General features: G+C 35.7%; 1 protein-coding gene and 2 long non-coding RNA genes across 4 annotated transcripts in view; 2 read left to right on the forward strand and 1 right to left on the reverse strand.

The window, feature by feature from the left end:
* The first annotated feature begins 15,993 nt into the window (after nt 1-15,993).
* LOC128207210 (uncharacterized) lies at nt 15,994-18,284 on the forward strand. The gene is made up of 3 exons (XR_008256664.1): nt 15,994-16,017; nt 17,041-17,132; nt 18,095-18,284. It is a non-coding gene; the product is annotated as an uncharacterized LOC128207210 (long non-coding RNA).
* A 14,033-nt stretch (nt 18,285-32,317) lies between these two features.
* Nucleotides 32,318-37,635, forward strand: LOC128207386 (uncharacterized). Its single transcript, XR_008256693.1, has 4 exons — nt 32,318-32,429; nt 33,051-33,138; nt 34,611-34,755; nt 37,536-37,635. It is a non-coding gene; the product is annotated as an uncharacterized LOC128207386 (long non-coding RNA).
* Nucleotides 37,636-69,139: 31,504 nt separating this feature from the next.
* Nucleotides 69,140-72,089, reverse strand: part of LOC128209444 (uncharacterized) — a 17,222-nt gene continuing 14,272 nt past the window's right edge. For both annotated transcript variants that reach the window (XM_052913470.1, XM_052913469.1), the window contains one exon: nt 69,140-70,474. In XM_052913470.1, the coding sequence (XP_052769430.1) occupies nt 69,799-70,474 (676 nt within the window). In that variant the 3' untranslated portion in view covers nt 69,140-69,798. The remainder of the gene's footprint in view (nt 70,475-72,089) is intronic.

Below are 72,089 nucleotides of genomic sequence, written 5' to 3' on the forward strand. Positions count from 1 at the left end.
ATACTGTGATAATGGTCAAACTTAGACGATCAAGGTTAACATTTGGCATGAACTTATTAGTTTTACAATTGATTAAAGTATCTTCAATACAACATAAATACATTTCATGATAATATAACAGTAACATGTATAGTCTATAAATCTATGAGTAAAAGCAGACCGTAATGATTCAATCTTATTACACTGGGTGCAAATGAGGTTCATGTAGGTTTTTTTTATCATGATAACACTACATACTTGTACTAGTGGACATAATGACCGCACACGACTCGTTGTACATTTCTATTTATTACCACGTTGGTGAAAGAAGAACCAAGACAAAACATCTAGCAAAGAATTTAAAAAAGAAGTATCAAAGTTAGCCAAATATTTTTAAGGTTATTCTTTACATGACTTAATATCGTCTCATAACGCAAATTCAATAGACCCCTTCAAAGTCACCAATCGTATGTGTGAAGACCCGTCGCTCTCTTAAATTTCAAGAAAGTAGTGGGTGTAGAACTAAAAGTAAATTGTACATATCCTCCAGGGGCAAATCATTAGCTCAATATGACATGGAACATGCTATAACAGTAATAAGATAACCGTAGTAAATTTGAATGACTAACGTAGTAAATTTGAATGAATACCGTAATAAATTTGAATGGCTGCCGTAGTAAATTTGAATGCGTGCTTTGATGATATTATACTTTTTAAATTAGTAACTATTGATAAATGATGGGACAATTGTGAGGTTATGGTCATGTTAACTAGTTTTTTCCCCTGGCTGTTCCAAGGAGGTCATCCAATCATTTAACGGTAAAGCAATTTTCATGAGGGTGTTGTTTGTTTGTGGTTGTTGTACTTGTGTATCTGGTGTAAGTTTGTATTGTTTTTTGTATTTGTGTATTTGGTTTTAATATGTTTTTATCTCTAGTTCATTGTCGTTTGGGCTTTGTATTGTGCCCTTAATCAGGTCTTTTTTGGAATTTCGACTACTTGACAGTTTTCATTGTAGTATTATACTTTTTAGTTTGTAATAATTGATAAATAGCAGTGCAAGTGTACGTTTATGTGTGTATTATTGTTTAAAACTCCTAGTGAACTCGTGTTTCACTGACTGTTACAAGGCGGTCAATGCATCATTTATTGATAACGCTGTTTTGTTTCGTGTGTGGTCAGTTTGTTGTCTTTGTACGTTTTTGTCTGTTGCTCAGTATCAGAGCCCTGACACTTAGTCTGGAGTTTCTTCCCCCAACACCATCGTTATCGTAAGCAGGGAACCAGACTACCTGACACTGTGCCCCTCAACAGGGATTATCGATGATTGTTTGACTACTTGGCTTGTCCCTGTAATTTGAATTGTATCATTGAAGGAGACAGGGATGATATTAGTCAGGTATGAATATTACGAGGACGACGGTAGAGAGAATAGACAATTGCGGACACTGAAATGCAATCATAGGTAACCCTCTGATCGACAGACGGAAAACGCTCCAGAAATGACATCCTATATGTGAAACTTTGATCGTAATGGCATAATGAAGCTTGAAATAAGAACTCTCGGTTAACTGAATGAAAAAAAGTAAAAGTAGAAAGGGTCGTAATTTATATTATACGACTATACCCCAGCAGAGCTATTGAATACGTGTCTTCTTACGGTTGTAAGCGGACCGTGCACGAGAATTCCGATACATTGTATTTAGAAAGGCTATGATAACAATCTAGTGTTTATCTTTCGGAAAAAAATGAATATCATGTTTCCGTTAAATGTTGGGTTTACGAAAAATCCCGGGGGAAATGTAGATGATGGGCCCGAAAATGCTTTTTGGAAGGATGTATCGCAGACTTCGGAAGTTTTCTTTGATGGCAAGATGTCGGAAATCGCCATGGCCTGTTTGATATTCAATCTGCTATAATTGTTCAGACTGCTAAGGTTTTTATGAGCTGAACTATTTGATTAGGCGGGACTCCTTTATCGTTCAGTTTTTTTAACAAGCTTTTTCCAAGCACTACCATATTTTTAAAAAGAAAACTGAATTTATGAACCGATGAAGGTAAACAGTGGCAGGATATTAGTTAAATTTAAAATGCCTGTGCATCAATGTATGCGGTTAGAGTGAAAATAATCTACAACTCTGTTACTAGCACATGTGGCCAAGTAAAAATTCAACCGATACCTACCAGGTTAATTGCAACAGTATATTCCATGAAATAATTCTTACATAAAATGGTTAGTTCATTTTTAAATAGTTAAAATCAATCGCTACAATGTTTATTTTATTAAAATGATTCATAATTTGATATGGACAATAAATAGATATACGGCATGATGCGAGGGTCCTCCATGCCAGCATCTGCCTTCATGTTGTTCATCATACTGTAGATAGAGTTAATCCCTATGGCACAATTCTTGAACCAGCAGAAATACTGAAATGGGATTTCAGGGTCCAGAAATTCCACAGGGTGCATTCATTTAGCTTAGTTGGTGGAATAAATTGAATACTTTTTGAATCCCCTTTTAACAAGCAAAATTCATACTACTCCAATTCAAATTCAAAAAACTAATTTTATATCGCTGTTTGTTCTTTTAAATGTGTTTTTGTTAATGTTCTCAGACAGAAATTGGTACACATCTACGGATTTGAACCAAACTTGCTCTACCTCATTTTCTTTCTGTTATTGTTCATTTTCAGGGGTTTTTTGCATGTTAAAAGTTGTTGTTTATTTTCATCATTTCATTTTGTATAACTGTTTTTTTTCAAATTCTGTGTTTAGAAAAAGTTATGCATAATAAAAATCAGCAAATTCTTCACTAAAAGCCGATTCGCTCATTGTGTAATTGTTGCACTTCAGACGACAACAAACTTGTAAACATGTATACTCTACTTGTTACATACATGTACTTTTTCAAGTTAAGAAAAACAACTCTTATAAAAGATGGAAAAAAGTAGTTCCGAGTTGTCTGCAGTGGAATGATTAAATGAAGTACTTTCCGATTGTAAAAGACTTCAGTTTTTCGGTCAAATGTGCAGACTTCCGTGTCAATATTTAGCGAAGTAGACTAAGTAGAACAGTAGACTAATACGCTTTATCAACTTTGACAAACTGTAGGATTTTTTCCTGACAGTTATCGGTTGTGCCAAAAATACGCTTTAGTCGATTATATAACGCATTATATAAATACTGGGCAATTTCCAGCTAAGTCTGAATAGAAAAAAACTAATAATAAAAGCGTGTTACTCCCAGCTAGACAAACTACTTTTGAACGAACCGTGAACGAAAATCGAGCAATGCAAAATATGATATCTTTAAATAATTGTTCGCCACTATGGATTATTGCAAGAAATAATCCCAAACTGCGACCAATCTGTAAGCATATTCTAAGTGATTTTGGACTTTTTGTGTCACGCTCATATTCAACAAATTTGGAAATGCTGTAATTTAAGGACAGACAATATTATTGTTCATCTGTTACTTTAATGTCATGCGAGAGAAGAGTACCCTAAATCCCTCTGGGATACAATTTACAAACAGTGTGGGCTCGACATTTTTTCGGTAATGATAATGATAGTACTGATCAACGTGTGTATATATTTTCACTTAGTACCGATATATATGACGAAAGCTTTGTCAACTATCCTTTCACAGTTGCAAAATTAAGACTGTTGCGGCGAGTGTAACTTTAGATAACTAAGTAGCTTCAATAACGGTTTTCACTATAAACTGTCTTAATTTTTGTTTTGTTTAAGGCAACCTTAGTGTTTACTTTACAATATTTGCTAGGCTATTGTAATGTTCCCGGAATCACGTAGTCCGGAGCCCGGAAAATAAACATTTCTGTTTTAGTGAAATTTATAAACGTGTTTGATTTTTACGAGTTCCGCTGTTATCGCTATTACTTCTTTTGGATGATTTTGTGTATTTAATATAAAAATCATGTTTTTAGTATAAAATGTCTTAACTTAGTTGTTAAATCATAAATTGATACATAAGAAGTTATATGCTTAATGGTTTTCTACTTTTTCTAACGATTTATGAACTTGACACGCCTAGTCTGTAATGTAAGTTATATATAATGGTTTCACCTATAGGGTTTGTTAAAATGGATCATTCCGTTTTGGTCACATGATGTTAGGGTATATAAGCAGCGAAAGGCATAGAAACGGTTAGTGTGGCGGATCCATGGTCTAGTGGTAACACACTTGGCTATCAATCCAGGGGTCGCAGCTTCGATTCCCCGTCGCATCACTAAAACATATTAAAGGTCAAGGCCCGAGTGCAAGTATAAATCAGCTAACACCCCCCTCCCGAAATGGTTAGTTTCTGTCTCGACGCCGATGGGAGAACATCACGTTAATATATAGGGAAACTTTGAAGTATTTTTTGTACTGTTAAGGGCGGATTCTGAGCTATTGGAAACTAGGAGAATTAAAGTGAAGCATTGCGCTACAGTTTTCAGGTTCGGACTTCCGTGTTGTTGTTTTTTGGCGATTCAGACGAAACAGGGTAAATGATTTGATTCTTCATGAAAGCTATACAATTAGGATTGCGGGTTTCACTGATATATTGTGAGATTGGTTTATAAGCGTTTTGTATACTGGTCCTGTTGAATTTACAGCATAGGTTTTGTAGTGTTTCTGTTTGTGCGTTTTTGGTTTTGGGGTAATTAAACATTGATTCTTGAACCATAATAAATATTTCTAATCATTTGGTTCTGTAAGCAATCATTGTTAATCGCGTGTACACTCATACGCGCACGATACAGAAGCTGGAAAAATCAGCTCTCTATAACTTATTAAATAGCGCTCTCCCTGAGCCAATTTCTGACCACTGTGCGCAAAAGTGTGTATATATTACTGATTTCATATTTAATTATGGGAGAATGCAGTCCGAGAATAGGTTTGTAGTTTAATTTAAGGTAGCGTGGCCGAGATAGCTAGGGAAGAAACGTTACACTATCACTAATCTGGACAAATGTGCTTCACTTGTATTTTACACAGAAAGCGCAATATTGAGATTTTCTGTAATACATCTTGAGTAGATACCTCTGAATAGTTATCGTTCATATATTTTGTCAATTAAGACTACATCCGACTATCTATACATAATTATATGTGCATGGAAGATGTTGTTTTTGTTGATGATTACTCGAAATGTTTAATATTCGTAATATCCATCTATGTAATATCATAATGTTCTTTTGATGTTCGTGTATATCATATCATCGATGTGTGTATATATTCTTTGTATTCATTTATGTATATGTTAAATTCTTCACTTATGGAGGAATAAAAAGTATATACCTATCTTATCTATCATTTAACTCGAGCCAGACTGAAATGAGCAAGTAATCATTCAGCATTGTTTTTCATTCTTTCATCGATATGCATTAAATAAAACCATAGATTTGCATGAAACTATCAGCAGTTTTAAAATATAAATCGAAAACTATACTATCTGTATATACTTTTTTCACCAACAAAGTAGAGAAACAAATGTGCTAACAAAACTTCGAGTGAATTGGCAACTGAATCATATAAGCTAGGTAGTTATGACGATATTATATCACTATAAACTACTTGTCATTATTTCCAGTGTTCTGATAGATAACGTGTTGTAGTTTCTCATACTGAGAACCATTCTCAAGAACTTGAACATCTTCATCATTTACTGCATAGGGCTATTCTCGCTGGTGGTTGGTTGTACATACTTATTCGGTGTATCATCTTGTTGGTTGTCACTGGAGCTGTGATATGAGATACTTGAACCAACATTGTAATAACCACCGCCTGTGTCTCTCCCACCTGTGTTGTAATATCCTGTCCCTGACAAACTATCTCTGTGAAATGAGTCAACTCTTTCCTGTGCTCTCGTTTTAGTCTGTTTTCGTTTCCTTTGTCGTCTGAGCAAATATAACATTACAACGAGAACGATCAGCAATATCACATATACGACTGGAACTGTTATCTCCACCAAATGAATCGCATTTGAAGACACCGACAATTCTTAAAATGAAAAAGGAACAGACATTTTTTTACACACAACAAATAGGACACTCTTATAAAAAGATCTTAAAATATTTCGGCCGCTCAGTTTTAAAGGTAAAAAAATGATCGGATACGCAATTCACTGTCAATCATTTTCGAAATAAAATATGGAAACGGTTAACTGTATGTGTTCCTACTAAGTACATGAGTTGTTAACTTGCGAAAATGTATATATATGTAAATATCCTACGAGTATATCAATACATTAGAACATAAATACAAATACTCAGCTTGTGAACAGACAGGAAATAATAAATGTTCCAACGACCTTTTACGTTCATACATTCAACATGTGCCGATCCGTTTAGGTAAAATCCATAAAAACATTCAAACTTGTTCTTTGTACAATTTTGGTCAATATTGTATCTCTGTGTAGTGTATATGGTACATTGAACGGCACCGTTCTGTGGAGGATCTGGTATTGCACAACCTGATATCGAAATATAGTATGTAAACAAGCAGTTGATTTCCGATAAAAAATGACATATGCTGTCCGAACGTGGAAAATAACAACCGGTTTTCAGCTTTTTTTACCTTTTTAAGGTCTCGCGTACATCTTTTATTTGCCCTGTAATAGGGGCCATGGAGTCGGGGCAATTCCCAAAGTCTCTTACATCATTCATAAACAGTAATATTTCATGCAGAGTACATACACTTATCAATTAAAATAACAATTTTGACACAAATGTTTATGTATTTATTGTTGCAGTATGTATTGAATAATTTTAAATAAATTGTTGCTTTGTTACCGACGTATATATATTATATATCGCACATGTGTATTATAATTGAGATTGATGATCATAAAGTGAAGCAGCGCATCTTGTCTGGCTTTCCCGATTTGACCATTTTTGAAAGAGTTATTGCCCTTTGCTTATTTTACATTTAAAATTTGTTTCTTCGCAAATCCTCTTATGTTTTTTATGCGATTTCTACCAAACTTTCACAGATTGATGATCATAAAGAGACGCAGCGCATATTGTCTGGCTTTTGCGATACGGCCATTTTTAAAAGATTTATTGCCCTTTCTTTATTTTACATTTAAAATTGGTTTCTTCGCAACACCTCTTACGTTTATGACTATATAGTGACACAGCGCATATTGTCAGGCTTTTGCAATTTGACCTTTTTGAAAGAGTTATTGCCCTTTCTTAATTTTACGCATTTCTTATGTTCCCTAGAAACTACCCTTACCATTGATTGGCTTTCGTTACAAAAAATGTCCCCATGAGGCGGGGGATATAGCTGTCTGTGACCGCTCTTGTTTTTCTTCAGATTTATTAAAGGGGTCACTCCTACCAACGATCTTGCATAAATTATTTATATACATCTGTAGTCTTATGTCCCAAAAAATCGAAATGCCTTAATTATGGTGGCATATTACTGCCGTAAGATAACAGTTAATATTCGCGTTACGTTTTTGTTAAGACAAATATCACAAGAATAAAAACAGGCAGTTATATGCCACCATACTTAATAGCCTTGAGTTTAAAGCTGCACTCTCACAGATTTACCATTTTTACAACTTTTTATATATTTTTTGTCTTGGAACGAGCCAATTTATGCGAACATTCATGTAAACCAGTTATATAAGACTGCTGACAAAATACTAGATTGCAGATTTTTATATTTAAGTTCAAAATATGATGTTTTATGCATTTTTCTTTTCGTTAGTAACGATTTTAGTCATAAAACATTAATTTTGGAACGGAAATATGAAAATCAGCTATCTGATCTTTTGTTAGCATTGTTTTGCAGATATTTATGCAAAAATTTGCTTTAGCAACTCCAATATTTGCAAAAATTGGTTGGTACGAAACACATGCCAATAATCGAACAGATACAACAAAAACCTGCAGCCGCAATGACAACAATACTTCTCACATGACCATGCATCTAGTTGAAGAAATGTGTTAAAGGTTCCGACAGAATCCAAACAAAATCTTAATACATTGATCCGGTCCCATTAAACGACTGTGTTTGAGTTGTTTGTAAATTTATAATATGATCTAGTATCTCATACACAATCGATAATATGAACATCTGGCAGTTTAAATTTTCAAGTCTTAGTAAAATATGCGACAAAATGTTCAAATAAAAGCGTTATATTTGAATATCATATTAAAATGTCCTGACGTTGCAGTCCATTATTTCTTAGGACTATTTCTTGGACACACGTTCTACCATATTTGAAGTTGTACACATTCTTGAAGATGATCGCCAAGTTTCTGCTGGTTGTTGCCTTGGTCTGCCCGGCAGTCTCCGTCACCACTGCAGCGCCCAGTAAGTAATTTGCTTACAGTGAATGCATTCTGAACACCAAGTTTCTGCTCGCTGTTGCCTTGGTCTGCCCGGCAGTCTCCACCACCACTGCAGCGCCCAGTAAGTATTTTGCTTACCAGTGGAAGTGCATCGCAAACAATATCCCCAATATAATTTCTAAGATGAAAACATGGTGGGGATACGTTTATTAAATTCGACGCCAATGGACGGTCCATCGTTTGGCGTCGGTGCCAATGGTTGTGTAAGTCTTAGTGAGTCACAGTGCAAAGACAGAAGGCGTGGTTAGTTTCCCCTATCAATCCCTCGACCCCAATAATGTTTTGCCTATTTATAGTCTGAAATCATGCATTCTGTTCTGTTCTATTTTTATACCAATATTGATGTAACAAGTTCGTTCACACCCCCAAAATCCGCTAATGGTCATACCATCTTTACTTAGGCAGTGAGGGGCTGGAAATGTCCCAATGAACCACCAATCTTAAATTAGAAATTCTTAGAAATTAATTATGTTGCACATGCGAAAATAGATCTTTTCCTCAATATGACCTTCATTTTACCACACGTAAAGTTCATTTTTATCTAAAAAATAAGTGAAAACAATCACATTATTTTTAGTTTACTTCTATACATCTAAGAGAGTCGAACCCCATTGGAACGAACTCATGGGGACCGGCGATAATACCTCGAGCCTTCGGAAAAATCGAGCCAAGCAGGAATGCTTACCTTCAGTATAAAGAAATCGGTCGTTTACAGCATCCAATTAAAGCCTAAGAGGAGTTCGAGCCAAGCGAGTTCGAGCCAACGGGGTTCGTCTGGAATGTACAATTTATGCAATTATGTGGTACAGTCGTTGTTACGATAGCAACATTTGCAGCAACGTGTTAATCGTACTGCCGAATATTTATACAGGATTAAAGAGGGTCACGTGCTCGTTTCTTGGAGACCTCTCTTGTATGATCCGTTGCAGAATTGTGGACAGACACTCACAGGCAGGCTGGTGTGACCGTCATCACATCTGCCACTGCACATCGGAGCCTTTGTCAACCCTAAGGTACGTTAAAGGTTAAAGCAGTTGCTAAATGAATTATGACCATTAATCAAATCATGATACGATAGTCTGTCGCTGCAGATCGGTGGCCAAATACATGTTAATGTATATAAAGGATCTGTCACTAGTCGTCATAAATACACAATTTTTATTCAACGACTTCAGGAAATTTGTTAGGAAGCGAGCATCGGACAAGATTATTAATATCTACCATTCACAGGTTGAATTCAACTGTTGTTTTCCGGCAAATTGCAGGTTCCATAGTTCATTTTTCAGTTTGCCAATCAATGCTTGAAAGGAGGTGAAATAAAATGATATGTCGTTGTTGTTGTTTTTAAATTGTTAATCCATGGTATTATTTTCAATCCTTTTCCGAAGAATCGATAATGATTTCGGGACGAGTGGCACTTATCTACCCACTTTTCCAATTTGATAACGTATAGATTGTAAGTATCTTCCATCCCCGAGAGTGTTTGATAGGTTCATCCCGACCCGAGCGTAGGGTGTTTTGCGGAAACGAGGTTAACCGATTTTCCAAAAAACACCATGCGCGAGGGTTAAACAAAATTAAGTAAAATGTACTTTTTGCTGGAACTCTTTTGTGCGTAGTGAAAACAAATGCGTATGGATATGTGATAAATCGTGGTTGTCATGGATATTCGTGCAGTGATTCAGATTATGTTAATAGTCAAATCGGTCTTGAAATAGTTCAGAGGAGAGTGAAGCATTATTTCTTGGAAGGTGCGTGAAAACTTTTTTATGGTGACATTTGAAGCGAGAAATAATTAATTAGCATTCTAATTATTGCCCCAAGACAAGATTTCGATGATGCTACAAACGCCAGTCTTCAACATGGGAGGTAATCACAACGTGATGACCATAATAAAGGAGTTCCATACGGGTACTTGTTTTATCTTTGCTCGTAAGCAAGATAAGAATTTCTAGCATGGTTTAATTTTGGGATCTACTTCTCTGAGGTGGGAGAAACATGTTTTGGGGATTTAACTGTAGACATGATACGGATGATGTTTGTCTATTTTCAGAACAGGAGGTTCACTGCCTTCAGATGAAACATATGTGTCAAGTGGAGGAAGTTTTGAGTGATGTGTTCTGTTTCCTGTGTCATTTTTTTGTCATTTCGACATTTTTTATGCTTTCCTGTAACGCCACAACTCTGAACCCATTTTTGCTGTAATTCCATTTCAAAGTATAACAAATTATATCCACATACACATAACTATGTTAAGCTAGTTAGTTATACAGTTTGTTTTAGATAAATGGTATTTTTAAAACATGTGTTCATTGTTTACAACATGTAGGTTTACAACCGTAAGCTTCATAACAAGATGGCACTGTCTAGCAACTGCTTATATTTTTACTGAAGAAACATTTAGCCAAAGGGTCAAAAAGGTATTTGATCTGATATCGTAAAAGTAAAAGCAAACACACTAGCATGGCACTATCCAATTGAGCTAGCCAGGCGATTGTTACTTACATACACTGACTACACTTCTCCCCAACTAATTCAGTGTGTGTATACCACGTGATAAATGACGTCATATATGCTACGTCGGAGGCAATATTTTGCTTAAAATGAAGACTTAAATCAAAATAACTTTTCTTTTACTACACCATTTTAAATAAAACGAAGGGCAGTCTATGCCGCTTAAAGAGCCCCGTCTCCGTTTTATTACCGAAGTTTGATAAGGTAAATAGTTTAATCAAATACTTCGACAAACCTGTTCCCACACTTATGTTTTGACAGTGCTCCGGCCGTATTGTAAAAAGGTTTGTCGAAGTGTTTGAAGAAACTACACTCTCAATCAAAATCTAGTAAAAGACCGGAGGCGGGGCTCCTTAAGAGGCGAAAACTACGCTTTGTTTTATTTTAAATGGTAAACAAAAGTGAAGTTATTTTTGTTTTGAGTCTTCATTCGAAGAAAAATATTGCCTTCCGACGTAGCATTTATCACGTAATTTATCAAGTGGTATGCACACACTGTAATTAGGCCGACCCTTGTCATCCTTGCCTTTTACTTCTGATACCAGTAGGGATTAAAGTGAACAATACCTCTCACAAATGTACATTGGTCATTACGTGGAGGGGTATTTATTTATAACCAATAACATTTTTCCTATCTGCTATATCTATATTTTCCAAAGATAAACATTTGAATGGTCTATAAATTTGGGTATTTACCTAAATCACACATTGTTTCAATACGGAATAAAAACACAGCAATCTATGACAAGGTGACTACGTCTTACGACATTTAACAATAATATTAGATATCATGATGAAGTTCCTTCTATCAGAGAGACAGGGATAACAGTAATGGAAAATACTGGACAATGCTCTGACATCGAGTGTCTTCGCTTGGTTTATTGTTTTGCAAATTCTCTGTAAATAAGATTTTTTATCTGTAAATCGCCGGTCTGTAGCGTATTTCGATGGTTTGTGTTATTGATCAATTCTGACATTTGCTTTTACGTTACCTACGTACATGCACTTAGTATGTATAATTACTTAATCTAATGTTTAGTTCCTTAATATCATATTATTTAAGTATTTCACAGACTTCAAACAAGTATAGTGTTGAAAACCAGGAAACAATGCTGAACAGAAGTTGTCTTGCCAATCTATGGTCTTATTTTTCGCTGTTTTTTTTACCTTTTTAGCTCGCGGATCATATTTTCCACCTAAAGGAATGTGTCATTCTTGTAAACTTAGGTAAACGGCGAAATTATGGAGGAACCCAAATACATACCCGGACTCAACAGTACAAGGATGTCGCCTTGCACCTATCCTTATGAAAATCATTCCAATTTTTCGATTACGTTAATGGACCACAAACTGGCATAAGTCCACCACTAACCAACGTTACTTCCACCACTTCACCTCGTAACGATTGGACAAGATGATATTTTTACAATAATACTTACATGCAACTTATCGCAGAAGACATTTTGACTTAAAAGTTGGAAAAGTAGGTTTTATCAAAAAGTTGGACAAGCTCAGGGTCTGGAAAGCCTACTACAATACACAATCTGAAATTAAAATGTCCCCGGGAAGAACGCCTACTTCTCCATATACATGTATAGTAACCTCCTTCACTTCTGCGGTTGAACGACCTTTCAGGAACTGGCGTAGCTCAACGTAGGCACCATATGCCGGGTATTCATATACATATTTTTTTATAACGCTGTCACATACGTCGGAAATCACTCCTATATATGCATGTGTATTTTGAAATATAAATTTTAAAGGGAAGTATCCCCCTTGTGTGTGTTTTTCTTTAATCTTAATTAAAGAGTATTTTTAATTCCAATCCTAAATTAGGACCCGTTCAAACATTCACCCGATGATATGGTAATCAATGCATAGAGTTAATTGTCAGTAAAACACTTTAAATCATTTGGGAATTAATGTTCGCGGTATAATTGATGAAAATCGTTACAGTTTAATTAAAGCTGTAAAGCAATGTATTTTCAAAATGAGTTGTACGGATTTTTCAAAAAGAGCTATAAGTATAAAATACTTAATTTTTGTTCTTGTACTAATAATAAAAACAACTATTTAAAATCGTGTGAAAATCGATTTTTCTTCGATTCGTGGTGGAACTTCTTTAAATAATTTTAAGGGCTCTGCATAAAGATGCCTTATGACGGACCAGGAAGTTACATCGGTACCAATCGTAACAACTCGACCATCTCCGGCAAGCTCCGAGATAGCTATTTCCTGGCCGAGGTGTTCCGATCGTATCGGTACATGAAATTATCCGGGGGTTTTCATGAATAATAATTGCTCGGTTCTATTATGATTGTCTGATGAAAAAATTTTGATGATGTTTTTCGTAATGATTGCATATAATGTATGAATTATTGATAATTTGCTTAAATACTGTTAATTCAAGTACATTGTGTAAATAATATTTTGTCTTAGTTGAAGACCATATTGTTAATAAGATGCACGTGTACTTTAATGGGTTAACTTCGTAAATTAAAGATATAGAGGATATTTGTTTATTTCAGTGTAAGATCGTATTTTATTTCACGAGTGTCATAGAAAAACATATTTTCACGAGTGGCGAAGCCACGAGTGAAAATGTAGTTTTTTTATGATCACGAGTGAAATTAAATACGATCTTACACTGAAATAAACAAATTTTCTGTTTCTTTTATGCTTATTTTTGGAGTTTTATTTGTTTTTTTATTTATTTCTGAATTACCCCCTTTTTTGAAAAGGGTGGGCTTTACGCCGCTACCCGCGGGGCGCCCCTCATGCGTAATTATAGCTGTCAACTTTTTTACTTTCGGTTTGCTGAGAAATAGTTCTCTGCTATTCATTCTTATAGCTTAATATTCGCTCGTTTTTTATTGCAAAGCTTTATGAACAGTAAAAAATGAAGTATTATTAGTGCACAAATGTTCCAAAAAATAATGAAAACACTTTTTATTTTAACCAAATTACTACGCCGCTATTTATAGAATGAAAATTTGGAAGGTCAAATGTGTTAGCAAAACAAATGTGGATACTCATTGGATTTTAACCATTCTTCTTAGTTTAAGACTGCATATACGCGTGTTTTTATAGTAAGTTAATATACAGTCATCTTACTGTCAGAGACCAGTCTGTTTCGCTTTAAAATGTTTGTTTTCCAGAAGAGTAAATGCCACGCTAGTTTGTTGACACATTTTGGGATGTGGGTGGGGTAAAAATATCGGATCTATCTGTAAATTGTTGTGTGAATTCTCCAGGAAGCTCATTTTACGTACTACAACGGTTAACAGTTCAAAATACATTGGAACGATGCTATAAAATTTTATTTATGTTCGAACAGTTGTTTTTGTCTGTAATTTGTTTGGAATGAAAGCAAATGTTCGAACATTCAGCTTCAAAGATCAGTAAAATGTTTGATAAACGGGATAACCGGTAATAAACGGTAAGTTGTTAATTTCCAATTATATATTTATTTAAATTTATAAAATATTTCTTTATTTTTTTAAACATTTTTTGACATAATTTACTGAAGTCCAGTGTTCTGTTTTGACCAAGGCAAGTACATGTAACAAAAAAAGTTTTTAAAAGTAGTTCTGAAAATATGATATTTTCACTCCTTATTTTGCAGTGAAAATATCAAATTGATATTTTCACTGTTGTTATTCCACTGTTAAAACCCCATATTTCATCGTAAAACATGAAAGAAATTATTATTATTATTATTTTAATTGTTATTTTTGTTATTATTATTGTTATTATTATTTTTATTGTTATTTTTTGTATTGTTATTTTTTGTATTATTATTTTCTTTATAATTATTATTATTATTATTATTATTATTATTACACGATTATTTTTACAAGCTGTTATGAATCGCTATCAATGCCGCGTTTTGAAAAAGAAACAAAGTATTTATCGGTACTGGCTGAGAGGCGAAGATAACTCCCATAAGTCATCTACTTAAAAGGAAACCTGTCACAATTTGGTCGTCATCATCAATAAGAAATCTCCACTACCACGGTATCATGTGACCCAAGCCAGATTTTTTGTTGTCCGGGCTTTGAACTAAAATGCCGCGGGTATTCCGAATTCTCGGATTTGGCGTCGCACCGGCACCGGCAAACTTGCTTAAGCACCGAGTCCACGTGGGTTTCGGTCTAATTAAAATAACACTTAATTTTAGACTAGGAAAGAAAAAAAGAAAATACCGGCCATTACTATTATTTGATAAATAACGTGTTGCCATATGATAATGGCTATTAACTTTTTCAGTAAATAAGGAAATTAAATGGTTACATACGATCCACAATCGAAATATATTGTGAGCGTAAAACAAAACAAATACAAATGTATAGCACAATTTGACCTTGGATTATGTGACATTACTTAACCTTCGTGGACTTAACTGGTTATTACAATTTGTTTACCACCTTTAAAATCGACAACCAGTAATTATGATATACATCAACCTAAAAATGCGACATCCAAAGAGACCAAAACAAAGGATGTTTAGGGAAGATTAGTAAGTGATAAGTGTCTGTTCGTGTTAAAGCTGCACTCTCACAGATTGAACGTTTTGACAACTTTTTATTTTTTTTTGTCTTGGAACGAGCCAATTTTTGCAAAATTCCATGGAAACCAGTTATATAAGACTGCTGACAAAAAAAGGATCGCAGATTTTTACATTTTAGTTAAAAAAATGATGTTTTATGCATTTTTCTTAAACTGTTAGTAACGGTTTAAGCCATAAAACATTAATTTTCGAACGGAAATATGAAAATCTACGATCTGATTTTTGTCAGCAAACTTATATCTTTGGTTTGCAGATATTTATGCAAAAATTTGCTCTTTCCAAGACAAAATATAAAAAAAGTTGTAAAAAATGTGTATCTGTGAGAGTGCAGCTTTAAGGTGTTTTATTATTAGGAACGTAGTACCCTCGTTTTGTAAATATGTTGTTATTGTTAATAGTTTTATTGCATTTGTTTCCTTATTTCCAATTATAAGCGACTTGTTTTAAAATAATATGATCAAAACATGTCCATATATGGAAATAAACCAATAAGAAAAGGGAGTTTGCAAACCTATAAAAACTCACCTGTCCATGATCTTGCTAACCTTAGCCTTCATAACGCGTGGATAACTATATGTATCAGGTACACTTTTTATTTTACATATTTAAAGATGCACTCTTACTCCCAAATAAGATTAAACACACTAAATAATATTGTTTTAATATAACAAAAAGGATGAATATATGTCGAAAACAATGGTTCTTACAAAGGATACCGAGTTTAATTTGAATGAAATGAGCATAAAACACGGTATTTCAACCTTATGAGACTATAGTAGATCACAGTAAATCTTTTAGCATTCACAAATCATTTAATAATTTTGCGTTTTCAGCTATAAAATACACGGTTACAAATTTGCTATCAGTAATTAATATTTTCCATAAATGCATTATTTACTACGTAGTTTGAAGGTTTATCAGTTAAAATTGATGTTTGTTATACATGTGTATGTATTAATTTTGAATGAGAGTGTCACTTTAATGACTTTTTTGGGAGGAGTGGGGGTGGATTGATAACTTTTATAATTTCGATCACGCTAACATCACATATACTAACAAAATAAGCATTTTATTTTAAAAAAAGTAGTACCTCTGTGATATAATCTTGGTCTTTACACGGATACGCGTTAGTACGCCGAACTCGACGTGACACAGGACCTCAGAAAAGCGTCCCACCATAAAATACTCTATATAAGATCATGCTGAAAACATTAATTTAATATCAACAATTTTATTACCGCCACGGATAATTGGTGAATAACGATTAATTGATGTGGATATGTATTCAAATGTAATCATTAATTAAATCATTAATTAAAAATAAGTGTATTATTATGATATTATTATTGTCTTGTTTAAGCAAGGTTTCAATGGAACACATATATTATTTCACACACGAAAACCAATACGACGTTTGCTTTTTATTTTATTGCAGTTTAAATTGGCATTAAAAAACATACGTGCCATTTTGTATACAAAAGCATTACAATTGAGTTCCAATTTCAAATTCCGACATTCTCGATCATTTCTTTAGGTTTTAGGTTGATGTAACTATCATTATTATTTTGGTCCCTGTATGTTTTATGTTTTTTGTTCCATATTGAAGTTGTAAATCCTCTGCAAGATGAACGCCAGGTTTCTGTTCGTTGTTGCCTTGGTCTGCCTGGCAGTCTCCACCACCACTGCAGCGCCTCTTAAGTATTTTGCTTATCCTGAAATTTCCTCGTAAACACTATCCGCATATAATATAATTTCGAAGATGAAAATATGGTTTGGGGGAAGTTCGTTTATTTTATATGACACCAACGGACCATCGATTGGCGTCGGTCACAGTGAGAGCATTAAGTCTTAGTGAGGCACAGTGCAAAGACAGAATGTAACGCTAGTTAGAGGCCCATTCGGCGAGTGCTCCGTTAAGATTGTTAGTCATTTTAGTGTTTTTTTAGCATAGTGCACAGACAGAATGTAACCATGGTTAAATTTACCCTGGTTCTTAAACGTGCACCAGTGTATAGCACTGCCACACGGGACCCCCATTTAACGTCCCTCCCGGAAGATATTTAGTATTTTTAGTGATGCGACGGGGAATCGAACCTGCGGCCTCTGGATTGATAGTCAAGTGTGTAAGCACTAGATGTTACCACGGATCCGCCACCTTTACAGTGCACCTCTATATAGCAGTTAGATAGGCGAACGGGACTCCCGTTAAACGTCCCTCCCGGAAGACGGTTAAGTATTTTAGTGGTAAGGCAGGCTTGAACCTGAAGCGGCGCCATGGTATTGGTACCCATACCTCTCCCCGACTCCAATAACTTGCTGGGTAATTTATGTCTAATAAGATGCATACTGTATTGATGTACTTATATTATTATTCCAATAATAGTATCAAAATTGTTCATTGCCACCCCCTTAATCTGCAAATGGCCATACAATATTTACTCCGGGAGCAAGGTGTTGGAAATGTCCCCTCGTTTCAGAAAAACACCCTACGCATGGATTCGGATGGACATATCCTACACTCTCACCCATAGAAGATACTTATAATCTAGCCATGTACATAACATATAATAGCATATAACACATTATACCGGGATTTTTAACAATGTTCCTTCAAGTATTTTACTGTATACATAATAAGGATGTTGTATGTCTATTTTCAGACCAGGAGGAGGGCCTTCAGATTCTAATGGAGAATTAAATTGATGTTTCCAGTGTCACTTTTTATTAGTCTGACATACTTCCCTGTAAAGCCACAAATCTGAACTCTTTTTTGCTTTAATTCCATTTCAATTTATGATATTTTATCTTGACATACACTTTAACATAGCTATGTTGACCAGGTTGTTATAAATAAATGCTCTTTATTATACATTTGTTCATTGTTTACACCATGTAGGTTTACAACCGTAAACTTCATAACACGATGACACTGTCTAGCAACTGTCTACAGTTTGACTGTAGAAACATTTAGCCAAGGGGTCAATAAAAGGGTTAACAACAATATGATGCATTCAAAGCCAATTTGTATTTTTAGCCATGTCCTTAAAGGCCAAGTTTAAGCCTTCTATAAGTGCCCCCCAAGAAAAACAACAACAAACAAACGCGTATTTGTACACAGCCTCTGTTAATTGATCTTAATCTAAATGCTTAAATGTCTTATCAGATCTCCGATCTGAGTATCCTGCTATGCAGTTTGGGTTTTATGATAGAAACGGACCCTAAATGGCCCTGAGCCAATAAACGAATACACAGGAAATTGACCCCTACTTTGACACTAGTGCAATTAGCAGGAGATGAACAGCAGGGGATTATCATGCCAAACATTCCTTTAACTAGGCCTTTTACTTTTAAAATCATGGTCAAATGTTGTATCGTTATCTTGGATAATGTTTTATAACACAATGGTCGACATCTCCAAATAGTTAACGACTTCGTTTTGGTATTGGTACTTCTCTCGTAATATTTTTACTTATTTCAGTTTAGTGACCGATAATGATACACTCAATTAATATATTGAAATTATTCCATAAATATAATAAAAGCAACAACTTAATAACAATCAAAATCAAACTTTCATGTAGTTTCTCAGGAAATGTGCTTTATTCAATTCAACCAGGAAATCTAAACTAAAACAGACACACTTTACGTTAGCAGCTTTCTTCTTACCACTTTAACACATAGGTTTTAATAGCTGATATTGTATTAGTCAATCCTGCAAAATAGCTGTTAATGAATAAGGATTCATTGCCAAAGCTGGATACAGGGACCCCAAATAAATTCATATAAATTTCAAGACACTTAATGTTTTGGCTGCAAATGTCAAAAAAATTATCTAACAACCGTACACTCATCTGAATTTGAAAGCTTTCAATAATGATTCCAAATTTAATCCAGAAAGCTATAAAAGTAACCCTGTGAGGAATTATGCGCCTGATGTGAGACTCGAGCCTACGACTGCGGGAACACTAGCACGTACGACACTATCCAACTGAGCATACCACGAGATTGTAGTGTCAACACACACTACACTTTTCTCCATTAATGTATTAGGCCGACCATAGTTACTCTTGCCATTTACTTCTGAATCAGTAGAGATTTAAGTGAACAATACCTCTCGAAAATGTATATCGGTCATTACTTGGAGACGTATTTACATGTATTTATAAAAAACAACAACATTTGTACTGTCGGGTTGATCTGTATTTACAAGGTTCAAAGAGAAATTAAAGTGGAAGATACTAAAAGCAAGCAACACTAAGTGTGTACGTGTGTTTTTAATCATAAGTAAATAGTATTCCGTAATCCAGTAAAGAGGTATTCCGGAATCCGGTCTTAAAATAAGCGGTATCCTGGAATCCATGTGAAAATAAGTAACACCCTTAGACATTGCATGTCAATACTTATTTACCTACTCCTATATGCAAAAACATGTTAATGACCAATTATACCAACATTGCTCTTCTTGTGATGATGCTTTATAGTCATAGACTTAACAGTATCGTGGCTAAATAACTACCAAATAACCAAACTATCGTGAAAATGCGCACATATAGTGGCGTTGTGTAAAGCTTCAGCACAGGCTTTCATTGCGATGACCTAATTTGCACTCGATATTCCAAACACAAATTATTTAGTAAACAAAAAATCGCAAAAAACCCACATTATTTGCACGAAAATCAATCTCAGACTTGAGACGTTTACCTGTGCATTTTGGCCATTTGGTATATTCTTCATAAATCTGTAACCAAGTTTCTTAATCAAAATCTGCAATGTCTTGCTTTTGAAACGGTGAATGTTGCCACTGCGTATGAACATTCACCTGATGATAGGGTAATCAATGCAGAGAGTCCCACTGCACATTCACGCGATGATATGGTAAACATTGCATAGAGTCCCACTGCACATGCACTCGATGATATAGTAATCAATGGATAGAATCCAACTGCAAATGTACTCGATGGTATGGTAATCAATGCATAGAGTCCAACTGCACATGAACTCGATGATGTGGTAATAATACATAGATTCCCAATGCACATGTACTTGATGATATGGTATTCAATGCATAGAATCCCACTGCAAATGAACTCGATGATATGGTAATTAATGCATAGAGTCCCACTGCACATGTACTCGATGGTATGGTAATCAATGCATTGAGTCCCACTCCACATGTACTGGATGATATGGCAATCGATGCATTGAGTCCAACGCCACATGTACTGGATGATATGGTAATCAATGCATAGAATCCCACTGCACATGTACTCGATGGTATGGTAATCAATGCATAGAGTCCCACTGCACATGTACTCGATGGTATGGTAATCAATGCCTAGAATCCCACTGCACATGTACTCGATGGTATGGTAATCAATGCATAGAGTCCCACTGCAAATCCACTCGATGGTATGGTAATCAATGCATAGAGTCCCACTGCAAATCCACTCGATGGTATGGTAATCAATGCATAGAATCCAACTGCAAATGTACTCGATGGTATGGTAATAAATGCATAGAGTCCCACTGCACATGTACTCGATGGTATGGTAATCAATGCATAGAGTCCCACTGCACATGACTCGATGATATGGTAATCAATGCCTAGAGTCCCACTGCACATGTACTCGATGGTATGGGAATCAATGCATAGAGTCCCACTGCATATCCACTCGATGGTATGGGAATCAATGCATAGAGTCCCACTGCAAATCCACTCGATGGTATGGTAATCAATGCATATAATCCAACTGCAAATGTACTCGATGGTATGGTAATCAATGCATAGAGTCCCACTGCACATGTACTCGATGGTATGCTAATCAATGCATAGAGTCCCACTGCACATCCACTCGATGGTATGGTAATCAATGCATAGAGTCCCACTGCAAATCCACTCGATGATATTGTAATCAATGCATAGAGTCCCACTGCACATGTACTCGATGGTATGGTAATCAATGCATAGAGTCCCACTGCACATGCACTCGATGATATTGTAATCAATGCATAGAATCCCACTGCACATGTACTCGATGGTAGGTAGAATCCCACTCTCTTGCACTCGATGATATGCTAATCAATACATAGTATCCCACTGCACATCCACTCGAAATATGGTAATCAAGACATGGAATCCCAATGCATAAGCACTAAATGATATGGTTATCAATGCAAAGAGTCCCATTGCACATGCACTCGGTTATATGGCATTCAATGCATAGAATCACACTGCATATGCACTAGATTATATGGTATTCACTGCGTAGAGTCTCACTGCATATGTGCTAGATTATATGGTATTCATTGCCTAAAATCAAACTGTACATGTACGCGATGAAATCACAATCACGACATAGAATCCTACTGCACATGCACTCGATTATATATTGTATTCAATGCATAGAATCCCACTGCACATGCACTTTAAGTGATGGCAATCAATACATAGAATCCTACTGCACATTGCGTTCTACAGCAAAAAGTGAACGACGTTAGCGACGACACAGGCCGAGAAAGCTCGCATCAATATATGCCGTTAAAACTCGAACTTATTTGACCCGCTAGTTCCCCCCTGTTGTAGACACATGGTATTTAAAAATGAACAAAAATGTTGATTTTTCGATTTTTCGATTTTTTGAAGTATGTTTGCATAGTACATAACTGGGATAAACTCGTTATTTTTTATTCATAATGATCAGCAAAAGATTGCTCATTTTGTTCTGAATTTGCTTGGTGGGCTTTACATGTATATTTTAAAGAGCATATTAAAGGAAAAACCTAAGAATTTGTATTTGGATATATTAATATAAATATTTTAATTTGTGCACTAAATAATTGTAACGACTATTTGATAGCTGATTACACATCTATTTAAAATTCGAGCTCATGACGTAAGCTTCAACTGCCTCCAGACAACGGCACCCTTAACTGTCAATCATACTTACTTTGCGCATGCGGAGAAAGCAAAGCGATCTATGAAAAATAGACGACTGGTCGTACCAAATAATTTAGACCGACAAAATACTGTCTACGAAAATATTGTATTCACCGTCAAATTTGCTCTACACAATATGGAGCTACATTAAATGTGGTATGTCCTTGGTTGGCATGGGCCGACAAATGAATGCGAACCCCAAATCGGTTTTGCACTGAGCATGTATTATTTCATTGCATTGCGGTTGTTTTCGTTTTTCATAAAATATGTGATCGCCGAAATAAAATTTAAGAAACAAGTATTTGTTTGAGCATGTTGTAAACAGTGCAATTCTTAAAAAATCATGTAAGCCATTGTTTTGGGGTTCCTAGCATGTGAACTATGTTTTATGTGAAAAGCCGACTACATTGGCCAGCCATCCATTTATATACATTGACTTTTTTTGAAACAAATATGCTAAAATTAAGATATGGGTTTGCCGCACATGCGCATGCCTGTGATCTACCATGTGTTTGGACAGATTACAAGCGTCCGCTTAGAAGATATCGATTGTTCACCGTAGCGAAACAAAGGAGCTGGTAGCGTTAATCTGATATTTAGCTTGTTACTTCTATTGGGTGTGGTGGGAATTCTAGATTCAAGATTAAAACATATTTATTAAGTAACGTAAACATAATGTTTCTTGTTACATGATAAGTTTGATTTACATTATATATCACGTGACATAATCATTTCCAATCAATTAATTGCATATTAAGTAGATAAATGAAAGAGAAACTTAATAAACATATGCATGCATAAATAAGAATATCAAAAGAGGTTGGACTGCTACGTTATTCATCCAACAAAGAACATAAATCCATTTCTATTATTGCACTACATTGTTAACAATATTAGAACGTATAACAAATGTTTCATGAATAAATCAACACAACCGTAGAAAAAGATTAGTATTAACTGTTTGTAAAAGTTCAAATGAATTTGACAACACTTGGCTTTACATAGTAGGTTTAGAATGACAAACCAGGGCTGTGTATTGCAATCGTTTTGGACAGAAAAAAATGAACAAATTTCAGACTATTTTTAAACCATTTTTTGTTACTTAAATCGTGACATCGTTTTCAAAATCGGTCCACACCGACAAATTGTTGGTTTTTAGAAGCCTTTGTAAATACCAAATTTGACCGCTTGTCTGTTGTGACGTGTTAGCCCTTTTCACTCTATATTTTGGTTTGACTTTATTCAAGGTCAACTGGTCTTTTAAAGTGTTCTGGTTTCGCGAGTCTTCCCTGATTTGATGTGTTTGCAAATTGTGAAGACGGATGTTTCTTGTTCCCAGCCCTTGAATGATCACACAGTGCCCAACTTACGGTGTACTAATGTAAGACAAAATGTACATTATGGAACAATGACCTGCTTAATGCGCAGGGAACGGAATTCTAATTGTAAAGGCTTTATCGCGGCGAAATCAAGTAAGTGAACAATGTGGCTGACCTGTCGCCTATTTAACCCGCCGCACCGTTAACACATTATTCCCCTACTAAGGTTAGTCTGAGCAAGTCTTTGAGGTAATTGTTAAGGACAGTAAGGTTGGCGAGCTAAAAGATAAGAGTTTGAAACATTGGCCATTTTTACACCAAGGATGTTATTTCATATATTAACGAATTTTAACCTATATAATTATAATACCTGTGTATACGTTGTTTCCCTATAATGAGATTATATATAAGACTCATTATGAAATAATGTTTTTAACCTTTATTTACTTATATTTATTTATTTTAAAAATCCGGGCCTTTATTTTCTTTTCAATTTTGGACTTGAAATCTTTAGGTGTGCGTGTGCTAATGGCCATAAATAATGTTAGTTTTCACCTTTAATCACTCCAGGTAAACTGTTTATTTCTATGTTCCAAAGTGGTAACCACTCCATTAATTGAGAACGATATTTGAATACTTTTACATTGTTATATGTGTCGTCTTGTGAACTTGTATGTTTCTCACCGGGTGTCTGTTCTGGAACTTTAAACAAGATCTTAGATCAAAGCTTCTGTTTGCCTTGTTCAGATATTTAAAGAAAAAGCAATGGAATCTTCAGGGACAAGCCCAGTAGCCTTAAAATTACCAAAAATCATCTTTAAATCCACCATCATCAATGTCAAGAAAACACCAAACAACGACCAAAATAGGCAAAACAAACGTGAAACAAAGCGAAACATTAACACCAAAAATGGCCAAACGTGGCCAAACAAACATCAAACACAGTTAAACAAACACCAAACATGGCCATACAAACACCAAAGATGTGTTTTATTTTACGTTTTTTTTGTGTGATATCCTTTTTGACTACAGACCTGTCCCCGTCTGATTAAGGAACGTACGACAAAATATATAAAGTTATTCAGTTTAATTCAATGTAAATAAAAAAATAGATTAAAAATAATTCTCAAACTATGATAAATAATTTTATCATTTTCACCCAAAGTAACCATATCCTATCAGAACTATGAATAAAAGCTAAACACTTGATCGTACGCTAATCGTGTCGATAAGATGGACAGTAAAAGTTGTAAATTCCATGACTTGAGTAGAAGTGGAGCATGCCATGTCCTGACCTGTTGCCGTATGTATCGACGTACTTGCAAAGGATTGGTTAAGTTCACCTAGTTAAAATGACATGTTTAAATCTGCTAGGTTACGCACTATAATGACAAGAGATAAAATCGTGTGTGTAGTGCAGTTTTTTGTCTTTTTTTATGGACAGATTGTCTCCTCTGTCTGTACACTGACAGCCGCCTTTTGAAGGTCTTTCTAGATAACGAACTATGCCATTACTATTTGAATAAATGTATAACATGAGGTCTTTATTCTTAAACAAGCTTTAGTCGCTTATAACAGGATCAATCTAAGACACACTTTTTGTTCATTTTGAAGAGTAATGATTGAGACTTTATAAGATTTTTTTAAGTCTTTAAGGATAAACTACTTTTTGTTACGTAAAATGAAGTAAATAAGCTTAATACAATAAGAAACTTAATGTGCGTAAGTTGTTCCAAACAAAATGGGGACTGGTTTCATTTCAAAACGTAAATACCAAGCTTCAATTTCTCGAAAGATATTCAGCGCAACAAGCTTAAGTAGCTTATTTTTTTAGCTAAATTTCTGAGTTAATCTTAATTTTACTTAAGAACATTTATTTCGTCGTGATGATCATAAAGGTAGTTTACCTTTAAAGCATACAGTATATAAGAATGTAAATATTATACAAATATCGCCCGAACAAAACCATTGAGCTTAAGCCTAATTCTTTAAAAACGAACAAAAGACTGGTCGAGAAATTGTGCCTGGTTTTAAGTAAAGAGCATGCAGTGTATCTTTCATTGAGCAAAGTACTTTTATATTTGCGCGTCCAAGCCACTGAAGTTTCATTTATGTCACAAGAAAGACGTAAGACAGATTGGATTGAAAAGATCTGGCATATATATGCAATGCCAGACAATTTATGTTAAAGAATGTATGTATTATTAAGTAAAGTGAAACAAGACAATGTGACATAAAACATTTCCTGAAGAAATATTTAGGCAAAGAGTCATTGAAGTGTTTGATCTGATAAAAATAGCGACTAATAGCGGCGCTTAAATCGCCACGATGCCTTCCCAACTGTACTAAAATTCGTAAAAAGTCTATCTTTAACATATCACATTCTAAAATGTTTATTTATTTTTACGGGACTTGCTGACACGATACAAACAATAACAAAGTAAACAATTTCAATGTATATTGTTATGCGATGATTCACGATCCGAACATATCCGAAGATGTTGCGTTCATCGGATGATAACCGCAATGGCCGAAAGCAGATACCATTTGCATGTTAGAAGATTGTAAAGGCTTGTAAGAAGCTGAATTGTGGTAAGTCAGCTGGACCGGACTTAGTGCTAAATGAATTTTTGAAGTATGGTATTAAATCTGAACAGTTTTTGTCATGTTTAAATACTCTTTTTAATAAATTAATTGATATGAATTACTTTCCGGAAAAGTGGTCTGAAGGATTTATAGTTCCGTTGCATAAAAAGGGTGATGTAGAAAATGTAAATAGTTATAGAGGAATTACTTTGTTAAGTTCAATTGGGAAATTGTTTACAAAAATAATAAATGATGAATTAAGTTTTTGGGCTGAAACATATCATGTATATAGAAAGGCTTAATCTGGCTTTAGAAAGTAGATGGAAACTGTAGACAATATATTTGTGGTACATGGTATCATCAAGCATTTGTTAAACAATAAGAGAAAATTATTTTCAGCCTTTATTGACTTTACCAATGCGTTTGATTATATTGTGAGGGAAAACATGTGGTTTAAAATCATAAAGCTTGGTGTGAGGGGAAAAATATTAGATATTGTTAAGTCAAAGTATGAAAATGTTAGATCAAAGGTCAGATATAAAAATGAATTAAATGATGACTTTCCTTGTGTGCTCGGTGTTAGGTTAGGCAGGGTGAATCATTATCGACTTTTTTATTTTGTATGTATCTAAATGATATAGAAGAACACTTTATGCTTCATGGTTTTGAAGGGGTTGATATAGATCTGTTAAAAATGTTCCTGTTGCTATATGCTGATGATATTGTTATTTTATTAGAATATGAAAGTGGGTTACAAAATGGATTAGTACTGCTAGAAGATTATTGTAACAGGTTTTCCACTTAGTGTTAATATAAATAAAACAAAGGTGATGATATTTAAAAAAAGGTGGCAATGTTAGTAGAAATATTAAATTTATGTACCAAGAACAAGAACTAGAAATTGTAAAAAAGTTCACTTATCTAGGCATTGTATTTACACCTTGTGGTTCGTTCAGTGCAACTTTTGAAACCTTGTCAGGACAAGCTATGAAGGCTGTATATAAAGTTAATTCAGATCTTATTAAGTTTCCTGGTATAGCAATAAGCCACTATTTGTCATTATTTGATAAACTTATATACCAAGTGTTAAATTATGGAAATCGAGGCCAGTAGATGGCATAAACCTGAATCTATACCTGTTAATGAACGAAAATGTCAAATTTGTAATATTCTCGAAGGTGAGTTTCATTTCTTGTTAGAATGTACATTATATAATGATTTAAGAAAACAATACATCAGTAAATATTATTGGAAAAGACCAAATGTACTGAAATTTGTTGAACTTATTTCCAGTGATAGGAAAGGTACATGTAGAAAGTTATCGATGTATGTACATAAAGCTTTTGAATTAAGATATACGTTTGTTTATATTAAACATAAGTTATAAGTTTATATATATATATAGCAACCACTGTCTCCTCACTGTGATAATATTATAGTATTATACATATCATAGTCTGAATTATATAATAGTATAATGTTAATTATTGCAAAAAGATGTATCTATGAAATTGTTTTGGACCACTGATCTATGAATTGTCATGATATATATGCATAATTCTTGTATTAAAACACTGACGCATTCAATTTATTATCATCTAAGTGATTAGCGACCACATGATCATACATTATTTGACTCAATTATCAACCAGTGTCCACAATCATTTTATGTTCAAGAATAGCATAGTCATATTAAATGACATGCAATGAGTTATGTCAGAAATTTAGTCAGGTCTACTGTCCATTTTCTTGTAATGTACTCCTTCCTTGGCAAAGCGCTGCATTCATCATTCCTTATGTACAGACTTTGTCATATTTTTGCTGTTCTTGTTCTGGTAATGTCAATCCTTAAAAAATCAAAACAATGAAAGAATTAAAAATATTTAACTGCGAACAGTTTCGATTTTTTCTTTGAAGCTTTATTTCCATTAGAAATAAATAAGACAAAAATATTATGCAAAAGAAAAGGTGTTTGTAGGGGATTTTCAGAAAACAGTTATTAACTGATGCCATACTAAGCTCAACTTGGTACAGGAAAAATCGTAACAAAAGAACGGCCACCACTAAAACCTTGTAACATATTTTGAAAACTTGTCCGGACTCCTACATCTATTATATTGTTTACATGCTAAGTGTTAACAACAATATGGTATTAACACAGCCATTTTGTAATATTTTCACCTTTTTAGCATTACAAGTCTTATTTTTAACTTAAAAAATCATGTTCAATATTTTATCGTTAACTTTGATAATGTTTTACTATATATTGGACGACTTCGTATTGGTATGACTTCTCCTGTAGAAGTTTTAATTATTTCATTTTAGTGACCGGTAACGATACATTCAATTTACAAAAGTTATTCGATATATTTCATAAAAGCAACAACTTAATAACAAACAAAATCAAAATCAAAAATGAAAGGGGCTTCATTCAATACCACCAGGAAATCAAACTAACCCAAAACAGACATAATTTACGTACCACCACATAAACACATGGGTTTTAATAGCTGATAGTAGTCAATCCTGCAAAATAGCTGTTAATAAATGAGAATTCCTGCCCAAAGTAGGATACAGGGACCCCAAAGTCTTTCATATTAATTTCAAGACACTTAATGTTTTGGATGCAAATGCCCAAAAAATATTCTAACAACCGTACACTCATCTGAATTTTAAAGCTTTCAATACTGATTTCAAATTTAATCCTGAACGCTAGAAAAATAATCCTGAGAGGAATTATGCGTCTGATGTCAGACTCGAGCCCACGACTGCGGGAACACTAGCACGTAGGGCGCTATCCAACAGAGTTAACCAAGCTATCGTTACTCACCTACACACACAACACTTTTCCCCATTTATGTATTAGGCAGACTATAATTACTCTTGCCTTTTACTTCTGAATCAGTAGAGATTAAAGTGAACAATACCTCTCGAAAATGTATATTGGTTATTACCTGGAGAGGTATTTATTTATAAAAAATAACATTTCTACTGTCTTGTAGATCTGTATTTACTATTTTCAAAATAAATTAAAGTGGAAGATACTAAAAGCAGGCAGCTTTAAGTGTGCGTGCGTGCGTGCGTGCGTGCGTGTGTGTGTGTGTGCTCTTCTTGTGATGATGCTTAATAGTCATAGACTTAACGGTACCGTGGTTAAATAAGAACCAAATAAGCCAACTATCGTTAAAGGCACACATATAGTAGCGTTGTGCAAAGTTTTAACACAGGCATTTTATTGCGATGGCCTTATTTGCACTCGATATTCCAAACACAAAATATTTGGTTAACAAAAAATCTAAAAAACAACAACATTAATTGCACGAATATTAATCTAAGACTCAAGACGTTTACCAGTGCAGTTGGGCTATTTGGTATATTCTTTATAAATGTATAACCAAGTTTCTTAATCAAAATAATTATGCAATGTCGTCCTTTTAAAACGGTGATTGTTGCCACTGCGCATGCACTTGATGATATGATAATCGATGCATAGAGTCCCACTGTACATGCACTCGATGATATGGTAATCAATACATAGAATCCGACTGCATATGCACTCGATGATATGGTAATCAATGCATATAGCCCCAAAACCCATGTACTCGATGATATGAATATCAATAGATAGAATCCAGCTGCACATGCACTCGATGATATGGTAATCAATGCATATAGCCCCAAAACCCATGTACTCGATGATATGAATATCAATAGATAGAATCCAGCTGCACATGCACTCGATGATATGGTAATCAATGCATATAGCCACACAACACATGTACTGGCTGATATGTACTAGTATATCAAAAGATAGAATCCCACTGCACATGCACCAGATGATATGGTAATCAATACATAGAATTCCACTGCGCATGCTCTTCATAAAATGGTAATCGATCCATAGAGTCTCACTGCACATGCAATTGATGGTATTGTAATCGATGCATATAATACCAGTGCACTCCATGAAATGCTAATCGATGCATATAATTCCAGTGCACTTCATGAAATGGTAATCGATGCATAGAATTCAACTCAACATGCACTCGATGATATGGTAATTAATGCATATAGTCCTCTGCACATGCACTCGAAGACGTGGTAATCTATGCACATGTACTCGAAGATATACACTGGACGAAATGGCAATCAATGCATAAATGCAGTATGCACATAAACTCCATGACATGCCAACCAATGCATCTAGTAATGTACCATGGGGCATGACCATCAATGCAGAGTCCCACTTTACTATTACAATTATACAAACCAGTCAGTACATCGAATTATCTCCTTTTAGTCATAGGTGAAGAACACATATGAACATTATTGGTGAATGATAACTTGATAAAATTTCACTCTGGCTCCAGTGAAATGATAACATTTGATAATTTCACTCTGCAGACAACTCGGGACTTCTTTTTACATATTTTATAAAATTTGCTTCCCTCGACTTGGAAACGTACGGACTCCTCCCGCGAATGGGATGTAACCTTTACATAGCGGTTATGCCGCAGTTACTTCCCTTCGCAAAAAGGTCATAAAGGGACTGTCGTCAAACAAAAATTAATCCAACGGGGAAATATATTGAAAAATCCCGATAAATGCATGAAATTTTTGTTGAATTCAGTGTAAGATCGTATTTTCATTCCATGCATATCGGTGAAAGAATGAAAATTATTGGTGAATGATAACTTGATCATTTCACTCTGGCTAGAGTGAAATGATAACATTTGATCATTTCACTCTGCAGACAACTCTAGACTACTTTTTCCATCTTTTGTAAGATTTGTTTCCCGTGACTTGAAAAAGTACGTGCATGTAATTCATAGAGTATACACGTGTGTTGTCGTCTGTAGGGCAGTAAAAGAAACATTCGCCGAATTGTATAGAATTGTCAATATCAAATTATGCAATATTTTTTTATAAAACAAACATTTTTGCGATTGATTATAACTATAAAAAAGAATGAACTTACCATTTTATGTATGAAATATTTCATGGAACATACGGTTACAATTAACTCGCTTAGTAGGAATCGGTTGAATATTTACTTCGCCACATGTGCTAGTAATAGAGCTGTAGATCATTTCTACTTACAAACTCTAACCGCGTACTTGTATGCACAAGGGTTTTGAGTTTGACTAATTTCATTTACTCTTTACTTTCATCAATTCATTTTTATTTTTTTTAAAACCTGAACAATTATAGTTGATCGAAAACAATACAGGCCATGGTGATTTCCGACATTTTGTCGAAAAAGCGTCCGAAGTCTGCGCTCCATCCTTCTCAAAATCATATTCGGGCACACCCTCTGGGGTTTTAGATATGAAACTAATACGCTATCTCAACAACAAAACACAAATTAGCTGCATAGTATGAATCCCCACGTAAAAAATACCGTAATATCTAGTCTGAGAGCGCCAGTGAAAAGATATAAATAATGATCAAATAGAACAGTTATCTTTGTTAAAGGGGCATTACTCCGTATGATAAAATATCATATTAAAGGATACGACGCTGGACTGCAATTTTGGCGAAACGGGTTCGAACCCTGTCTCCGACACATTTTTCTTTTTACATTTTGGTACTTTTTTACAATTATGATACCAAAGCGTAACACATTCTATTAGATAACTGTCCTGAAATTCGTTACAGAAAAAAAAACTTGTGTTGGTGCCAATCTGGTGTACAGTCCCTTTAAAGTCTCCTTTCAAAGCAAATTAGTTCCTTCCGTAGAAACAATTATGACATGGTATACACACACACTGGTACGACCCAATTACAATTATTCAAGTTTAAGTGGAAATGAAGCGGTTGCTGTTTCATTTGGTAAATACAGAAAACATCCGATCCGCAGTCGAAATTTTAATTTGACCATGAAACGAAAGAGATACTATATACTTCAATCTAAGTGACTCTACGAACGTTTCATGACAATAATCACATGTTTACCGTCTGTAAACTCATCCAATTAGCCCGCACGATCCTTATCTAGTGAATATTAGCTGAAAAAGGTCATTCTCTCGGTCTGTGCATGTACTTGAGCAAATATAGCACCTTCCTTCAGATAACATGTTGTTACAAATACGGAGCTGCCCATAGTTTAGCCATCGCTTGCCTAGATAGCACGTGAAAAGCTTCTAATATCAGGTACACATTTCTTTATTTTACATACTTTATGATTGATTTGCTGTTAGATTTATGAACATTAACTTGGATCTTGCCTACAACAGATTTGTTTTACAAAATTAACATTTCTTAAAGGAACTGTACACCAGATTGGCACCAAAAATGTTTTTTTTTTCTGTAACGAATCTCGGGACAATTATCTAATAGAATGTGTTACGCTTTGATATCATAATTGTAAAAATAAATACCAAAATGTAAAAAATGTGTCGGGGACCGGGTTCGAACCCGTGTCGCCAAAATTGCAGTTCAGCGTCATATCCAATTAATTAAGCTATATACCATACTCGGTAATATCACGTGATAACACCAACTAGCCAATCACGCACAAGAAATGAATTTTACTAGGTAGACATACCCAGTAAACTTTTTTAATGACAACATACGAAATAATTGCTAATCTTAAATAAATTGTAAACTATGTGGTACTTCAGTTAGTAAGTTTCAATGCATTGTACACATTAATACCAAGTTTATGACAGTTTTCGACAATTTACTTTTACAATTTACTTTTTTTTCTTGCAAATTGATCATCTGGTGCACAGTTGCTTTAAGGCTAAATATGATTTTCGTTCCATATTGAAGCTGTGAACCGTCTGCAAGATGAACATCAAGTTTTTCCTCGCTGTTGCTTTGGTCTGCCTGGCAGTCTCCACCACCACTGCAGCGCCCCGTAAGTATTTTGCTAACAGTGAAAGTGCCTCTCATTACGAACGTCAAGCTTGGCAGTCTCCACCACCACTGCAGCGCCCCGTAAGTATTTTGCTAACAGTGAAAGTGCCTCGCATTATAAACGCCAAGTTTGGCAGTCTCCACCACCACTGCAGCGCCCCTTAAGTATTTTGTTAACAGTGAAAGTGCCTCTCATTATGAACGCCAAGTTTCTGTTCATAGTTGCCTTGGTCTGACTGGCAGTCTCCACCACCACTGCAGCGCCCCGTAAGTAACAGTGAAAGTGCCTCTCATTATGAACTCCAAAATTCTGCTCGTTGTTGCCTTTGTCTGACTGACAGTCTCAACCAACTTTGCAGCGCCCCGTAAGTATTTTGCTAACAGTGAAGGTGCCTCTCATTATGAACGCCAAATTTATGCTCGTTGTTGCCTTGGTCTGCCTGGCAGTCTCCACTACCACTGCAGCGTCAAGTAAGAATTTTACTTACAGTGAAAGTGCCTCGCATACAATATCCGCATATAAAATCACTTCTATCATAAAAAGCTGGAGGGGTATGTTTATTAAATACAACACCAACGAACCATTCTCGGTCACAGTGATGTTTTCGTCTTAGTGAGGCACAGTGCAAAGACAAGAAGGCGTGCTAAGGATCTCCATCCTATACCTCGACCTCAGGAATATGTTGGCTACATGTTGCCTGAAATTAAACAATATTTTCCATTCTGTTTATAGTTTTTCCAACATTGATATATTTATTGACAACCTCTGCATCCGCTAATGTTCGTGCAAGGTTAACTCCCGCGGAGAGGGGTCGGAAATATCTCCATGAACTGCCACTCATCGCTGGTTAGAAACACATTATGTAGCATATGCGAGAATAGAACTCTGCTACATCACGTCTTCATATTACCACACGTATTTTTCATTATAATCTAAAGCACCAGTCAATTGTAACCAAGCCCCCCCCCCCCCTCCAAGGTCCGGGAGTACACCGGGGATAGCCGGGGAAAGGGGCCGTGTTTTTACCTTTCGGGTGTCCCCGCAGTGCCGAGTGAATGCGGTGGTTTTGTCTTCACGCAAAATATAGCGGGGAATGGGCCTTACCTAGGGTCCCTGGGGTGCGGGGGCATTTGGCAGAGATTTTACCATTAGTTCGTCCCCGCAGAGCGGGAATTTTACCCGGAGTTGGCTGGACCTAATGTCAAAGTCCCCGCTATTCCCCGGACCTGGGTAGGGGCGTGGTTACAATAGACTGGTGCATAAGTAAAAATAAAAAAGGTCATGATATCAATTTCAAAAGAATTAGCTTTGTTTGTCAGTGTCGGCAAAGCTAATTTAATTTTTATAATTTATTTAAAATTCTAATTATTTTTGTAAGATTAAATTGAAATGTGTGATGTCACGATATTTTGTCGTTTGCTAGTTGATAAGATTGCCCCGTGTAAAATCGGAATGCCGAATATTTTATACAGAAAAGAGGGACGGTGGGTGCGCGCTTGGAGGAAACGTTGCTTGTGCGGCCCATTGTTACCTTCAGAACAAACAGGGAGGCACGTGTGATGAAAACGATGTCTGCAACTGCAGTGTGGAGAATGTCATAGGTTGATCTTCCCAAAGGTACACTCAGTGTGTGCATACCACGTGATAAATTACGTCATATATGCTACTTCGGAAGGCAATATTATGTTTAAATTAAACTATAAATCAAAGATAACTTTTCTTTTACTACACCATTTTAAATAAAACGAAAGGCAGTCTATGCCGCTTAAAGAGCCCCGCCTTCGTTTTTTTACCGAAGTTTGATAAGGTGAATAGTTTCATCAAATACTTCGACAAACCTGTTTCCAAATTTTTTTGACAGTGCTCCGTCAGACGGCCGTGTTGTAAAAAAGGTTTGTCAATGTGTTTGAAGAAACTAAACACTTTGGTAAAAGACCGAAGGCGTAGACTGCGCTATGTTTTATCTAAAATGGTGAAGAAATAGTGAAGTTATTTTTGTTTTAAGTCTTACTTCGAAGCAAAACATTGCCTTCCGATGTATCATTTATGACGCAATTTGTCACGTGGTATACACACACTGATACTTGTAAGGATAAAAATTGTCGCTAAATAAATTATGACCATCGATATAAAAAATCACGATGCGACAGTCTGTCGCTGTAGATTGGTGGCCAATTGCGACATGTGCATGTATATGTGAAGGATATATCAGGAGATGCGATATCATACGCAATTTTTATTCAACGCATATAAGGCATTTGTGAGCTTACTTACATATTTCCTTGACTAGATATTTACACCTCAACTTACATTCCTGATATGAACTGCTTTTCGGCAATTTCGTTCATCAATCGATGAACGCAACATCTTCGGATATGTTCGGATCGCAATTCATCGCATAACAATATACATGACAAATTTTGATTTTGTTATTGTTTGTATTGTGTCAGCAGGTGCCGTAAAATGTAAATAGACATTTTGGAAAGTGTTAAATGATGATATGTTAAATGTATCGATGCCGTAAGTGTTTCAATGTTTAAAAGTGATTTTAAGCGGTTGATCTTTTCCCGCGTTATCGTGACGTCATTTGTTAAAACGTTTCCGGTTACAGTCGGGTTGTTCTATTTACAGAATGGGTTAGAAAGGATTACCGAAAGGTTTTCTTAAATGAAATGGAGTATTTTTTTAACAATTCTTGGATTTAGTAATGCACTATTGGTGTAAATATAAGGAATGAATTGAAAAACAGTATTTAGTATCTGCCCATCATACATCCACAGGCAATACATATCGCAGAATACGGCCGTATTCCACTCTTGTGACGTCACGTCATAACAAGTATCGTTGAGCGTTGTGAAAATGACGTCATAAAACAAATAGTGCGACGTTAAAATGGCATTTATTATGAAAACAGATTATGACCCTATAGTATTATATGATCGCGTGTGGCAGATTCGTTCAATCACATGCTTTTTTGCAGAAATAAATAATGCACCAGTCAATTGTAACCCCCCCCCCGGTCCGGAGATAAACCGGGGATTGCCGGAGAAATGGGCCGTGTTTTTACCTTTCAGGGTCCCGCAGTGCCGGGTGAATGCGGTGGTTTTGTCTTTGCGACAAAAATAGGTGGGAATGGGCCTTACTTAGGGTCCTCGGGGTACAGGGGCATTTTGCGGGGATTTTACCAGCAGTTCGCCCCCCGCAGGGTGGGGATTTTACCCAATCTTGGCTGGAGCGAAAGTCAGTCCCCGCTATTCCCCGGACCTTGGGGCCGTGGTTACCATTGACTGGTGCATAACAAAAAAAGACATACCTGTTTCACCTGCGTTGATGATGAGCCCAACACCATTAAATAGCAAAACAAAACTTATTGTAGCTTCCCGCTACATATGTTGCAATAAAATAACTACCGAAAGAATATTAAACAAAATATATTTCCGATTTCGTTATCCGTTCATAAGTTGAATAAGTTCTGAGATGATATCCATTCGAAATCACAACATAGACAGTTTAATCTTAACGAAATGAAATTTCTTTGGAAATAATGACGTTTTGATTTTATCATTCGGAACTCCTCGGCCTTTTTTTTCGAAAACAACCTCGGATGTGTGCCGGTGCATTCGTTGAAGTTATTTGTATTTTTTTTAAATTATATTATTAATTAATTGTAGTGTTTTAGAGTTTTATTCATTGATCTAAGTTTAAATTGATTGCCAGTGTAGCAAACATAATTAAGATTCCCAAGAGTAAAGTCATAAAGTTTAACTGCTAAATAAAATTGCTACGAGATCTACTTGCGGCGGACCTAAACGTACCACTTTTTGAGTATGTAAACCGTCAAAATACATCCGAGGTTGTTTACGATAAAAATGGCCGGGGAGCTCCGGATGTAACTTTATAACATATTCACGACGTCATTTTCTGTTTAAGTACAGAAAGTGACGAAGTTCTTAAGAATGCTTCTCAAGCAATCGAGGCAAAATAACACATTTTCCTCTCATGATTAAAATTAAAAATTAACTACTTTATTGAAATTAGCCGTTATCATAGAAACAAAATGAAAAATAAACGTTTGGCTTTCTGGAATGTAACGATTAAATTTTAACTGTTTTGTCTTTTATGAAAAATATATTTTTAGAAACGAAAATGAATTTTAAAGCAGTCGAGTTTCCAAATAGTTTATTGTGTTTGCCAGTTTGAAGGGAATGGAATTTCAAAATGAAAAACAAAACCTTAGATGATTCATTAATTTTATTGTAACTAACTTTTCCGAAGAATGAATAATGATTTCGGTACACGTTATATCTTGCCTCTTCTTCAATCACTAACCTATAGAGGCATGTTTCTTTAAGGATTTTATTATATACATTATAAGGATGATGTATTTTTATTTTCAGACCAGGGAATTCACAGCCTTCTGATGAAACTTTTTGTGAAGTGGAAGGAACTTTTAAGTGATATTTCCTGTAAACTATATTATAATAAAATTGTGAAAAAAGCATGAAAATAGTTATGTTGATAAGTTCATAGATTTGGCATACTATTGAAAATATGACTTAGTTCTATATCATTATAATCTTCATGCATTTTCATAGCCTTGGCGTCGGATTCAAGCAAACACTTAAACCTTGATCATAAATCAAAACATTCGCATGAAAGTTAGTACGCACGTTGCAAGTGACAATGAACACATGTCACAAGGCCTGTCATTACATCTACCTTTCCTGTGTTTACTGGGCTTTACTTACAGATGTTATGTTGGCAAACAAATGTAATTGTTTTACTCACTTATTTTCTAAAACAATTTTTAACAGAAATTCGCAGATAATAAATTGAAAAAAATGTAATCCTCATTCCATATCGTTACTGTTGCTTTTTGGCAAAATATAGCACTTTTCACTATGATGCGATACAAAGAACCTCTAACTCAAGCATGATTATATGCTTTCCGGTGGTCATAAGAAATTCGTCAGTGGCATAAAATGGCATTTCATTCTTTAAAACAGTAAAATAACATTTTGATATTTTCACTGTTTTGACATTTGAGCCCGCTATCAATTCCAAATCAAACGTCACGCGCACAGGGCTGGGACATAAAATTCAAAATGAATTTATGTTCGCATTCAATTTGGTGCGGTTTTCTGAAAAACAACAATTAAAATATGTCAAATAGCCTCCTTGGGGCATATACTCAAACAGATTTTTCATTTCAGTGTATGATCGTAATATATTTCACCTCGTGAAGATCAAAAGCCCCTCGTGAAATGTAGGTTTGGTGCCGATTCGGGGCATGACCCCGCCTTGACCCCAAGGCAACTTAAATATACTGTGTCAAATCATAAGATGTGTTAATATTAAGATACTGGAATTTAGGACCCTTTAGCAAATGTTGATATTTGCTCATATATCATCTTTAATGACATCTTACATTGGAATAAGAGAATGAGGTATCATGCTATACACTGGTGCACGTTAAAGAACCAAGGTAGCTGTTACCTGGGTCACATTCTGTCTGTGCACTATGCTCCAAAAAACTAATATAGAAGAAGATGGTTTATTTCATATCCAAAAACACATGAGGACAAACACAATATTTATAAATATTTACAATGTTATATACACATACATGATTTGGAGAAGGCACACAAAAAACAATTACATATTAAACAAAATATTTTTACAGTACTGTGTATGAACACGCTCAATATTAGTTGCCGTGTAAAAACCCCAGACCTCACATCCATAATTTAAAATAGGTAATACTAGCTTATCAAATAATTCTAATCTATGTTTTACACTTATATAAATTTTGTAAAATTGTACAAATATTTATTAATTTTAAAAATTGCCTTCCTTGACTGACCTGCAAGTGTTATCTGGGTCTGATTAGATGAGCCACCGGCTGTGAAAACGATACCTAAATAGTTGAATGTATTAACAATTTCTATGATTTCATTATATTCAAAATTTAAGTAATCTGGGTATAAATCCTGATTTTCTAAAAACCATAACCTTTGTTTTTCCTACATTTACTTTCATTTTCCATGTATTGCAATACTCCAGTAAAATATCAAATCCTTTTTGCAAGCCATCTGGTGTTTGAGAAAATAGAACAATGTCATCTGCATATAATAGCAGGCATATTTTGAACATATGCATTTCAATCCCTTCATTACCATTAAGTAAAAGCATTTCTTCTAAGTCAATTAGATATAATGAAAAAAGCAGTGGCGATAAACATTCAACCTGCCGCACTCCTAACATACAAGAGAAACCATCGCTAAGAGTATTGCTTACTTTAACTCTTGATATGATACAATCATACATACTTCTTATAACATTTAAAAAATTACCTCTAACGCCAAGCCTTATTAATTTCTGCTAAAGGTTTGGTCTAACCGCATAATCAAAAGCTTGGCTAAAATCTATAAAACCGCAATATAACTTGTCATTATTATTAATCATATGGGAAATGAGTCCATGTAGTACAAAAACATTGTCAATAGTGCCAATCTTTTTTCTAAATCCAGCTTGAGCCTCAATATATACAAAATAATGCTCTGCCCAATTATCTAGTCTATTGCTTAGAATATGTGTAAACAGTTTACCTAGAGTACTTAATTGGGTTATACCTCTATAATTGTTAGTATTATTAATACTGCCTTTTTTATGCAGTGGCACAATGAAGCCCTCAGACCAATTATCCGGGAAAATGCCGAAATTCAATGCTTTGTTAAAAATTGCATGTAAACTATTTAGCATTTCATTTTTCCCATATATCAGAAATTCATTTAGCATATTATCTGGACCTGGGCTTTTGCCAAATTTCAAGTGCTTGATGGCTTTTAAAATGTCTTCTTTTGAAATGTTTGAATCCAATTCTGAAAACATAACTTGAAATTCATTGTTTTCAATGCGTTCGTTAAAATACAAAATATCCTCATCTGCATTGAAAAAAAAGGTCACTTGGATTATTAATACTTTTAAAATAGTGTTCAAAAGTGGAAAGATTAATTGTATTTGCTTCCACCCCACATACCTGTTTTAACATATTCCAGTATGCCTCAGCATTTGTATGTCTTAAGTCTTCTAATTTTCTTGTCTGTTGCATATCATGTTCATATTTATATTTTCGTATATTTTTTTTATATTGACCTCTAGCATTAACAATTTTATGGCGATTTTCATCTGAACAATTTAGTCTAAAATTGTTAAGAGCATGATTAAAAGATTTATTTTTGTCTTTACAATTATCATTATACCAGTCATTTTTAGTAACATGCAAAATATTATTATTAACATGTTGTTTGATAACCTTTTTGAACAATGGCGTAGCAATATCATCCACAATTTTTACAAAATCATTAACATGTTTATTTAAATCTGTTCTATTTCTATCACTGACATCTGCTAATGAGGATATTATAGATGTAAATCGATCATGGACAGTTTCTGAGCTAAGTGCTTCAGTATACAGTGTTTGTTTCATACTGTCCCAAACAAATTTGTGATTCACCGTCTCATACGAATTTGGTAAAGTATCAATGCTAGGTATATAAACAAAGTTTTCATATTCAAAATAAATTACGTTATGGTCAGATAATACGTTTGGATTATTTACTGAAAACAAATGAAAACATGCGAAAATATCTTCTGATGCTAGAACATAATCAATAAGACTACTTCCAACAAAAGTACATTTACCAATATTTAAATCATTTCCGGCTCTGCCATTTAAAATTCTAAGACCAGTTTGTCTACACATATCAATACAGAGTTGGCCATTTGTGTTTGTACCTTTATCTTGTGAAAAACGACTTTTAAAAGAGTCTACAATATAATCATCGGGTAATTCCAAACCATCAATAACTGTATCATATGGTACAGAGTCTGCTAAGGTTGCGGTTCGGCTGTTGAAATCGCCACATAAAATAATATTACATTTACTATTAGTGACATAATGAATGTTAGCTATATAATCAATTAGCCTATCAAAAGTATTTTGGTCATTTCTATTATAACGAGAACTTCCCTCTGGCACAATGTAACATAATCCAATAAACAAGTCATCTCTGAGCCCTACAGTAGCACCATTAATTTTAATCCAAATCAGATCATCTTTGCTTTTCATAAAAATAATATGACTAATATTCTTATCGAGGCACTCGCTTAATGGGTCTTGCCTTAGTGTGAGTATTAAACAAATAAAATATAAACTGGCATCTTATATTGAATAAGTCCGTGTTGCCTTGTGGTAATAGAGTCGGTTTTTCTATTTTTTCTTGAGTTTACCGGCGTGGGATAGCACCCCACTAAAACTAAACTACAGTCGAAACTCGTTATGTCGACTTTTTCGAGACCTAATGAAAAAGGTCGAGATAACGAAAATTCGACTCCTCCGAATTACAAAAATATCACCAATCCCAACACGTTTGATTGATGTCCGATGTTTACATCCACAATTGAATTTAATTTGAGCCATGTTGATAGTGTGTTTGAGGGGACGACGTATTCTGCCGCTATCTGATTCTTTGTCTTGATACCCTTCTCGACTTCGATGATGGCTTGGTACTTCTCGTTATAAGATTTCGATGACAATTTTATTTTAGAACCCTTACCCTAAAATGGCCGGTCAAGATATCCCCCTGGCTTTATACCGGGTCCTTCTCTGAATTGGTCGACCAGAGCAGTGGAACTAACATTTTACATTTTGAAGTTATTCTTTTAGTGCCCATTCGGGGTTGTTATCAAACGAATAAAATGTTCATGTTTTATACAATACCAAAAAAGAGCCTGAGCAATAAATGTCTCTTTAATCAAAAACATAAACAAACAACTTTAATTATTCGCACTTACCAATTACATTTTTGTATCCTCCAATTACGACAGTTTATTATAATGACACGCACGGTATTTTGCGACATGCCGCAAGCCGTCATGAATATTTTCACACCTACGACTAGTCTGGAGTTCCTTCCCCTAACACTATCGTTATCGGGTCAGGCAAAAACCAATAATGGCGCCCTGTGGACACTATAAGGTTACCATTTATTTTACTTTTGTTGATCAAGTTAATAAATCAACGGCATTTGAACACTCTTTATATATAGAAAATAATGGCACATTCGGTTTTTGGTGATCACGTCTGGAAAGAAATATTTTGACAAAAGTGAAGTGAACGTAATTCGGACGTTGTATATTTTCGGATGTTTGTCAATGGGAAATGAATGCCTTATTTGACTCCACCTTCTCTTATTAAGACTGATGGTTAAAATGGAAAGTTTGAATGAATAATGGAATAAGTAAATATAATTATAACACTGTATTTATTGCATGATTTTGTTTGGTCACATAAATGTAGATGTTGCATGTTTTAGATTTCACAAGTTTCCTGTTCTGATGTTGGAAGGCGTTTCTGCTCACTGACATACATTAGGACAACAATGGCGGTGCCCAATGGCCACTTTAAGGTTACCATTTATTTTATTTTTGTTTTCACGTGCACCAGTCAATTGTAACCGGGAATAGCCGGGGAACTAGGCCGTGTTTTTACCTTCCAGGTGGTCCTGCAGTGCCGGGGGTTGAATGCGCTTGTTTTGTCTTCGCGCCAAATATAGTGGGGAATGGGCCTTACCTAGGGTCCCTTTGGTGCAGGGGCATTCGGCGGGGATTTTACCATCATTTTGTCTCCGCAGGGCGGGTATTTTACCAGGGCCTGGCTGAACTTCAAAGTCCCCGCTATTCCTCGGACCTGTGAGGCCATGGTTACAATTGACTGTTGCATTATAATCAAACAACGGTATTTGAACACTTTTTATATGAGGAAAAAATGGCACAATTATTTTTTAGTGATTTCTGGACTAGACAGAAACAAGAGGCATGTGATTGTGATTTAGGACTAGTAACAATTCACCATCTTTATATAACAGCCGTCTCTCTGGCTGTCACAAAATATGCCCGTCCTTATTTTATTTCACCAGGTTTGGTGATAAGCGATGTTAAGGAAAATTTAAAGAGTAGACACTTTGAGGATTTTTTTTGCCAATTCAAGGGTCATTTCTATTAGAGTTGGGAATCAGACTGAAAAATACTATCGATAATTGGTTATTGAAAACGATCAATGATCGGTTATTAATCGATTTTAATTATCTTTGCTCATCATATTTAAGGCAAACAGATACAGTACATGAATCAGTTTTAAGCACCAATGTTCCCCTACAATATTGTTTATATAAATAACATTGTTTATTCAGAAAGCAATTATCTTTTAGAGTTTAAAAGTAACTATTACAATACAGAACATGAGACCACAGGTTCTAATAATTGTCTTACATTTAGTATTGTATACATGATGATGTGTAAGATAAACACAAAGAAAGATAACAATTTCTTTTTAATAATCAGTCAGTATCAAGTACAACAAGCAGTTGAATATTCTATATGTTTTACAAGAACAGTTTCTGTTTTACAGGATCAGCTTCTTTCAGAAAAAAAAACTAAATTCTTGCATGGTTAGAAGTAAACGGTTACATGTTTTAAAAAGAAAGAAAAATTGTAATAAGGTACTCTAGTGACTTATTGACTTGATATGAGTATGAATACATAACATAGCAAGACCTTAACATTTCAACATAAACTAGCATTAACCAGAAATAAGAGAATTTGTTGGTAGCGGTTACGTCCCATGTTTCTATATTCCCCCGAAACCCATGTTGGGTATCATATTCTAAATTTAAACATTTATCTGCCGCCATGTCATTTATGTTCTTTTTATATACTTCATTTGCCATATACTATGGTATGAGAGAATACACATTGTTTGACTTGACTTGATTTGACTAAAATCGATTGTTCTAATTTCACTATCGATTGTCGCCGACGTAGGCCTTTCCGATCAGTTGTCGATTATAATCGATCAGTGGCACAACACTAATTTCTCTGGAGTGACAGGGGCCCAGAAGGGCGCCGACTATATTTGATATTACTTTAGAAATATTCCAACTTAGGGACTAGTTCATCAATTGCAGAACATTGCTTTCAATAGTTTCCACGTTGCATGATAAAACATGAAGTTTAGTATGTTTTATAAAATTTTACACTTTAATTGATAATGAAACCTTAAATTATAATAGCCCTGCTTATCATTTTGAAAATTTTGATTTTAAATACCAAATCAATCTAACAACTCGGCCATCTCCGAGATAGATACAGGCCGAGGTGTTCCGATTGAGTCCAAATAGATGAAGGTTACACGGTACTATTTCAATTAACTTTATGTTTGTAAACCTCCTACGCAGTAATCTCCCTTGGGGACAGCAAAAATGTCGAGTTCTGAAAAATTAACATTGAGCTTAATTGTTTGTTTTGAAAATGTCATTCATAGTATTTTTTATCCCCATTTTATATACTCATATGAGTGAAATGTGTTACAAAAACTTATACAAAATATAAAGCAAGGAATTCACATAACATGCCGGTACAAAAAAGGTGAATTTCATGCTATTGAAATCTATGTATTATACCACTGATTTTATTTCTTCCGAAGAAACGTATATATATTTTTTATAATTCAGTTTTAATCGGAGGATTAGCTTGGAAAAAACAACAACAGACTATCTATAATTCCGGGCCTTAACTATTGTAACAATATTATTAACCATAATGTCCTTCGAGCATATGTACATCCAACATAAAAAATATTATCATTGAAATAATAGCCATTTTTGGTTATCTGCATGCACGTTTTTCTTCTAATTTCATTGCGCCGACTTGATGCTATGCATCAACTTTTTTCTTGTTTATACATGTGTTCATTCCTTACAACATGTAGGTTTTCAACCGTAAACCTCATAATAGGGTGGCACTGTCTTACAACTGTATATATTTTTCCTGAAGAAACATTTAGCCAAAGAGTCAATGAAATGTTTGATCAGTTAAAAATCGCGACTAATGGCGGCGCTTAAATTGCCACGCTGCCTTCACAACTGTTATAAAATTCGTAAAAAGTATATATGTAACATTTCATATTCTGAAATGTTAATGTATCTTAACGGGACCTGATGATACGATACAAACAATAACAAAGTAAACAATTTCAACGTATATTGTTATGCGATGATTTACGATCCGAACATATCCGAAGATGTTGTGTTCATCGGATGATATCTGCAATTGCCAAAAGTAGTTTATTTAAGGAATGAAGTTGAAGTGTAAATATTTAGCCATAATTTGACACATCGCTACACTAAACGACTGTTTTAAAACACTGACGCATTCAATTTATTATCATCTAAGTGTTTATCGACCACAAAATCCGATAGTTAAAATGAAGGTATCATATTGAAAATTTCAAAAAAGGATTACGCCAAAAGACTTTATTTGACGCAATTGTCAACCAGCGTCCTCAACCATTGTATGTTCAATTATCGACAGACATCATGCAAGTTCAGAGACCAGATTAAATAGTTTAACCAACGGCTTCAAATTATGTTTCTAGATGCTAAACTATAAACACTATGAGAATGAAGACTGTTCACGTTACACCACCTTATGTATTTATTTAATTTACTTACACATCACAATATTTTAACGGTTTATTTATAAAAGGCTACACATAATACTTTTCTACAAAGAAATGCTAATGTCTATATATGAATATTATTTATCTTAAGTTTTGGCAGAATAATGCACGTGGTCGTAGCTTCACCATACATGTCATCCCTATGACGAATGTTCACAAAGTCACGAATGTTCACAAAGTCTCGAATATTCACAAAGTCACGAATATTCACAAAGTCACGAATGTTCACAAAGTCACGAATGTTCACAAAGTCTCGAATATTCACAAAGTCTCAAATATTCACAAAGTCACGAATATTCACAAAGTCACGAATGTTCACAAAGTCACGAATATTCACAAAGTCACGAATGTTCACAAAGTCACGAATGTTCACAAAGTCACGAATATTCACAAAGTCACGAATGTTCACACAGTTCACAGTCGATCACAAAGTCACAAACATATTTAAACTCAGAATCTTCATCCGTAGCGGACTCTGGTAATCAGCGGTACCGGACTGCGTTAGCCGGTTTCCTAATTATATAAAATGGCACATCGAAACCGCCATATGGAGCCCGTAGGGATCCACCGCCGAAAAAAATAAACAAAAACCATAATGGAATCCGGAACGCCTTCCAAAATATCTTTTGGGCGGTCGATATGCCAAAAGAGGCCGTGCACCGGAAAAAAATAAAACCAGCTTAAGTTTAGTGTAGCAATAGATGAATGTGCCAACGTTCTTCACACATTTAAAAGCAAACTGGCCTTCGTTTAAGGCTTCTGAAATGTCAATTAAAAGCAAGTCTCAGCCTAGATTGGTCAGATGGAAACCGTCCTTAGCGTAAAGAGGAGGCTACAAACCGTAAGTTATGTGTATTTTAAATAATGGCCATCAGATAACAATGAAGATTTTGCAGCATAGCTTTTCACCTTTTTGCGGACGGACACCTTGGCTTTCACGTCGGACGAACACCGGCAAAGTTTACTCGGTAGCATTTGAGACCAAACAAACAAAGTTATGGGCAGCTGCTGTTTCTTAAATTCCAACAGTTTATCATACTCGGACATAATATCGAAAGTTTTAACCCGACCCCGCAATGTTCGAAAAGGTAGTGTGGCTTTCGTTTAGCAAAACAAACAAAACAATACATGTTGGACTTGAGTAACGTGCGACGTCAAACAAGGCCAATAGATCCCTTCAGAGAAAAGCATGCTCGACCCTGAAGGGGTCCAAAGGTCTATAAAAAAGTCAATTCGCAATCCACACAGCTCCCAGGTTTTGGCAATATGCATATTAGTTAGTTTGTAGTAGTATGAACGTACTTTCGTCTATAAAGGAATGTTATACTATGAACGCACGTCCGCTACAGCGGACCATCACATTACTTTCCCCTCCGAAAAGGCTCGTCCCGAGTCTTGGTCTGGGAAACTCGAGGGTAAGGCAACTCCGTTCCGGCAGTTGTCATCATCCCTCCGCTGCCACCATTTTGTAACGTGCCACACCAACAAGGCCAACAGATCCCTTCAGAGAAAAGCATTCTCGACCCTGAAGGGGTCCACTGGTCTTTATATACACTAAATTCCCTATCCACAAAGAACCCGGGCTTTGCTAATTTTCATAATTATCGACCAAATAAACCTACTAAAACGGAACGTTTTACTATGAACGCACTTCCGCCTACAGCGGACCGTTACACTTGTCCAAGGGACATCTCCCGTATCCCTGCCAGACGATTTCAACTTTTCTGAGGCCGAGATTAGAGCCGCCTGCCCGAAAACTTGCCTTTGGTATATTTTTTTTAATGATCGATGAACCGATACACCAGACTGAAATGAAGATGGGGAAGCCCATTAGAATAATGCTATAGCTGATTAAGTGACTATTTGCAATAAACAAGAACTTAAATAAAAATTAATTGTTTATGTTGACTATGTTAAAATGGGACTAACCTTGGATAACTACGGCCAGATCCTGAAAGTTCATTGTAATGAATTTATTACAGATCGGGGACGTTAACCAGATTGGGGCGAATGTATTTGCGGACCGCCTGTGAGCGCATTCGAACAACCCTCTGTATCTGCCCAGCAGAAATGCCCTTAAGAACGGCTGTGGTGGCCGCAACAATTCTAAAGCTATGAGAACTGAACCGCGTATAGTCTAGACCTGCATTTTAAGCACAGATGTGAACTGATACCTAGTTAGTGGCAGGAGAGCCATCAAAATGACAGAATCGGGGTCCCGCAACGTTTGGGCGCACGCCCAGATACTGCACGAGGGAGCTAACTGGACAAACCGTGTCGTGAGAACCTTTTATGCTTATTGTTTCCGTAAAACCAAGCTGGTTTGTTTTTGAAGGCGTAATGTTATGTTAAGCATACCTTTTCCAAACGTGATGTCATTTATTGAAATAATGTTGACGATCGCATTGTCGGACAGGGTGGGCTCCCCTACCCAGAAGAAGCCAACAAATGCAATGATAAAGGCTGTAGAAAACAGAGATGATTCGTATCTATTGGTGCAAATAATGGGTAACTTCGAAAGTGCAATTCTTAAACAACAGGGGGTGTGTTTGGCAGGTGTCTTTTCCCGCTCGTAGCCTTTGAGGAGTTTCATCACTATAAACTGAGTTGGTGGATCTGGTGCCCCATCATTTTTCACTTATAACCGTTTGCTGTAACATATAGTCGTGCAGTGGCCGGAGCGCATGACTGAAGTGACATAAATGAGTTGAAAAGTAATATGTTATAGACGGGTTAGGTCCATGATTCGCCTAGGTAGTGAGTCTTACGAAACTCGGAAAACTTGGCAATACCCTGGGCATACGATGACATGGTTTTGGGGTTATAGTCGAGTTTAATAGTAAATGAGGGTGAGAAATTACGCCGGTAAAACCTCCGGAAATGGGTCCGCCTCTGGGGCCAACTGGTGGAACTTATTGCGTGGAATAAACAACATATTGAGTTTTCTTTGGTTGGTATGTAACGCGCTCTAAAAACAATGTCATGGAACATGATGCTTAGAATTAAGGGGCGGAGTAGGTGCATTACGCGCTTTGATTTTGATGACTGTTAAGTATTTCAACTAGGCCCTTATTGTCAGACCATAAGATCAACTTTTTAGCGGAGAGACGAGCGGCTGAAATGTATACGGCTATCAAAACTGAAGCTCTAAAAATGTTATATTTTTAAAAATATCAATTTGACCCAATGTGCTGGCCATTGAAAGAAATCCCAACGTCCCTGCATGTAGCATGCCGCGCCTAAACCGTCGGCCCCGTAGCTGTCGGTCCACCATTCTAAGATATCATTGTAGATCAACACAGTCTAAGGAATGTGAACAATGCCGTTTATTGTGTTTAAAACATTAACAACATCATCAAACCTTCCTTGAAAGATTGTATTTTACGGACGTAGAAGTAAGGTTTGTCGATACCTATCATTGCATTGTACAATCTTCTGCTTAATGCGCGTTCCCCTTTATACCCTGAAATGAAAAGCTCAATTTACCGGCCAGTGATTGTAATTCCCGCAATCTGATTTTGCCGCGATTTATGACGTAACTTATTGACCTTTGTAAGTCTAAGATTTTTACAGCAGGTACTCGAATTGACATAGTTACCGGGTTGATCTGGAGACCAAGAAATGTTAAACAAGTTGTCGGACCGGCGGATTTTTCCCCCGCGATAAGAACTTCCAGGCGATTACAAGTATACGTGAATCCATCGACCACGATACTACAAATATATGCATCCCGGGGTTCCGCGAATATAAAATCATCTTAATAATGATTCAGAGATTTTAAGTTGCATGCATCCGATACAGACCAAGTAAGGATACAAGATATAGAGGATATTTGTTGAATCGTGGTCACAGAAAAATAATATTTCACCTCGTGGCTACGCCACTCGTGAAAATATTTTTTCAGTGATTACTCGTGAAATAAAATACGATCTTACACTAAATTCAACAAATTTTCTTTTCATTTCATGCATATATCGTGTTTATCAGTATATTTCCCCACTAGAGTAAATTTCTGTTGCCTTTTTGCGAAGGTAAGTAACTGCGGCAAAACCGCTATGTCAAAGTTACCTTCTTTTCAAGCTAGCAGTCCGTCCCCTAAAAAAAAAGTTCCACACTTCATGAAAATGGTTGTTGGAATTGAAATTATTTTTAGATAAAACTCTACTTCTATCAAAGAAACCTGTCATTCTTAACATTATTTCAGGCACAAAACAAGTATTTAAACAAAAGCATTTCGGAAATAAAAAAAGTTTCGCGTAGAAATACAATTTACTGAAACTTGAGCATATGACATTTTTGTTCATTCAAAAACAATTTCAACAGATTTAAATTAACAAAGATGGACTTATAAAAGTGTGAATTCGTAAAAGCAACTGAATTCTGTGTTTAGTGTTTTTCTTAGTGTATATCTATCTATTCACTGTCGCTCTCACTCTCTGGAACTTAAAGAATTTTCTCGGGGTGAATTTATGCTCAGTGCAGGCGGAGGATGTTTTGTTGTTGAGGCAGCGAATCAGTTTCATATCTATATTAAAATTGAATGGCACGTTCCCGTGTGTTTAGGAAGACCCCAGAGAAAATAACGAGGTGTGCCCGAAGATGCTTTTGAGAGGGATGCAGCGCAGACTTTGAATGATTTTAAAAAGAAAAATGAATTGTTGAACTGATGAATGTGAAGTGGAAATTGGTCAAATTCAAAATGAAATGATCTATCAACATTATTAGCACATATGGCCGAGCAAATATTCAACCTATACCTACCAAGCGGGTTAATTGTAACAGTATTTTCCATGAAATATTAAATTCACACATAAATTGGTAAGCTTCTTCTTTTTTAATATTTATAATCAATCGCAAAAATGCTTGTTTAATTAAAACTATTGCATAATTTGATTTTTTTACAATTCAATACGATTCGGTCAATGTGTATATTACTGCACTACAGACGACAAAAAACATGTACGTACATGTATGTATGTATGTATTTTTTCCAAGTCAAGGAAAGCAAATCTTATATTATAAAAGTTGGAAAAAATAGTCCCGAATTGTCTGTACAGATAGAAATGAGCAAGGGTTATCATTTCACTCGAGCCAGAGTGAAATGATCCAGTTATCAATCACTAATATTATTCACTCTTTCACCGGTATGCATGAAATAAACAAGACTCTTTATTTAAAGTCGGGTATGGGTTAACATTAGCTCAATGAGCTATTTTCCGACATTAATAAAAGACATACATAACATATCTTGCCTTTTAATTCTGAATCAGAGAAAGACAAGGTTCAAATGAACAGTACCTCTAGAAAATGTATATTGGTTATTACTTGGAGAGATATTTATTTATAAAAAAAATAACATTTGTACTGTCTGGTAGACCTGTATTTACTATGTTCAAAGATAAATCAAAGTGGAAGATACTTAAAGCAAGCAGCATTAAGTGTGTGTGTGTGTGTGTGTGTGTGTGTGTGTGTGTGTGCGTGTGTGCGTTCGTGCGTGCGTGCGTGCGTGCGTATACGTGTGCGTGTGCGTGCGTGTGTGTGTATCTGTGCGCTCACGCATGAAAACGAACACATATAGTGGTATATATCCAGTTAAGGCTTTTATTGCGATGAATCGTACAGAAAAACGTTTATTGCACGAATATTAATCTCAGACTCAAAACGTTTACCTGTGCATTTGGCCATTTGGTATATTCTTTATAAATCTGTAACCAAGTTTCTTAATCAAAATATGCAATGTCATCATATAAAAAAGGTGATTGTTGCCACTGCGCATGCATTTGATGAAAGGGTAATCAGTGCAAAGAATCTAACTGTACATGCACTTGATGATAGCGTAATCAGTGCATAGAATCCCACTGTACATGCACTTGATGATAGCGTAATCGTGCATAGAATCCCACTGTACATGTACTTGATGAAAGGGTAATCAGTGCATAGAATCCCACTGTACATGTACTTGATGAAAGGGTAATCAGTGCATAGAATCCCACTGTACATGTACTCGATGATAGGGTTATCAGTGCATACATAAATTATTATAATCAAACTGTTCATGCAGTTGATGATAGGGTAATCAGTGCATAGCATACAACTGCACATGTACTCGATGATATGGTAATCAGTGCATAGAATCCCACTGCACATGCACTCGATGATATGTAATCAATACATAAAGTCCCACTGCACATGCATTCATTCCTATGGTAATTAATGCATATAATCCTTCTGCACATGTACTCGATGAAATCGTTATCAATGCATACAGTCCGAATTCATGTGTAATGAGGCATGATAATTAATGCATGGAATCTCGCTGCACTGGGACATGACCATCAATGCAGAGAGCCACTGCACTATGACAGTTATGCAATCCAGTCACACTTAACGGTTGATAGCCATTTTACTAAAACGACATTAATATGATTCCAACTGCCCTTGTTCTAGATGATATTGTAATCAATGCATAGAGTCCCACTGTACATGCACAGTATTGCGTTAAAATCAGTGCGTACAGTCCCATTGCACATGCACTCGATGCTATGGTAATCAATGCATAGAGTCCCACTGCACATGCACTCGATGATATGGTAATAAATGCATAGAGTCCCACTGCACATGCACTCGATGGTATGGTAATCAATGCATAGAGTCCCACTGCACATGCACTCGATGGTATGGTAATCAATGCATAGAGTCCCACTGCACATGCACTCGATGATATGGTAATAAATGCATAGAGTCCCACTGCACATGCACTCGATGGTATGGTAATCAATGCATAGAGTCCCACTGCACATGCACTCGATGATATGGTAATCAATGCATAGAGTCCCACTGCACATGCACTCGATGATATGGTAATCAATGCATAGAGTCCCACTGCACATGCACTCGATGATATGGTAATAAATGCATAGAGTCCCACTGCACATGCACTCGATGGTATGGTAATCAATGCATAGAGTCCCACTGCACATGCACTCGATGGTATGGTAATCAATGCATAGAGTCCCACTGCACATGCACTCGATGGTATGGTAATCAATGCATAGAGTCCCACTGCACATGCACTCGATGATATGGTAATCAATGCATAGAGTCCCACTGCACATGCACTCGATGATATGGTAATAAATGCATAGAGTCCCACTGCACATGCACTCGATGATATGGTAATCAATGCATAGAGTCCCACTGCACATGTACTCGATGGTATTGTAATAAATGCATAGAGTCCCACTGCACATGTACTCGATGATATGGTAATAAATGCATAGAGTCCCACTGCACATGCACTCGATGATATGGTAATCAATGCATAGAGTCCCACTGCACATGCACTCGATGATATGGTAATCAATGCATAGAGTCCCACTGCACATGCACTCGATGATATGGTAATCAATGCAAAGAGTCCCACTGCACATGCACTCGATGATATGGTAATCAATGCATAGAGTCCCACTGCACATGCACTCGATGATATGGTAATCAATGCATAGAGTCCCACTGCACATGCACTCGATGATATGGTAATCAATGCATAGAGTCCCACTGCACATGCACTCGATGATATGGTAATCAATGCATAGAGTCCCACTGCACATGCACTCGATGATATGGTAATCAATGCATAGAGTCCCACTGCACATGCACTCGATGATATGGTAATCAATGCATAGAGTCCCACTGCACATGCACTCGATGATATGGTAATCAATGCATAGAGTCCCACTGCACATGCACTCGATGATATGGTAATAAATGCATAGAGTCCCACTGCACATGCACTCGATGATATGGTAATCAATGCATAGAGTTCCACTGCACATGCACTCGATGATATGGTAATCAATGCATAGAGTCCCACTGCACATGCACTCGATGATATGGTAATCAATACATAGAGTCCCACTGCACATGCACTCGATGATATGGTAATCAATGCATAGAGTCCCACTGCACATGCACTCGATGATATGGTAATCAATGCATAGAGTCCCACTGCACATGCACTCGATGATATGGTAATCAATGCATAGAGTCCCACTGCACATGCACTCGATGATATGGTAATAAATGCATAGAGTCCCACTGCACATGTTCTCAATGATAGGGTATTCAGTGCATGCAATCCCACTGCATACGCACTCGATGATATGGTAGAGTCCAACTGCACATGCACAGTATGACGTTAAAATCAATGCATACAGTCCCACTGCAGATGTACTCAATGATATGGTAAACAGTGCAAAGAATACATCTACACATGCACTCGATGATATGGTAATCAATGCATATAGTCCTACTGCACATGTACACGATAATATGGTAATCGATGCATTGAATCCCACTGCACATTTACTCAATGATAGGATAATCTGTGCATGGACTCCCACTGCATACGCACTCGATGATATGGTAATCAATACATATAATCCCACTGCACATGGCGATCTACAGAAAAAAGGGACCAAGCTTAGCGAGGCCGTAAGCTGGGAAAGCTCGCACAAAAATATGCCGTTATAACTCAAACCCACTTGTTTCTCCAATTTGTAGACACATGATATTTAAAAAATCATACAAAAAGTTGATTTTTAGACTTTTAGAATTTTTGAAGTATGTTTGCATAGTACAAACTGGGATATACTCGTTATTTTTTATTCATATTGATCAGCAAAAGATTGCACATTTTAGTACTGAATGTGCTTGGTTGGTTTTACATGTATATTTTCAAGAGCATATTAAAGGAAAAAACTCTAACTTAGAATTTGTATTTGGATATTGTAATATAGATACATCAAGAAGATTGTCACAACGATTTGATAGCTGATTACTCATCTATTTAAAATTCGAGCTCATGACGTAAGCATATCACTGCCTCAAGACAACGACACCCTAAACTGTCACTCATACTCCTGCATGCGGAGAAGGCAAAGCGATCTATGAAAAATAAACGACTGGTCGTTCCAAACAATTTAGACCGACATAATACTCGCTACGAAAATAATTGTTTGTATTCACCGTCAAATTTGCTCTACATGATATGGAGCTACATTAAATTGGGTTTGTCTTCGATTTGCATGGCCCGAAAAATGCATGCGAACACCAAATCGGTTTTGTCTTGTGCATGTAATATTATTCATTGGATTGGGGTTGTTTTCGTTGTTCATAAAATATGAGATCGCAGAAATAAAATATAAGAAACAAGTATTTGTTTGTACATGTTGTAAGCAATGTAATACTTAAAAATCATATATGCCAATGTGTTGGGGTTCCTAGCATGTAAACTATGTTATATGTGAATAGCAGACAACATTGGCCAGCCATGTATTTATATGCATTGACTTCTTTTGCTAAAATTAAGATATAGGTTTGCCGCACATGCGCATTGAAAGTTTCATAAGTAGTCGTTCATATGTGGCTAGTGTCATGCAAATATGTTTAATAACGCTTTTAACATTTTAAGACATGAACAAATCTAAAGGTTTAAGTTTTTACACGCTTAAGCAGACGACGATGAAACTGGTCATGCCTTTACTTGTACCTCGAATTATTTAATAATGAAAACGAGCTCAATATCAATTCGTTTCTTTGTACGGAACATTCTTCTTTATTTAAATCATTCGCATTTGCTCGAATTTTCTGATATGTTCTAGTGTACCAATACTACTTTTACGTCGCATGGCAGTATTTTTACTCAGATATGAACGAAATTCAAAGATAACTTTTTTATTTCTTTATCATTTTTACTGAAATAAAATTGCAGTCTACGCCTCTAACAGTGACCTACCTCCGGTTTTTGACCAGAGCTTGATTAGTGATTTAGTTTTTCAAAACACTTCGATAAACCTGTCCAGAATTTACTTTTTGACAGTGCTCTATCAGACGGCCTTTTTCTATTTTTGTATTGTTTTTATTGTTTTGAATGCTTGTGTATTGTATATTACACTGTAAAACATAGTATATATATATGGTATAACTTACTGCCCTGATCACTTCGTAAAGATCATGTATTGGTAAAAATATGGATATGTATACGACCGCATTATATAATTTTGTCCGTTTTAAGTAACGACCGATTTCCCGCGGGAAGTTAAAATTTGTTTCGTGCTTTTGTTTTGTTGTCACTATGACGTATGCAAACATTTCCTTGTCTATCATTCATACTGTATCTGCTTAATATATATTAGATTATTAGTATGTGAAATTCAAAAGTTTTCCTTATATACTTGTTAATGTTGTGTGTTTTTTACCAAAAAAAATGTGTTGAAAACCGAAATTTGATATAGCAGATTTCTTTTAAAATTTACGCTGAGAAATACCTCATTGATTTTTGTGTGAATAATTCGTGAAAACAAAATCAACTTTATAGATCAAAATATAGTTTTGGGCGCCTGTTATAGCGAAATAAAACAGACAATTGAGCACATCATGTATTCCCATTATAACCCATTTGCAGTAAAGTGCGAAATATTTATAAGTTAAAAATACAGATTTATAATCTATTGTTTCATCTAATGTTCTAGACTGTGAAGAAGATAAAAATGTTTTAAAGGGAAAATGATCTAGGATTTTTATAAAGATATCTGGTTACAGGTTTTGGAACCTCACTTGCTTGCTGTTATTTAATCCTCATAAGTAAAAGAACAATGTCGATGAAACTTACTTTATGTGTTTCAAATAGTATGTTTTACTGCTATGCCATGTTTCACTGTTATGCTATGTTTCGCTGCTAATCTAGTATTTTTTACACTTTTTTTCTAAAAAGAACATGTTTACAGCTGTCCTACACGACCATGACCGTTGCAAGTCCTTTCCATCAACAACTAAAATATTGTAATAAACAAATGAACTTTTGAACCCTTCATTGTGCAAGAAAATTTAACCGTGTTTTCCTCAGGGAAAACGTCAAAAATAACCGACGAAAATGGCATGGCCATGAGTAAACTATTAAAAATAAATAAATGACTTACTTTTTGGCTGCAGTTATGTACAATTATGGATCTTGTGTGTACTGGCCGACTGATAATATCATAACGCCTTTCAATACTGTCCTATGTTCCGAAATCTTCGTAAATATAAGTGTCCTTAACGGCCTTGTTTTAAGAATGATAGTACGATTACAACTTTCAAAAATAATTATTTTGCGTTTCTTATTTTCGTATGCCCAAAGGTTCATTCATATTTGTAACTCAACGTATACAGTCCTTCTGTATATGCACTGTATTATTGGCAAATCAACGCAAAGAGTCCCTATGAATATGCACTGTATTATTGGCAACTCAACGAATATAGTCCCTATGCATATGCACTGTATTATTGGCAAATCAACGCAAAGAGTCCTTCTGCATATGCACTGTATTATTGGCAACTCAACGCATAGAGTCCCTATGCATATGCACTGTATTATTGGCAACTCAACGCATTAAGTGTTTTATTGGCAACTCAACGCATAGAGTCCCTATGCATATACACTGTATTATTGGCAACTCAACGCATAGAGTCCCTATGCATATGCACTGTATTATTGGCAACTCAACGCAAAGAGTGCCTATGCAAATGCACTGTACTATTGGCAACTCAACGCATAGAGTGCCTATGCATATGCACTGTATTATTGGCAACTCAACGCATAAAGTCCCTATGCATATGCACTGTATTATTGGCAACTCAACGTATAGAGTCCCTATGCATATGCACTGTATTATTGGCAACTCAACGCATAAAGTCCCTATGCATATGCACTGTATTATTGGCAACTCAACGCATAGAGTCCTTCTGCATATGCACTGTTTTATTGGCAACTCAACGCATAGAGTCCCTATGCATATGCACTGTATTTTTGGCAACTCAACGCATAGAGTCCCTATGCATATGCACTGTATTATTGGCAAATCAACACAAATAGTCCCTATGCATATGCACTGTATTATTGGCAACTCAACGCATAAAGTCCCTATGCATATGCACTGTATTATTGGCAACTCAACGCATAGAGTCCCTATGCATATGCACTGTATTTTTGGCAACTAAACGCATAGAGTCCCTATGCATATGCACTGTATTTTTGGCAACTCAGCGCATAAAGTCCCTATGCATATGCACTGTATTATTGGCAACTCAACACATAGAGTCCCTATACATATGGACTGTATTATTGGCAACTCAACGCATAGAGTCCCTATGCATATGCACTGTATTTTTGGCAACTCAACGCATAGAGTCTCTCTTCGCGTGTACTCGAAGAATATTAAATGCTAAATGAGTGCTAAAAGATCAACAGTGATTAACAATTGTCTCATAGGTTACGAATAGCGTTTTTTCAGCACCTTTCTTTCAAATCAAACACATTATCCTTCATGAGAACTCTTTAACCACTTCCAGCTCTCATGCGGCAACAAATGCCCGCGAAGACAGAGTGCCACTGCACATCAACTCGATGACTAGCCAATCAACACATTGAGTCCCTATGCATATGCACTTGAGGATTAGCCAATCAACGCATAGGATGCTTTTGTGCCTTTAAGCCATGGCTTACAATCAATGCATATACTCCCACTGCAAATCACTCGACGACGTGACGATCAACGCATAGAGTTCCAATGTACATGCATTCGAAAACGTTATAAATTAATGCACAGAATCCCATTGCGCATGCATGTGATTGATGACATGCCAATCAATGCAAAGAGTCCCTTTGCACTTGCAACGGACGACATGACAATCAAGGAACTGGATGAAATGGTAATCAATGCATAGAGTCCCACTCCACATTTACTGGATGATATGGCAATCAATGCATAGAGTCCAACTGCACATGCACTGGATGATATTGCAATCAATGTATTGAGTCCCACTGCATATGTACTGGATGATATTACAATCAATGCATAAAATCCAACTGCACATGTACTGGATGATATGGCAATCAATGCATAGAGTCTTACAACACTTGAACTCGATGATATTATAATCAATGCATAGAGTCTCACTGCACTTACACCAGATAAAATGGTAATCAATGCATAGTGTCCCACTGCACATGTACTTGATGATATTGTTATAAATGCATGGCCTCCCACTGCACATGAACTCGCAGATGTGGTAATAAATACATAGAACCTCACTGCACATACTCTCGATGAAGTGGTAATTAATGCACAATGACAGTTATGCAAACCAGTCACACTTGACATTTAAAGTGAAAAGAAGACATCGTGTTTTCAAAATAAGTTATACGTTTGTTTAAAAAAATGTACAAATCGTTTAAGCTCAGTTATGAACCAACAAATGACGTAGTTCTCTTTGCCACAGAACTAAATAAAGTTAACTATGTCTTATATTTCTGAAATTGTCTGAAATTCTATTCCAATCTGTTTTCTTAAGTAAACTTAATTTACAGTGTTTAAAGCTATGTAAAAATATATTATGACCGATCAGTAAATTATTATCAAGAAATCATTATCTATTTTCTTTAAATATGTCTTTTGCAAATGCTTTTTCGAAACGAATCACGTAGCACTAGTAGTGGTGGTGGTGGTGGTGGTGATGATGATGATGGTGGCGGTGGTAGTAGTGGTGGTGTTGGTGACGGTGGTGGTGGTGTGCACGGTACACGGTTACTCCGAATCAACATGGACATCGGTCTGCCTAGGATAACAAAATCAAAGCTAGATCAGGAAACAAACGCTGTTAACTTTAAATGTGAAGTATTTTGTAAAACGTTTATATAATTGGATAAACGCGTTCAATGGGCTCTGTAAGCGGCGTAGACTGGGCCATTTTTCATTTTAAATGATGATGAAATGGAACAGTAACCTTTGTTTGAAGTTATTTTTCAAAGCAAAATGTATTTCCTTCCAATGAAACAATTATGACGCAATTGATCACTTAGTATACACTGATACGAGCAAATTATAATTTTTCAAGTTTATGTGGAAACGAAGTGATTGTTGTATTATTTGGTAAAACAGAAAACATCCGATCCGCTGTCGGAATTTTAAATTGACCATGAAACGAAACATATATTACATAATTAAATCTGGGACTGTGTGACACTACGAACGCTCATTACAATAACTACATGTCTATCGTCTGTAAAGTCATCCAATTAGCCTCGTACATGCCTTATTTAGTGGAAACAAGCTGATAAAAGTACATTCTGAAGGTCTTTCGTGCAATCGAGCAAAAAAGTACCCTCGTTTAGATAACAATTTGTTATAAATACGGAACTGCTCAAAACATAGCCATCCCTTGCCTAGTTAGCTCGTGGAAAGCTTCTACAATAAGGTACACATTTTTAGTTTCCATACTTAATGGTTAATTTGTGGTTAGATTGTTGAACAATGACTTCGATCATGCTTTTACAAAATTTATATTTTATTTAAAAAAATCCTTGCCACTGTTATATTATTATGGTGTTTATAGACACCAAACTCGACGTGATACAGGACCTCAGAAAAGTGTCCTATCAAAATATCCACTTTCTAATATCATGCTTGAAACATAAATCGGGTACCATAAAAGGTATTTGCTACATACCTGAATGATATGTTGTTTTTGTTTTCTTCTCCTTAAATGAAGAATATTTGTTGATGTCAGTGTAATTTATATCGTATCTTATTTCACGAGTGTCATATAAAATCATATTTTCACCAGTGGCTAAGCCACGATTGAAATTACAGTTTTTCTATGGTCATGAATGAAATTAAACGCGATCTTCAACTGAAATCAACTTTTGTTTCTTTCATGCTTATTTCGGAGGTTCATTGATATTTTCAATCATTCCGTAAGTAGCCTCTCATGCAAAGTTTTAACAGATGATGACGAAGCTGTGATTTCTATTTCCGGTCCGTAGAGAAATAGGTCTTTAAAGAGTGTTTTTATAGTTTATTATTTACTCATGTTTTAGTGCAAGCACTTTTTGAATATTTATAAATCAACCTTCATTAATGCATCTTTGTTCGAACCAAAACAGTGTTCCAAGTTTTAGAGTTTGTTTTATGATACGTGCGTATTAAGTCACCACACGCTGTCAGAAATTAGTCTGATTTGTTTTCAAGATAAAAAAGTGAAGACCATGCTAGGTTATTAGCACTTTTTAGGCGGTTGGGGTAAAAAAAGGTCAGTTAATAGGTTTGCCAATTTTGAGGGATGTTCGAACAACAGGTTATACAGTTTAATTAATTATTTGATATATGATATCACATCGAAGCGTTCTTTTCTCCCGGTTACTTGTTTCGTACAAAGCAAATGTTCGAACTTCAAGTTTAAGAAAAGGTTTGAAACAGGAGTACCATTTTTTTAATAAACGGTAACTCTTGTTTATTTCCAAAAATTAATGTATCGAATATTATGCAACCTTAAAATAGCCTTATACTTTTTGGCAACAATTTCTTGTTAAAATTGATTGGGTTAGTTTTGGTAAAGGGGAAATAACTAGTTTTGATTTTAAGGAAGTTCTTAAGTTGATATTTCACTTTTAGTTTGCAGTGGAACTATCAAATTGAAATTTCCGCTATTGATATTTCAGGGATAAAACTCCATATTTTTAATCAAAGGTATTGCCTCGTGGAGTGTACAAATCTGAACATCTGTGGATTTCAATTACTCCTAATCAATCGCTAAAAATAAATACTTTATTAAGCAATGTATGTAAAAGACGAAATTACAAGTGAAGGGACTCGCTCATGTTTTGTAAAATGCAATTTTAATGTTGAAATATACTGTGATAAATCATAAATGAGTTAAAATTAAGATACTGGTATTTCGGACCCTTCAGCATATGTTGATATTTGCTTAAATAATTAACAATGTCATATGTGAAGAAAGAACGCAAAACACAGTTCAAGTTCTTTTTACAGGATGCCGTCCATAATTGGTTGCATACAGCCAATATGGATTAACTATATATATTTTTCATGTACTTGTAAATTTATAACATCATCTGAAACACGAAAGACAAAACCACGGCTGTGTCATTATGCTTAAATGTTTTTTTATTGTATTGCAGTTTATTTTTTCAACTCTTTGAAACATACGCGATAAACCAATCAGATAAAAGCAGTAAACTTTATTTCAATATTAAAACGTCCTGTTCATTCCCGTTCATTTTTTCTCAAGATTTTGATGGGTTTTACCGTGATTATTTTTATTATCCCTCTGGGCTAAACATGATTTTATTCCATATTGAAGCTGTAAACCTTCTACAAGATGAACGCCAAGTTTCTGCTCGTTGTTGCCTTGGTCTGCCTGGCAGTCTCCACCACCTCTGCAGCGCCCCGTGAGTATTTTGCTAAGCAGTGAAAGTGACTGGCATACAATTGCCGCATCTAATATGCTTCCTAAGTTGAAAAGCTGGTGGGGGTACGTTTATTAAATTCGACGCCAACGGAACATCGTCGGTGTCAGTGATGTTCTTAGTGAGACACAGTTAAAAAAAGAAGACGTGCTAACGGTCCCCAACCCTTTCCTCCTCAAGAATATTTTGGCTACTTGTTGCATGATATTATGCATTGTGTTCTATTCTGTTTATATTTGTATTCCAATATTGATATAAAAAGTTAATGTTCATGTTATTCTAGCTCCGGCAGAGAGGGTTTGGAAATATCCCAATGAAACGCCAATCTAAGATTCATCGTTGCTTAGAAAAATCATTGTGTAGCATTGTGAGAATAAAATTGCAGTTATATTATCACAAGTATTTTGCATTATTTTCTAAATAATAAATAAAGAAAGTGCTTTTATTTATTTTATTTACTTATATACTTCTATTAGTCTACAATCAACAATTCATTTTAAGGGACCATCTTATCAACGACCATTTTTGAAACAGATATTTCTGAGTAGTCGTAACATCAATTTCAAAAGAATTACCATTGTTAGTCAATTTAGGCAAAGGTCATTTGATTATATTAATTTATTTAAAATTCTAATTCATTTTGTAAATAAAACAAAAAATTGTGATTCCGCGATATTTAGCCGTGCGCTGGTTGATAAGATTGCCCCGTTGATAGCGTGTAAAATCGAAATGCCGATTATTTTATACAGAAAAAAGGGCAACGTGCACGTTTGGCGGAGACGCTGCTTGTGAGATCCATTGTTACGCTCTGAACAGACAGGGAGGCTGGTGTGACTCACACAATGTCTGCCACTGCAGAGAGGAGACCATTATTGGTTGATCTCCCGAAAGGTACACATGTTTAAGCAAGGATAAAAAGTAGTTGCTAAATGAATTATGACCATCGATAATAAAACATGATGCGACAGTCTGTCAGTGCAGATCGGTGGCCAAATGCGAAGTGTACATGTAACTGTTATATGTAAAGGATATGTCAGGAGTTACCATATAATACACAATTTAATTCAACGCATTTTAGGCATTCGGGAGCTTACTTTTCCTGGACTAGATGGATAACAAGTGTCAGTTTCTTTCAATCACATGCATGTTTTCGGTGATAAATAACACAAAAAGTCCACCAAATTCACATGCGTTGGAAAATGAGCCGAATACCATCAAATGGAAAAGCAATGCTTATTGTATTTTTCCGCTACTTACGGTGCAGAAATATAATAACCGAAAGAATATGAAACAAAATATAAAAGTTCATAAGTAGAATGAAAACTGAGGTGATATTCATTCAAAATTACAACATAAACAGTTTGATTTTAACGAAATATATATTTGTTTAAATAATGACGTCATATCTTTATAATACATTCACGACGTCATTTCCTGTTAAAATACAGAAGATGACGAAGATTTTAAGAATGCTTCTCATGCAATCGAGACGAAATAACACATTTAACAATAACTCTCATGATTAAAAAGAAAAACTACTTTATCAAAATAAGTCGTTATCATAAAAACACAATGAAAAATTAATGTTCGGCTTTCTGGAATGTAACGATTAAATTTAACTGTTTTGTCTTTTATGAAAAATATATTTAGAAACGAAAATGCATTTTCAAAGCAGTCGAGTTTCCAAATAGTTTATTGTGTTTGCCAGTTTGAAGGGAATAGAATTTCAAAATGAAAAACAAAACCTTAGATGATTCATTAATTTTATTGTAACTAACTTTTCCGAATAATGAATAATGATTTCGGTACACATTATATCTTGCCTCTTCTTCAATCACTAACCTATAGATGCATGTTTCTTTAAGGATTTTATTTAATACATTTTAAGGATGATGTATTTTTATTTTCAGACCAGGGAATTCACAGTCTTCAGAAGAAACTTTTTGTCAAGAGAAAGGAACTGCTAAGTGACATTTCCTGTATACTATATTATAATAAACTTGTTCAAAAAATTAAATTGTGTGCATTGTGTTTGCTTCATTCGGCTATGGAGTTTTTTACCTGATGCTTGCTGACATTAATTTTTGTCATTCGTGTTGAATAATGCAAAACTAAGCCAGGAAAGAAAGTTATTTCGGAAGTAAGCTATAAAGCTAGCTAAAGTAAACGATGTTTAAAATAAGAATATTTAACACGATTATATCTAAGATAAACGAATTTATTGATCAGTGACCGCGAAGTAGTAGTGTTTTTGGACCAGCCAAGATATACCAAGAAAGAAATGAAGATGTGCCAGTCAGAATGCAAGATGTTATTTTTGCTTCAATACCTTTACATAGATCTGTTAATTGATTGGTCAATATTTATCCAATGATGACTGTTGACCAATTGAATTGCTTGCATGTGCAAACTTATATAAAATGTGATTATTGAAATGGCATAACATTTATAATTATGACATAAAGTGTCAACTGTTGCGAATACATGGAATATGGTTTTCGTTTTAAAATGATGATGCGGATGACGGATGGATACAGCGTGTACATGTTTTACCGGCCTTTAGCTGGATTTTCGATTGGTTGAGATATCGTGATCCAAAGTTTGAAATTAAACAATTTAACATCTAATTGAGTGATGAAGCAGGGCCTCTATCTGATAAGGACATATTAGGTTTGCTCTTTGACCCAGGATTTAGCATTGATTAATGGCTCTGAATATCATCGGATCACAGTAACCTGGTATTTGGACTGCAGTTTTGGCCAGTCGAGCTTTCCGAATCGAGCGATTCGGTCCGTATGTTAATCTCTTGATCTGAATTATAAAAAAGAAGTTTTCTTATACTCTTTGATGTACAAAATAATTATAAAAAAACTATTGTTCGTATATGTTTGCGTTCGATGTATTATACCTCCTTTTTATAACTCTTATAAGGGTCCGCAGGTCTATATATTCAGTAAATTCTCAATCCACACAGAGACATGGCTTTGCTAATTTGTGTATTATCAACAATCTAAAAATACGTACAATAAACGTACGTCCGTCAACAAACGGATTGTTATACTATGAACGCACATCCGCCGCCTACAGCAGACGGTTACTTTACTCGTCCCGAGTCTTGGCCTGGGAAACTCGTGGGTAAGGCAACTCCGATTCGGCAGTTGTCAACATCCCGTCACTATTTGTAACGTGCGACGTCAACAAGGCCAACAGTTCCCTTAATAGAAGAGCATGCTCAACCCTGAAGTGATCGACTGGTCTTCATATATAGTATATTCTGCATTCACACTGAGACCTGGATATGCCAATTTGCATATAATCAAGTACATCAACGTACTACGAACGCAATTCCGCCTACAGCGGAACGTTACGCGTTGAACGCACTTCCGCCTAAAGCGGAATGTTACGCGTTGAACGCACTTCCGCCTACAGCGGAATGTTACGCTATGAACGCACTTCCGACTACAGCGGAACGTTACGCTATGAACGCACTTCCGACTACAGCGGAACGTTACGCTTTGAACGCACTTCCGCCTACAGCGGAACGTTACGCTATGAACGCACTTCCGCCTACAGCGGAACGTTACGCTATGAACGCACTTCCGCCTACAGCAGAACGTTGTATTAAACTGTTGTGTTGTGGTTGTATTTTATTGTTGGCAATGTTGCAATTGTCTTCATTTGTTTTGCACTCTGCAAGTATTATTTTATTATATTTTGATTGTTTCCGTTGATAATAAAATATAAGATCGCTGAAATAATATACAAGATACAAGTAATAGGTTGTTGTTAAGAAGGCAATTATATGAACAATTTCTTTCATTTTCCTAGCATTTGAACAAAGTTTCATATTTGTTTATTTTAATTTATTTCAATTTCAATATATCCTCCGCAAGGGAGATTTGAACCCAATGCAATATATATGAGCATAATTAAATATGTAAGAAGAAAAAGTTATTAAATGCATGCCGAACATGCGCTTTCAAAGTTTCATCAATAGAAATATGTATGCACTAAATATCTTGCAAATATCCATAATAACGGTTTTAACGTTTTGAGACATGAACAAATCTAAAGGTTGAAGTGTAACACGGTTAAGCTGACGACGATGAAACTGGCCATCTCTTCACTTGAGCGTCGATATATTTCATACTAAAAACGAGCAAAATTTCGGCGAGAGCGCTGTTTGTCAGACACGATTTTTGGAATTATACAACTCATGTGTTATTCCAATTTTTGGTAATCGTTCATCTGTTTGGGAATATATAAAAGCACCAGGCTATTGACAATGTACAACACATGTCAATGCGAAATTTTGTTGGCGTTCACCGCTTCACGCCCATTCTCGCCATGGTCAGGAATACTGAAGGGCTTCCAACTATATATCGGCGCTGGCACTGTACGATTCGATTCTGCAATAGATTGACATTAATGGTCGACGGCAGAATAACCAAGAATGTATTTATCGCTGACTACAATAGCCACATGCAAAACAACAATAGGTCAAAAGATATTAAAGAAATTTCAGGGTAATACATGTACGTCTAAAGAATACGCCTGAAAATAAACTAATTAACCTCCAAAAGGCAACGGGCTTGATACAAAAACACTATGCAAGTGTCTGGAGTCAAGAAATCCAGCACGTGCCAAAATGAAGGACATAAAGACAGTTCAAGCGTACATTTAATACAGAGAAGTACATTACTCTTAATTTTAGAAAGAGTAAAAGATCACCTTTGTGTCAATTGAGAATGTGAATCCTACCATTGAGGATCGAAACTGGACTTTATATTAGAGAACAATTATATCAAAGAACATGCAAACTATGTAAACTAGGCCAAATTAAAGGCGAAACGCATTTCCTTTTTGAATGCGATGCATATAATGTTTTGCGTTTATTGTATTTTGACGAAATTCAACCTGAAATTTTCGGCCACGATATGAAAAGTAAAGTAGTCACTCTAATGTCTTTGTTTCCTCGAAAACTGTCCAAATTAACTGTAAGTGCATATTTGAAACGATGAAGTATTATATATTCGTAGTGAAATGTTTGTTAAAATTGAAAAGATTGTTACACAGAAAGGTTTGATTCTATAGTATATAATAATGCGACGTTATATAGATATAATATATGTACGAAATATACTCATTTCTGGTGACTTACAGACACGTCTAGTGCACTAGCGGTCCAGGGGGGGGGGGGTGCTTAAAATCGTCAACGTGTCACCCTTTCGGACTAGAAATTGTTAAAATTTTCTTGTGGGAGTACCCCAAAATCCCCCTCATACACTTGAAATCAAACAAAATTCACTTCCTAGGACGCTGTACGAAAGGCAATGCACCCTAAGTTACGCCCCCTCTTATGTAAAATCCTGGATCCGCCACGGGAGTAGGGTGCCGGATTAGAAATTTGGTGTAATTGCACATGTCACAACATAATTAACAACGTACTTACTTTATACTAAAAATATTGTATCCAGGCCGCTTGACAAAAGCATAGCAAGTTTTGCGATGCTCCAGGCTGACAGAACTGCTTACGCTGTTAAAATCGAAAATTCGAGTAGAGATATGTCTTAGTTCAAATCAAAAGTCGATGCGACATCTATAGCTGTTTTTTCGAAATAACTACTGTGCCGGAAATACGCTTTAAAAAAAATCGTTTCCGTTTTAAAAACATTAGTATCTGGATTTCTGTTCGGAAATATAAGAAGACGTTCATAAGTTAGTAACGTTGCCAGGCTTCCATGCTCTTAGTTTATGCTGACAGGCTGCCTTGTGCTTAGTTCACGCTGTCATACTGCCATGCTGTTAGACTGCACCCTGAACGTTGCTATGCTTCCATGCTGTAAGTTTATGCTGACAGGCTGTCAAACTTTAAGGCTGCTAATCTCACGCTGTAATACCTGAAGACTGCCATACTGCTATCTTCACGCTGCCAAACTGCCACGATGACAATCTGTTAAGTTCACGCTGCCATGCTGCCAGGCTATCACGCTGCCAGAATGCTTAGTTCACGCTGCCATGCTGTAAGGCTATCACGCTTCCAAACTGCCACGCTGACAATCTGCTAAGTTCACGCTGCCATGCTGTAAGGCTATCACGCTTCCAAACTGCCACGCTGACAATCTGCTAAGTTCACGCTGCCATGCTGTAAGGCTATCACGCTTCCAAACTGCCACGCTGACAATCTGCTAAGTTCACGCTGCCATGCTGTAAGGCTATCACGCTTCCAAACTGCCACGCTGACAATTTGCTAAGTTCACGCTGTCATGCTGCAAGGCTATCACGCTTCCAAACTGCCACGCTGACAATCTGCTAAGTTCACGCTGCCATGCTGCAAGGCTATCACGCTTCCAAACTGCCACGCTGACAATCTGTTAAGTTCACGCTGCCATGCTGTAAGGCTATCACGCTTCCAAACTGCCACGCTGACAATCTGCTAAGTTCACGCTGCCATGCTGTAAGGCTATCACGCTTCCAAACTGCCACGCTGACAATCTGCTAAGTTCACGCTGCCATGCTGTAAGGCTATCACGCTTCCAAACTGCCACGCTGACAATCTGCTAAGTTCACGCTGCCATGCTGTAAGGCTATCACGCTTCCAAACTGCCACGCTGACAATCTGCTAAGTTCACGCTGCCATGCTGTAAGGCTATCACGCTTCCAAACTGCCACGCTGACAATCTGCTAAGTTCACGCTGTCATGCTGTAAGGCTATCACGCTGCCAGAATGTTGAGTTCACGCTGTCAGGTTGACTGCTCTGTTTTCACCGACCTTCAAATGTTATAAGCCTCACATCGCAGTTATAAACGACATGGACTCTAAAATTGACTCTGTCTGTCTGGTTTGACCTTTGGTCGTTATGCCATAAAATACAGTCACAGCTCAATGTCCATGTAGTTTCCAGTGTGACAAACATGTATATATATTCATCAAAGTGCTTAAACTTTCTGCCATATATGTCTTTCGAAATGATAATTTAACAAGCAATATGAAATTTACATTAATTTCATGAACAGGAAATGATCAAACCAATATTCAATAATAAAGATCTCCTTATTGTAGCGTTTGGTATCGTTTTATCAGATGGAATACGAGTACATTGACTATATTATAAGGAAGGGAGTTTATTTTAAAATCCAATAAGCCATACGGCCCATGAGGACAAACACAATATTTACAAATATTTACAATGAAACATACACACACATGATTAGGAGAAGGCACACAATAATTGTTTAAATAATCCTCAAACAACAAAAAGTACTTGTTATAGTAATTTATGTAATATATATGATATAACGGTACGATTACATGGCGTCAAGAAAAACCGCCTAAGACTGGGTCTCACTTGCATCGTCATTGTACAATATTCACATTCGCACTTGATGTTCTGAACGATAAGATTAATTTTCATCTTGCATGAACCGGTCGACCTTTTGTGACCTTTGTCATGCATATATAAAACACAAATTAAAATTTAATTTTTTTTCTTTATAAACAAAAAAACGGAATGAAAAGTGGAAATTTAAATATAAGGATTGATTAACGCGCTTCATGGACTTGAAAAATCACGGACTAGCGTTCATACTGCATGAACGCCCGAAAAAAAGAATCAATATTTATATGAAAAACTACAAAAACAAGCTCAGTAGCCAAAAGTTTCAACATTAACCCCATTTAATGGCACAGGGTAAACGCCAAAGACATATAACTCATAAACAACATATCACAAACAAGAAACATGAAACAACAACACAAAACTCAATCCCTAAATCACCAGTTTTTGTTAACCTTATCATAGTTAACACCACTAGCTTTTTCCGACATATCTTTGAACATGACTGGTCTCTCAACTGATATGTCATATTCATTCTCAGTTTCGTTTTTGTCTTGCATTCCATAAATGTTTTCCATCATGTGTTTCTGTTCAGGTCGTTCATTCAGTTTGTTATAAATGTCCTTAGTTTCGTTCTTGTCTTGTACTCCGTAATCATTCTCTGTAATCCGTCTCTGTTTAGGACGTTCATTCAAATGGTTATATGTGTCCTCCTGGTTTTCACCTATTGCGGCGGTGGCGGAATCATAGTCGTTTATTGGTTGAGAAATTGCGTGGTCTAGGATTCCTGAGTGGTTAAGGTGGTCATATTCTTCTATATCGCGGTTGATGTTGTTGTGTACATTACCGATATTTAGTTGAATACCTTGTGGATTGATTTTAGTATTAGATAAATCGTTAACATCCTCATATTCGTCCAATATTTGTGGTTTTCCTGAAGTAATATTTTTAGTTGACATGGGCAATTCTTCGTTCATGGAATAACCTTGATTTGGATATGCCTTTGGATGGTCACGTGCTTGTGGCTCAGTGTACTCAGTATCTAGGTATTGCATTGGGGTTTCATTATTTGGTGGTGTCTTTGTATCACCCCCAAAACGACGTAGCCCTCCCCTGCAATATAAATGTTGCTTCTTTAGTTCTTATTTTTGATTTGTAAAAAGATGACATTATACGTAATAGTGGGATGATATGAAGAGAATTCTTAATGATTAAAAATGGGCGGAGGGAGCGTAGCGAACACGTCCTTCATTCACTTTATGTCATCTAACTGACTTATAATACAACATCATTGGCTGATACATTGTCAACGAAAAATCTGACGCAGGGAGTGTATATCGGATGATTGGCAGTAGTGTACTGTTTTCGATATCACTGGGAAAGGAAAGTTGTGTTTTTAATTTTACATAGATTGGGAATTTTCCCGTTATATTACTTCATTTCGATAGATGTTTAAATATGAAGCAACTCATTTTTATAAGAATACTAAAGAAACAACAAGGACAACCTCAGTAGACATCATAGCATAGACCCTATTAAGAGGCATATCAACACTTAACGAGAGACACACATCATACACCACCGCTCAGGCAGACAAAACATGCCTTAAAATATATTTATTCTTTTATGTTCGGGTAACCGCCTTTGAACGGTCAGCGAAACAAGTCTTTACTGGGGGGTTGAACTACTTTTTGATATCTTAACATAACCCCTGCCCCAACATTTATCAACAATATGTTTAACTAGCATATTATACACATGTTTTAATACTATTGATGACAATTTTAGATTTTTTCATCTTTGTAAATTATTTAAATCAAATTATTAAACGTATATTGATTATGACTATGATCATTAAATTTTGTAACCTACATGTTGCTTGCGGGAACAGTTTTGCATTTCGTTTATTTTGGAAATAAATACACTGCAAAGAAACAGTACGGTTATATATATAATGAAAATTCATTAAAACTGTATAAAACAAGTGGTTTATCATGGAGAAAAGAAAACAACAACAGGAAAATCCATTGAGTTTTGACATTTTTTCCTCTCCTTAAAAAACGTCAATTTGTCAAATGGGCGCCCAAAACCCACAATCTGAATACACAAGCCAATCACAAACCAAGAGAGTGTCCGGTTTAACATCGCCAGATTTGTGAATCCAACACTGAGTCGTTGTAAATATTTGTGATTGGTTGATTTTGTGGCAATGCGCATTTCTCGGACCGTACGGTACCGACTTCTTAGTAATCGCATAATCGCATGTGATAAATTCCAATAGATAAGATTGAAGTTTGGAACCTGTGGAAATGTCATTTTCAACCTGCCGGTGCTTATGGCAAATATTAAGATCAGGGGCCGTATTCATTAAGCATCTTAGTAACAATTTTGAACTTAGTGGAAGATTGCCTTTTTCTAATTTGAATTTTAAGAAAACAACACCAAAACTATGAAAATAAGCAAGAAAATGGTCTAAACATTATATACAAATGAATAAATCTGATGAAAAGTAGCGGGTATTTAGAATAATCGATGGCAAAAATTAAGAAATTTTCATTTAGTTGAAAATATTCACTAAGATGCTTATTGAATACGGCCCCAGACATTTAGCATTCCAAAATGACTGCGCGATATATTGTGGTTAACGGGAATGTACTATAGAGGGAGGTTAACATAAGTGAAGTACTAGTTTGGTACGCATTCCGACAACTACACTCTGAATTTGATA

This window comes from Mya arenaria, chromosome 11 (assembly GCF_026914265.1).
Source record: "Mya arenaria isolate MELC-2E11 chromosome 11, ASM2691426v1".
NCBI lineage: Eukaryota > Metazoa > Mollusca > Bivalvia > Myida > Myidae > Mya > Mya arenaria.